We start from the raw sequence: 71,487 nt of genomic DNA on the forward strand, positions 1-71,487 counted from the left end.
TCCAAGCGTTGCCGTAGACCTCGCCTTGGCTGTTGGCCAGCTTGTACGTTCCAGGCTTCAGAACTTTGGCGATGACGAATGGCCCCTCCCAGGGGGGCGTGAGCTTGTGCCTCCCTCGGGCGTCTTGCCGCAGCCGAAGCACCAGGTCGCCCACTTGGAGGTCCCGGGGTCGGACCCCTCGGGCGTGGTAGCGTCGCAGGGATTGCTGATACCGCGCCGAGTGTAGTAAGGCCCTGTCCCGAGCCTCTTCCAGCTGGTCCAGCGAGCCTTCTCGGCTAGCTTGGTTGCTTTGCTCGTCGTAGGCCCTCGTCCTCGGGGAGCCGTATTCCAGGTCAGTGGGCAAGACGGCCTCGGCCCCGTAGACCAGGAAGAACGGCGTGAAACCCGTGGCTCGGCTCGGCGTTGTCCTCAGGCTCCAGACCACCGAGGGGAGTTCCTTCATCCATCGCTTGCCGAACTTGTTGAGGTCGTTGTAAATCCGAGGCTTGAGCCCTTGTAGAATCATGTCGTTGGCACGCTCTACTTGCCCATTCGACATGGGATGAGCTACGGCAGCCCAGTCCACCCGGATGTGGTGATCCTCGCAAAAATCCAAGAATTTTTTGCCGGTGAACTGGGTGCCGTTGTCGGTGATGATGGAGTTTGGGACCCCGAAGCGATGGATGATGTTGGTGAAGAACGCCACCGCCTGCTCGGACCTGATGCTGTTCAGGGGTCGGACCTCGAGCCACTTGGAGAATTTGTCGACGGCGACCAGCAGGTGCGTGTAGCCCCCGGGTGCCTTCTGCAAGGGACCGACGAGGTCCAGACCCCACACAGCGAAGGGCCAGGTGATGGGTATCGTCTGTAGAGCTTGAGCGGGCAGGTGTGTCTGCTTCGCATAGAATTGACACCCTTCGCAGGTGCGGACAATTCTAGTGGCGTCGGCCACCGCCGTTGACCAATAGAAGCCTTGCCGGAAAGCATTCCCGACGAGGGCTCGAGGCGCTGCATGATGGCCGCAAGCCCCCGAGTGTATCTCTCGCAGGAGTTCCTGACCTTCGGCGATGGAGATGCATCGCTGGAGGATGCCTGAGGGGCTGCGGTGGTAGAGCTCCTTCTCATCGCCCAGCAAGACGAACGACTTGGCGCGTCGCGCTACCCGCCGAGCCTCGGCTTGGTCGAGGGGTAGCTCTCCTTGGCGGAGATATTGAAGGTACGGGGTTTGCCAGTCTCGGTCAGGCGTGGCCCCGCTCCGCTCCTCCTCGATGCGCAGCGCCTCGCCCTCAGGGGCCGAGGGTACCTCGGGCTGAACCGAGGACGCCTCGGGATGGGCCGAGGGTACCTCGGGCTCGGGCACGTCGTTGATCTTGACGGAGGGTTGGTGCAGATCCCGGGAGAAGATGTCCGGGGGAACCGTCGTTCGCCCCGAGGCTATTTTTGCCAGCTCGTCCGCAGTCTCGTTGTAGCGCCGAGCGATGTGGTTAAGCTCGAGCCCGTAGAACTTGTCTTCCAGGCGCCGAACCTCATCGCAGTAGGCCTCCATCTTCGGGTCGCGGCAGTGGGAGTTTTTCATGACTTGGTCGATGACGAGCTGCGAGTCGCCGCGAGCGTCGAGGCGTCGGACCCCTAGCTCGATGGCGATTCGCAATCCGTTGATCAGAGCTTCGTACTCAGCCACGTTGTTGGACGCCGGGAAATGGAGGCGTAGCACGTAGCGTAGGTGTTTCCCGAGGGGCGAGACGAAGAGCAGGCCCGCGCCGGCTCCCGTCTTCATCAGCGACCCGTCGAAAAACATGGTCCAGAGCTCCGGTTGAATCGGAGCCATCGGTAGCTGGGTGTCGACCCATTCGGCTACGAAGTCCGCCAAGACCTGGGACTTGATGGCCTTCCGAGGCGCGAACGAGATGGTCTCGCCCATGATTTCCACCGCCCACTTTGCAATCCTGCCCGAGGCCTCTCGGCACTGGATGATCTCCCCCAGGGGGAAGGATGACACCACAGTTACCGGGTGAGACTCGAAGTAGTGTCGCAACTTCCGCCTCGTCAGGATCACTGCATACAGTAGCTTCTGAACTTGTGGGTAGCGGATCTTGGTTTCAGACAGTACTTCGCTGACGAAGTAAACCGGCCTCTGGACGGGCAATGCATGCCCCTCTTCTTGCCTCTCGACCACAATCGCGGCGCTAACCACCTGAGTGGTTGCGGTGACGTAGACCAAGAGGGCTTCTCCATCGGCTGGGGGCACCAAGATCGGCGCCTTGGTGAGGAGCGCCTTCAGGTTCCCGAGGGCTTCCTCAGCCTCAGGTGTCCAAGTGAAGCACTCGGCCTTCCTTAAGAGGCGGTACAGAGGCAGGCCTCTTTCGCCGAGGCGTGAGATGAACCGGCTCAGGGCCGCGAGACATCCCATGACCCTCTGTACACCTTTTAAGTCCTTGATGGGCCCCATGTTGGTGATGGCTGCGATCTTCTCCGGGTTGGCTTCGATGCCTCGCTCGGAGACGATGAACCCCAAGAGCATGCCCCGGGGCACCCCGAAGACACACTTCTCAGGATTGAGCTTGACGCCCTTTGCCTTGAGACACCGGAATGTCACTTCAAGGTCGGAAAGGAGGTTGGAAGCCTTCCTCGTCTTGACTACGATGTCATCGACGTAGGCCTCGACTGTGCGACCGATGTGTTCGCCGAACACATGGTTCATGCACCGCTGGTACGTCGTGCCCGCATTCCTCAAACCGAACGGCATGGTGACATAGCAGTACATGCCGAAGGGCGTGATGAAAGAAGTCGCGAGCCGGTCGGACTCCTTCATCCGGATTTGGTGATACCCTGAGTAGGCATCGAGGAAAGACAGGGTTTCGCACCCAGCAGTGGAATCCACGATTTGATCGATGCGAGGTAGAGGGTAGGGAACCTTCGGACATGCTTTGTTGAGACCAGTGTAGTCTACACACATCCGCCATTTCCCCCCTTTCTTTCTCACAAGCACCGGGTTGGCAAGCCATTCGGGATGGAACACCTCTTTGATGAACCCTGCTGCCATTAGCTTGTGGATCTCCTCGCCTATCACTCTGCGCTTCTCCTCGTCGAATCGGCGCAGAGGCTGTCTGACGGGTCGGGCCCCGGCCCGAATATCCAGCGAGTGCTCGGCGACTTCCCTCGGTATGCCGGGCATGTCCGAGGGACTCCACGCAAAGACGTCGGCGTTTGCGCGGAGAAAGTCGATGAGCACTGCTTCCTATTTGGGGTCGAGCCCGGAACCGATCCGGATCTGCTTGGAGGTGTCGCCACTGGGGTCGAGAGGGACGGCCTTAACCGTCTCCGCTGGCTCGAAGTTGCCGGCATGTCGCTTCACGTCTGGCACCTCTTTGGAGAGGTTCTCCAGGTCGGCGATGAGGGCCTCGGACTCGGCGAGGGCCTCGGCGTACTCCACGCACTCCATGTCGCATTCGAACGCGTGTTTGTACGTGGGGCCGACGGTGATGACCCCGTTGGGGCCCGGCATCTTGAGCTTCAGGTAGGTGTAGTTGGGGACGACCATGAACTTCACGTAGCATGGCCTCCCCAATATCGCGTGGTAGGTTCCTCGGAACCCGACCACCTCGAACGTCAGAGTCTCCCTTCGGAAGTTGGAGGGCGTTCCGAAGCAGACGGGAAGGTCGAGCCGTCCGAGGGGCTGGACGCGCTTCCCAGGAATGATCCCGTGGAAGGGCGCAGCGCCTGCTCGGACGAAGGACAGATCGACGCGCAGGAGCCTGAGGGTCTCGGCGTAGATGATGTTGAGGCAGCTGCCCCCATCCATCAGGACCTTGGTGAGCCTGACGTCGCCGATGATGGGGTCGACGACGAGCGGGTATTTCCCCAGGCTCGGCACGTGGTCGGGGTGGTCGGCTTGGTCGAAGGTGATGGGCTTGTCGGACCAGTCTAGGTAGACCGGCGCCGCCACCTTCACCGAGCAGACCTCCCGGCGCTCTTGCTTGCGATGCCGAGCCGAGGCATTCGCCGCATGCCCTCCGTAGATCATGAAGCAGTAGCGGATCTCGGGGAACTCTCCTGCTTGGTGATCTTCCTTTTTGTTGTCGTCGCGGGCCCTGCCACCCTCTGCGGGTGGCCCGGCCTTGTGGAAGTGGCGCCGAAGCATGACGCACTCCTCAAGGGTGTGCTTGATGGGCCCCTGATGATAGGGGCATGGCTCCTTGAGCATCTTGTCGAAGAGGTTGGCTCCTCCGGGGGGCTTCCGAGGGTTCTTGTACTCGGCGGCGGCGACAAGGTCCGCGTCGGCGGCGTCGCGTTTCGCTTGCGACTTCTTCTTGCCTTTCTTCTTGGCGCCGCGCGGAGTAGACGCCTCGGGGGCTTCTTCCGACGGGCGGCCCTGGGGCTGCTTGTCCTTTCGGAAGATGGCCTCGACCGCCTCCTGGCCAGAGGCGAACTTGGTGGCGATGTCCATCAGCTCGCTCGCCCTGGTGGGGGTCTTGCGACCCAACTTGCTCACCAGGTCACGGCAGGTGGTGCCGGCGAGGAACGCGCCGATGACATCTGAGTCGGTGATGTTGGGCAGCTCGGTGCGCTGCTTCGAGAATCGCCGGATGTAGTCCCGAAGAGACTCTCCCGGCTGTTGTCGGCAGCTTCGAAGGTCCCAGGAATTCCCGGGGCGCACGTATGTCCCCTGGAAATTGTCGGCGAAGGCTTGGACCAAATCATCCCAGTTGGAGATCTGCCCCGGAGGCAGGTGCTCCAACCAGGCGTGAGCAGTGTCGGAGAGGAACAGAGGGAGGTTGCGGATGATGAGGTTGTCGTCGTCCGTTCTACCCAGTTGGCAGGCCAGGCGGTAGTCTGCGAGCCACAGTTCCGGCCTCGTTTCCCCTGAGTACTTTGTGATAGTAGCCGGGGGTCGTAAACGGGTCGGGAATGGTGCCCGCTGGATGGCCCGGCTGAAGGCCTGCGGACCGGGCGGTTCGGGCGAGGGACTCCGATCCTCCCCGCTGTCGTAGCGTCCCCCACGCCTGGGGTGGTAGCCTCGGCGCACCCTTTCGTCGAGGTGGGCCCGACGGTCGCGACGATGGTGCTCGTTGCCGAGGTGGCCCGGAACCGCAGGCGCGGTGTTGCGCGTGCGCCCGGTGTAGACCGAGGCTTCCCGTATGAATCGGGAAGTCGCAGCATGAGGTTCCGAGGGGTATCCCTGTCTTCGGGAGGCAGAGCTCTCGGCCCGTCGGGCCGCAGCGTCTTCCAGGAGATTCTTGAGCTCTCCCTGGATTCGCCGACCCTCGGTGGTTGATGGCTCCGGCATCGCGTGGATGAGCATTGCTGCGGCTGCCAGGTTTTGACTGACCCCGCTGGATGCAGGAGGCGGCCTGACCCTGACGTCGTTGGCGACACGGTGCTGGAAACCCTGGGGCAGGTGACGTGTTTCTCCGGCCGGGGGCTGGCCCGCCCATGCCTGCCCGACGTCCCGGCGGACCGACTCGAGCGCTCCTGCTCCCTCGTCGAGCCTGGCCTGCGCCCCGCGGACTTGCTCGAGCTGTGGGTCGTGACCCCCCGCCGGAACGGGGACCACAGCTAGCTCCCGCGGGATGTCGGCGCGAGGCGCCGGCCTAGGGAGATCACCGTCCTCCGGCATGCCGAGATGGTTGCCTTCGGAGGGATCCCCTAGCTCGACGTGGAAACATTCGCGGCTCGGGCCGCAGTCCTTGTCGTCAAGGCTGCGGCTACCATCGGAACAGTCGGAGAGGCAGTAGTCACATGCGGTCATAAAGTCCCGCATGGCACTGGGGTTGCCAAATCCAGAGAAATCCCAGCAGATGCTGGGATCGTCATCTTCCTCAGACCCAGAGGGCCCGTAGGTCGAGACGTCCGTCAATCGGTCCCAAGGCGACCGCATACGAAACCCCAGAGGGGTTGCACTCGCCTCAACGAGAGCGCCCGCCAAAGCGAGGTTGCTAGGCGGGTTGAGGCCAAGTCGAAATAATGTAGGATGGGAATCAGTCGGTACCTTTTGGTCGACGAGGAGCGACATAGTCACGTCAGGGACTGATTGCGCCGTCGTCTTGGGTACGAGGGCGACGTCCTGCAGGCCCTCCGCGAGCTCGCTGGCGTCGTCCACTTGCTCGGGGTTGGCGTGTCGCGGGGGGACGGCGCTCGCCTTTGTCTCGAACGCGAGGTCGACGCCCGACGCGCTCTCCGTTGGGGTGCTGGGGACGTCGATTCGCTCGACAGCCGACGAAGCGCGGCCTCCCGCGCTGGCCTTGGTTGCCCCGCCTCCTCCTCCGTTGGCGGGGGAGAGGACGGGGCGAGCTCGAATGTCGTTCTTCCACCGCGCGGGGAAGATGTCGTCGATTCCGCCACCGGTGGGCGGGTTGTCGGCCGCCATTGTCGTTGTCGCGCGGCGGTGGAAGGAGTATCATGTCGTAGCTGCCGTCGAGGGACATGAACTCAAGACTCCCGAAACGGAGCACCGTCCCGGGTTGGAGAGGTTGTTGGAGACTGCCCATCTGGAGCTTGACGGGAAGCTGCTCGTCAACACGCAGCAGGCCCCTACCTGGCGCGCCAACTGTCGGTGTTTCGAGACCGGGGGGTCCCTAAGCTGACGAGTGAGTGTGCCGCGTGCCCCAGCCCAGATGGGTCGAGCGCGTGGGCGAGCGCGAAGGGGGGAAAGCGAGGTGGCCGGAGACAGACGTGAGAGAGGTGGAAATCCCGCGGCCTTCGTGTTCGTCCCGCGCCCAGGTCGGGTGCGCTTGCAGTAGGGGGTTACAAGCGTCCACGCGGGTGAGGGAAGCGAGCGGCCCCAAGAGAGCGCCTGTCCCCGTCCTCGTCCCCGCGCGGCCAACCTTCTCTAAGAAGGCCCTGGTCCTTCCTTTTATAGGCGTAAGGAGAGGATCCAGGTGTACAATGGGGGTGTAGCAGAGTGCTACGTGCCTAGCGGGGGGAGAGCTAGTGCCCTAAGTACATGCCAATGTGGCAGCCGGAGAGATCTTGGCACCCAGCTGGTGTGGTGTCGTGGCTGTCGGAGGAGCGACGGAGCCTGGCGGAGGGATAGCTGTCGGAGCGGTTGTGTACTTGCTGATGGCGTCCTGCTTCCGTAAGAGAGCTGAGAGCCGCCGTCGTCACGGGGCTAGCGGGGCGCCATCATTGCCTATCTGGCGGAGCTAGCCAGATGGGACACCGGTCTTGCTCTCTGCGGCCCGAGTCGGCTCGGGGTAGGGTGATGATGGCGCTTCCTGTTGACGTGGCTGGCCTGTGCCCTAGGTTGGGCGACGTGGAGGCTCCTCCGAAGCTGGGGTCGAGTCTGTCTTCCATGGCCGAGTCCGAGCCCCTGGGTCGGGCGAGGCGGAGGTCGTCTGCAGAGGCCGAGTCCGAGCCCCTGGGTCGGGCGAGGCGGAGGTCGTCAGCAGAGGCCGAGTCCGAGCCCCTGGGTCGGGCGAGGCGGAGGTCGTTGTCTTCTGGGGCCTTAGCCCGAGTCCGAGCCCTGGGTCGGGCGGAGCGGAGTTCGCCGTCTTCCGGGGCCTTAGCCCGAGTCCGAGCCCTGGGTCGGGCGGAGCGAAGTTCGCCGTCTTCCGGGGCTTAGCCCGAGTCCGAGCCCTGGGTCGGGCGGAGCGGAGTTTGCCGTCTTCCGGGGCTTAGCCCGAGTCCGAGCCCTGGGTCGGGTGGAGCGGAGTTCGCCGTCTTCCGGGGCTTAGCCCGAGTCCGAGCCCTGGGTCGGGCGGAGCGGAGTTCGCCGTCTTCCGGGGCTTAGCCCGAGTCCGAGCCCTGGGTCGGGCGGAGCGGAGTTCGCCGTCTTCCGGGGCTTAGCCCGAGTCCGAGCCTTGGGTCGGGCGGAGCTTCCTATGGCGCCTTCGGCAGGGCCTGGCCCCCTTTGCGTTAAATGCTCCTGCGGCTCGGTCGGTCGGCGCGGCGATTTAGTCAGGGTCGCTTCTTAGCGAAGGCAAGGCCTCGGGCGAGCCAAAGATGTGTTCGCCGTTAAAGGGGGGCCTCGGGCGAGACGGAAACCCCTCGGGGTCGGCTGCCCTTGCCCGAGGCTAGGCTCGGGCGAGGCGTGATCGAGTCACTCGTATGGACTGATCCCTGACTTAATCGCACCCATCAGGCCTCTGCAGCTTTATGCTGATGGGGGTTACCAGCTGAGAATTAGGCGTCTTGAGGGTACCCCTAATTATGGTCCCCGACAGGTACCATCCGTAGGGGATGAAGATTATGATGAGGACGAGGTGGCCTAAATCGTGCACTTCAACTCCCAAGCCACCACTATACTCCTCACCTCTCTAAGTCGAGAGGAGTATAACAAGGTGCAAGGATTGAAGAGCGCCAAGGAGATTTGGGACGTACACAAGACCGTGCACGAAGGAGACGAGGTGACCAAGATCACCAAGCGGGAGACGATCGAGGGGGAGCTCGGTCGCTTCCGGCTTCGGCAAGGGGAGGAGCCACAAGATATGTACAACCGGCTCAAGACCTTGGTGAACCAAGTGCGCAACCTCGGGAGCAAAAAATGGGATGACCATGAAATGGTCAAGGTTATTCTTAGATCACTCGTTTTTCTTAACCCTACGCAAGTTCAATTAATACGTGGTGATCCTAGATACACACTAATGTCTCCTGAGGAAGTAATAGTAAAATTTGTGAGCTTTGAGTTGATGATCAAAGGCTCAAAGAAAATCATCGAGCAAGATGGCCCCTCCACGCCCGAAGCACAACCGGTCGCGTTCAAGGCAACGGAGGAGAAGAAGGAAGAGTCTACATCAAGTAGACTCCCCATTGACGCCTCCAAGCTCGACAATGAGGAGATAGCGCTCATCATCAAGAGCTTCCGTCAAATCCTCAAGCAAAGGAGGGGGAAGGACTACAAATCCCGCTCCAAGAAAGTGTGCTACAAGTGCGGTAAGCCCGGTCACTTTATTGCAAAATGTCCATTATCAAGTGACAGTGACAAGGGCGACGACAAGAAGGGCAAGAGGAGAGAAAAGAAGAGATACTACAAGAAGAAGGGCGGCGATGCCCATATGTGCCACGAGTGGAACTCCGACGAGAGCTCCACTGACTCCTCCTCCGACGAGGACGCCGCCAACATCGCCGTCACCAAAGGGCTCCTCCTCCCCAACGTCGGCCACAAGTGCCTCATGGCAAAGGACGGCAAAAGGAAGAAGGTAAAATCAAGATCCTCCACTAAATATGCATCCTCTAGTGATGAAGATAATTCTAGTGATGAGGAGGATAATTTGTGCACCCTTTTTGCCAACCTAAACATGCAACAAAAGGAAAAATTAAATGAATTAATTAGTGCTATTCATGAGAAGGATGAACTCTTGGACTCTCAAGAGGACTTCCTAATTAAGGAAAACAAAAAGCATGTTAAGGTTAAAAATGCTTATGCTCTAGAAGTAGAAAAATGTGAAAAATTATCTAGTGAGCTAAGCACTTGCCATGATATTATTGCCAACCTTAAAAATGACAATGCTAGATTAATTCCTAAGGTTGATTCAAATGTCTGCGATGATTCAATTTCCAATCTTAAAAATAATAATGATAGTTTACTTGCCAAGATTGAAGAATTGAATGTTTCTCTTGCTAGCCTTAGAAATGAGAATGAAAAATTAATTGCTAAGGCTAAAGACTTAGATGTTTGCAACATTAACATTTCCAATCTTAGAAGTGAAAATGACATTTTACATGCTAAGATTGTTGAACTAAAATCTTGCAAACCCTCTACATCTACCGTTGAACATGTTTCCATTTGCACTAGATGTAGAGATATTAATGTTGATGCTATTCATGATCACCTAGCTTTAATTAAGAAACAAAATGATCACATAGCTCAACTTAATGCCAAAATTAATGAGCATGACTTAGAAAATGAAAAAATTAAATTTGCTAGAAGCATGCTCTATAGTGGGAGACGCCCTGTCATCAAGGATGGCATTGGCTTCCAAAAGGGAGACAATGTCAAACTTAATGTCCCTCCTAAAAGATTGTCAAACTTTGTTAAGGGCAAGGCTCCCATGCCTCAGGATAACGAGGGTTACATTCTGTACCCTGTCGGTTGTCCCGAGCACAAGATTAGGAGAATTCACTTTAGGAAGTCTCACTCTGGCCCTAATCATGCTTTTATGTATAAGGGTGAGACATCTAGCTCTAGGTAATCAACCCATGCTAAATTGCCTAAAAGGAAAACTCCTATTGCATCAAATGATTCTAACATTTTATTTAAAACTTTTGATGCATCTTATGTTTTGACTAACAAATCCGGCAAAGTAGTTGCCAAGTATGTTGGGTGCAAACACAAGGGGTCAAAGACTTGTGTTTGGGTACCCAAAGTTCTTGTATCTAATGTCAAAGGACCCAAAACCGTTTGGGTACCTAAAATCAAGAACTAAATTTGTTTTGTAGGTTTATGCATCCGGGGGCTCAAGTTGGATCATAGATAGCGGGTGCACAAACCACATGACAGGGGAGAAGAAGATGTTCTCCTCCTACGAGAAAAACCAAGATCCCCAACGAGCTATCACATTCGGGGATGGGAATCAAGGTTTGGTCAAAGGATTGGGTAAAATTGCTATATCACCTGACCATTCCATTTCCAATGTTTTTCTTGTAGATTCTTTAGATTATAACTTGCTTTCTGTTTCGCAATTATGTAAAATGGGCTACAACTGTCTTTTTACGGATATAGGTGTTACTGTCTTCAGAAGAAGTGATGATTCAGTAGCATTTAAGGGAGTGTTAGAGGGTCAGCTATACTTAGTAGATTTTGATAGAGCTGAACTCGACACTTGCTTAATTGCTAAGACTAACATGGGCTGGCTCTGGCATCACCGACTAGCACATGTTGGAATGAAGAATCTTCACAAGATTCTAAAGGGAGAACACATTTTGGGACTAACAAATGTTCATTTTGAGAAAGACAGGGTTTGAAGCGCATGTCAGGCAGGGAAGCAAGTTGGTGTTCATCATCCACACAAGAACATCATGAGACTGACAGGCCACTCGAGCTCCTACACATAGACCTATTCGGCCCGATTGCTTATATAAGCATCGGCGGGAGTAAGTACTGTCTAGTTATTGTGGATGATTATTCTCGCTTCACTTGGGTGTTCTTTTTGCAGGAAAAATCTCATACCCAAGAGACCTTAAAGGGATTCTTGAGACGGGCTCAAAATGAGTTCGGTTTAAGGATCAAGAAGATAAGAAGCGACAACGGGACGGAGTTCAAGAACTCACAAATCGAAGGCTTCCTTGAGGAGGAGGGCATCAAGCATAAGTTCTCTTCTCCCTACACGCCACAACAAAATGGTGTAGTGGAGAGGAAGAATAGAACTCTATTGGACATGGCAAGGACCATGCTTGATGGGTACAAAACTTCGGATCGATTTTGGGCCGAGGCGGTCAACACCGCCTACTATGCCATCAACCAGTTATATCTACACCGAATCCTCAAGAAGACATCATACGAACTCCTAACCAGTAAAAAGCCCAATGTTTCATATTTTAGAGTCTTTGGTAGCAAATGCTTTATTCTTGTTAAAAGAGGTAGAAAATCTAAATTTGCTTCTAAGGCTGTAGAAGGCTTTTTACTTGGTTATGATTCAAACACAAGGGCATATAGAGTCTTTAACAAGTCCACTGGACTAGTTGAAGTTTCTTGTGACATTGTGTTTGATGAGACTAACGACTCTCAAGTAGAGCAAGTTGATCTTGATGAGCTAGAGGCTCCATGCGTCGCGCTAAGGAACATGTCCATTGGGGATGTGTGTCCTAAGGAATCCGAAGAGTCTCCACAAGCACAAGATCAACCATCTTCCTCCATGCAAGCATCTCCACCAACTCAAGATGAGGATGAGGCTCAAAATGATGAAGGAGAAGATCAAGAAGTTGAGCCACCTCAAGAGGAGAGCAATGATCAAGGGGGAGATGCCCATGATCAAGACAAGGAAGATGAACAAGTTCCAAGACCGCCACACCCAAGAGTCCACCAAGCAATCCAACGAGATCACCCCGTGAACACCATCCTCGACGATATTCAAAAGGGGGTAACTACTAGATCTCTTGTTGCTCATTTTTGTGAACATTACTCTTTTGTTTCCTCTATTGAGCCACACAAGGTAGAGGAAGCACTTCAAGATTCGGATTGGGTGGTGGCGATGCAAGAGGAGGTCAACAATTTCACAAGGAATGAGGTATGGCATTTAGTTCCACGTCTGTAACACCCTAAAATCATAGTATTGGGATTTAGGAGAATTTTCTAAATCTAAAATGTCTTTCCAAAAAAAAGTTATGCATTGAGAACAATTTTTTTCTAAGATAAATAAATGATAATCCTAAATATTGTTAGTATGAACTTCTAAAACTAGAATTTAGTTTGAAGCTAAAAAAAATATAAAACTAGGAATTTTCATTTCATTTATTAGGAGAGGATTATTCCCCTCAGGAATTATATAAGTGAAAACACTTTAAAATAATAGGTTAAAAATATATCTTGATAGAGATTTTACATAACTTTATCCTAAATTAAATAAAATATGTAATGAATAGTCATAGTTGAATCAACTTTTAATGTTATCACACATGCATAACAATATTTTTTTCTTAAAGTAAATAATGTGTGTGTATTTCGTATTTGCAACATAGCCTAAATAAATGGATAGATTAAATAAATATATAAATATATTTGTATTTATGGTGAGAACTTTGTAATTGTGTATTTAATCTATGCTTGAAACTTTTAACAAGATTTTAATTTGAAATAAGAATTTTAAAAACATACAATAAAACAAGAATAAGAAAAAAAATAAAAAAAGAAACTTCCCTGGCCTCCTCTCACGTCACCTTCCCATTTGTTTTTCTTTTTATTTATTCTCTAGACACAAGCTACGTGAGATGGCACATCTTGACGTTAGCCAATTTTTTTTCACGTTGTTTTTCTGTGATTGTTTGCTCTCGCTGGGACGCTGGTTCATAGGACGCTGGGCTAGTAAATCACCAAGAACCGTGTCATCGCTAGGTGGGTCCAAGTTGCATACGTCTTCAACCAACCAAGCGATAGACGCTCGCTCGACCATAACAACTGGGGCTGTGCGATCCGCTAGAATCTAGGAAAGGATGTTGAGATTCGATGCTCATCTCTGAGCATAAATAGCGATCGCTCGTGCCCAACAGGCTAGAATCAGTTGTGCCCACAACCGCCAACAGCGTTGAGGTAGCAAGGGAGAGAGAGAGAAATAATGTCGCTGTTGCGCCGTCGTGCTCGGATGGGATGATGGCGATGGCCTTCATGGAGCAAAGCAGCAACTAGCCCCAACCCACGGACCTCTTCTGGGAGAAACCCTCTCCTCCGCATCTGCTATTGTCGCCGAGGCCATGTCTGTGCTCGTCCCTGCCCAGCGGCCAACCACGCTAACCCGGCCTGCTCCCGTGCTCCAACTCGCCAACCATTGCTCCGGTGTTGTGCTGTCGCGAACCAGTGGGCTACCGTGGCCGGGAACCGTGCTACTTAAACCACCGGTGAGTTACGCCATCACATATTTTCCTTGCGTCATTGTATGTTTTGCTCGCGGCGATTCGTGGTGTGGTGCCCCTAGGCATCTACGCCCAATGCCGGCGGGTCAGTCACCGTGGGCAGCCTGCTCCGCTGCGTGGCGACCGGTAGAGAGCCACCCATTGTGTTCGTCATAGCCTCCTCGTAGAATTGCACTGGTTCAATGTCTTGGTTGGACACCATGGTGCCTAGCCCCGACGGGCTCGCTGGAGTAATCGGGCGGCGCCGCCTCGGGTCTTAGCGTGGGCGATGGGAAGAAGAAAGCGTCGTTACCGTTGATCTCAGGATGATCGGTCCGGATTAAACCAGGGGATAATGTTTCGATCCAAGGAATCATGTACGCTAGATCGCGATCGTGCGGTTTACGTCGTTCGCGGGTTCATAATGCGCTTAGTCTAATCTGAGCCATCAGGCGCTGATCCAACGGTTCAGATAGGTCCTTACCTTTTCGCCGTAGCAATTTTACTAAAGAGACCCCGTAGAACCCGATAAACAACCCGCAGTCCACACTGTGGGAATACTGAGTCTTGGGAAAATTGTGATTTAGGCCCCTGATCTTTTAAGAAATATTGTGCCCAGTCCAAAACACTTAGGATATTCAGGAATTAATAAAGAAATAGGTTTTTAGTATGAAAATAATTCCATAAACTTGTATAATTCATAGTTAATTCATTTTAGCTCCAAATTGAGTCATTCCAGTTGCTATAATTTTGTTTTAATATTGTCTATAAACTAGTAACACTTTTTAGCCATGAAACTTGAATTAAAATTGTCCAATTGAATTAATCTGTTCTAGGTGCTAAATAACTTGAGAAATCCATAACTTGGTAACTGTAACTCCGAATTTAATGATTCTTGTTCTCATGATCTCGTAGCAACGCGTAGATTATTATTACGCAGTTTGTTCTCATGTTTGGTGTGATGTTAATTTTGCATATACAATGTTTGTCTGTATTGCTACGACTAGCAGTGAGGTCACGAGTCATCTGAAGACCATCCTGGTACCTGGAATCTCAAGTCCCAGGCAAGTTGTGCCCTTGATCACTTCTTTTACCCACTCATGTTCTAATTAATCATAATGATCTGCATAGGTTAATTTTGATGGGACCCAATAGGTTACCCTAGTTTGATTATCTTTATACCTTGTTTACCACTGAACTTTTTGGGTAGTACTTGCTAGTGCTTTATGTGGTTTTGGGTATGAAGATACATTATTCATGATCACACTTTTATTATCTATTTATTATTACTGTTTATGATAAGATCATTATGTTAATTGGAACATGGAGCGACCACCCGGGAAAACAGTGCTACCACAAGGGTTTAATGGGATGCCCTTGACTGATTAATTAGGAAAGCTAGTGGAAGACTACCTTACCCCGAAAGGGGCAAGGGCAGTAGGGGAGTGGTCAGTGTAGGGAGGTCCTTGGGATGATTTTGCTGCGATGGCGATCATGCGAGGGATCCCTGCATTGGAGCTTCCTATAAACTGTAGTGGGTTTTCTGAAGCTAGTGGAACTTTGTAAAGGCCTCGTAGTGTTACCCTGCCTCACCTCCTTGGTAGAGGTGTATGGGAAGTCGCGATCCCTTGGCGGATGGGTAACATGACTTGTGGGTAAAGATGTGCAATCTCTGCAGAGTGTAAAACTGGTATATCAGCCGTGCTCACGGTCAAGAGCAGCTCGGACCCTCACATGATTAATTTATGGAACTAAATTCAATTTGTCATATGCATTGCATCGCAGGTGATGTTATTACTTTTCTTAATTGGGTTGGTATTTACTTATACTTAGTAACTGCTAATAAAATTTTGACCAACTTTAAAAGCAATGCTCAGCTTCAACCATCCTCTTTGGTAAGCCTTACACTTCACATGAACTCCCACCTTTGGCGAGTTCATTCACATTATTCCCCACAACTTGTTGAGCGATGAACGTATGTGAGCTCACTCTTGCTGTCTCACACCCCCCATAGGTCAAGAACAGGTACCACAGGATGAGGCGCTTGAAGGATGCTGTGACGAGTTCGTGAGAGGTCTAGGTCGTCGTCTCCCAGTCAACTTTGGGTTGCTGGACCGTTGTCTCCTTATAATGTAATTATTTATTTTGTATAGAACTCTTGTTATGTAGTAAATATGTGACATTCGATCATGTGCCATGATTCATCATATGTGTGAGACTTGGTCCCAGCACACCTGGTGATTATGTTCGCGCCCGGGTCTTGGTGCCCCGAAACCCGGGTGTGACAACGTCCTAATCAAAATGTTGTAGGAACCAAGTGGGTCTTCCGCAACAAGCAAGATGAGCATGGTGTGGTGACAAGGAACAAAGCCCGACTTGTGGCCAAGGGGTATTCACAAGTTGAAGGTTTGGATTTCGGCGAAACCTATGCACTCGTAGCTAGGCTAGAATCAATTCGCATTTTACTTGCCTATGCTAATTACCATGGCTTCAAGCTTTATCAAATGGACGTGAAAAGTGCCTTCCTCAATGGACCAATCAAAGAGGAGGTCTATGTTGAGCAACCTCCCGGCTTTGAAGATAGTGAGTATCCTAATCACGTATATAAACTCTCTAAGGCGCTTTATGGGCTCAAGCAAGCCCCAAGAGCATGGTACGAATGCCTAAGAGATTTCCTTATCACTAATGGTTTCAAAGTTGGAAAAGCCGATCCTACTTTATTTACTAAAACACTTGCAAATGATTTGTTTGTATGCCAAATTTATGTTGATGATATTATATTTGGGTCTACTAACGAATCTACATGTGAGGAATTTAGTAGGATCATGACACAAAAATTCGAGATTTCTATGATGGGGGAGTTGAAGTACTTCTTTGGATTTCAAGTGAAGCAACTCCAAGAGGACACCTTCATTAGCCAAACGAAGTACATTCAAGACATTCTAAACAAGTTTGGGATTAAGGATGCCAAGCCCATCAAGACACTCATGGGAACCAATGGGCATCTCGACCTCGACACGGGAGGTAAATCCGTAGATCAAAAGGTATACCGGTCGATGATAGGTTCTTTACTTTACTTATGTGCATCTCGACCGGACATTATGCTTTCCGTATGCATGTGTGCAAGATTCCAAGCCGATCCTAAGGAAGCTCACCTTAGGGCCGTAAAACGAATCTTGAGATATTTAGTTTATACTCCTAAGTTTGGGCTTCGGTACCCCAGGGGATCCACATTTGATTTAATTGGTTATTCGAATGCCGATTGGGCGGGGTGTAAAATTAATAGAAAGAGCACATCGGGGACTTGCCAGTTCTTGGGAAGGTCTCTGGTGTCTTGGGCTTCAAAGAAGCAAAATTCTGTAGCTCTTTCTACTGTCGAAGCCGAGTATATTGCCATAGGCCATTGTTGCGCGCAATTACTTTGGATGAGACAAACCCTTAGGGACTATGGTTACAAATTAACCAAAGTTCCTCTTCTATGTGATAATGAGAGTGCAATCTGCATGGCGGATAATCCCGTTGAACATAGTCGCACTAAACACATAGCCATTCGGTATCATTTCTTAAGGGATCACCAACAAAAGGGGGATATCAAGATTGCTTATATTAACACCAAAGAACAATTAGCCGATATCTTTACCAAGCCACTAGATGAACAAACATTTAACAAACTTAGACATGAGCTAAATATTCTTGATTCTCGGAATTTCTTTTGATGTTTTGCACACATAGCTCACCAATATACCTTTGATCATATCTCTTTTATATACTATGACTAATGTGTTCTCAAGTGTATTTCAAACCAAGTCATAGATGTATTGAAAGGGAATTGGAGTCTTCGGCGAAGACAAAGGCTTCCACTCCACTCCATCGAAATTACTCATCCTTCGCCGTCACTCCGTGCCGCTCTCCAACTTTGGTATAATATTCACTCATATTTTGTTCGCCAAAGGGGGAGAAAGTAGTAAAGAGGGCTTATATTTCACTCAAGTATCCGTTTTTGGCAATTCATGCCAAAGGGGGAGAAAGTATTAGCCCAAAGCAAAAGGACCGCACCACCACCTAATTTCAAAATTTTGTGTTGAGAAAAGATTTTTCAAAATGGTGTTTTTTCAATTTGGTATCTTATTTTTGATAGAATTTCAAATTGGTACAACCCTTTCAAAACTAATATCTAAAACCCTCTTAAACACTAAGAGGAGGATTTTATTGAGGGGGGGTTTTGTTTAGTCAAAGGAAAAGCATTTGAAACAAGGGGAGAAAATTTCAAATCTTGAAAATGCTTCTCAAAATCTTACTCATTTACCTTTGACTACTTGCAAAAGGACTGTGAAAAGGATTTACAAAAGAATTTGCAAAAACAAAACATGTGGTGCAAGTGTGGTCCAAAATGTTAAAAATAAAGAAACAATCCATGCATATCTTATGAGAATTCATTGGTTCAATTCTTAGTATCCTTTGCACTTACATTATGCAAACTAGTTCAATTATGCACTTCTATATTTGCTTTGGTTTGTGTTGGCATCAATCACCAAAAAGGGGGAGATTGAAAGGGAATTAGGCTTACACCTTTTTTTCTAATTGATTTTGGTGGTTGAATTGCCCAACACAAATAATTGGACTAACTAGTTTGCTCTAGACTATAAGTTCTACAGGTGCTAAAGGTTCACAACAAACCAATAAAAAGACTGAAAAAAGGATTCAAATACAAGAGAGCAAAGTCAGCCGAAGTGTGCCCTGGTCTGGCGCACCGGACTGTCCGGTGTGCCACCGAACAGTGTCCGGTGCACCAGGGATCCCAACTCAGAACTCCTCACCTTCGGGAATTCTGGAGGCCGCTCCGCTATAATTCACCGGACTGTCCGGTGATGCACCGGTGTGCCAGCAGAGCAACGGCTACTTCGCGCCAACGGTCGTCTGCAGAAGGCATTAAATGCGCTACAGTGCGCGCCAGAGTCAGAGCAGAGCCAGATGGCGCACCGGACACTGAACAATGCCTGTCCGGTGCACCACCGGACTGTCCGGTGGCCCAGAAGACAGAAGCTCCAACGGTCAAACCCTAACGGTCGGGTGACATGGCTGGCGCACCGGACAGTGTCCGGTGGCGCACCGGACTATCCGGTGCGCCATGCAACAGACAGCCTCCCAACGACCACTTTTGGTGGTTGGGGCTATAAATACCCCAACCACCCCACCATTCATTGCATCCAAATTTTCCAACTTTCTATACCTTACAAGAGCTATAGCATTCAATACAAGACACACCAAAGAGATCAAATCATCTCCCAAGTCCATAGTTCATTCCAAATCAAATAGTGACTAGTGAGGGAGTGACTTGTGTTCATTTGAGCTCTTGCGCTTGGATTGCTTCTTTTTCCCATTCTTTCTTGTGATCAACTCAATTATAACCAAGGCAAGAGACACCAATTGTGTGGTGGTCCTTGCGGGGACTTTGTGTCCCGTTTGATTGAGAAGAGAAGCTCACTCGGTCTAAGTGACCGTTTGAGAGAGGGAAAGGGTTGAAAGAGACCCGGTCTTTGTGACCACCTCAACGGGGAGTAGGTTTGCAAGAACCGAACCTCGGTAAAACAAATCCTTGTGTCTCACTCTTTATTTGGTTGCGATTTGTTTTTCACCCTCTCTCTCGGACTCGTTCATATCTCTAACGCTAACCCGGCTTGTAGTTGTGCTTAAGTTTATAAATTTCAGATTCGCCCTATTCACCCCCCCCCCTAGGCGACTTTCACCAAGCATGTACCATATAGGCCTCTCTCTCTTTACAGGCGGGATGGGCTTGCGGAATACCTAGTGTATTCACCCAGATTTATCTATGTTTTTCAGCAGTTGAAGACTTCTTTTCTGCTATGTTCGACTAAAAGGGGGTTGTGTCTGCACGTAGTCTGCCTGTGGCTTGGGCTAGATGATCTTCCACTATCCTATGTTTCCAGGCTCACTAGAGCTTGCATTTTGGTATTGTAATAACTATTATTCGAGATTCTGTACTATTTGAAGAAATGAATGTGTTTACTAGCCTACTGGGACTAGTAATTGTATCACATTTGAGTCTCAAAGGATCAGGACGCTTCACGAGCCCTCGGCCCTGGCCTCGGTTCTTAGCAAAAATCGGGTGGGCAGAAGTCAACAGTAAGTACAAGACCCATGCTCCAGGCCATACCGTCTACTAGGGCTCGGCTTTGCCTCCTCATCACACGTGGCCAGCTTTGGTACTCCTACAACCCTCCTTGAGGCTATAAATAGGGCAGTCTACTCTGCTTGGAGGAGGGCAAACACTTCCCAGTTTTCTCCTCCACCACGGTATTGGCACTTTCCTCAATCAACCCTAGGGACTTGGGATCCTTCCCTCTCCCGATCAGCTTGTATTCCCTACTGCAAGCACTTAGGTGCAAGTAATATAAGTCTCATTCCCCCTCTGCTGAAATTAGGGTCTTCTCTTACCCAAACCAGGATAAAGACTTGTGTCTCCTTGCATCACACATCTGGGTCTTGACATGCAACATTATTTCACTGGTTGGTAAGACCCTCGGATCGATAAACCGACAACATCCGTCGGACTATAGTACATAGTTTGATATCTCTCATCCTCTAAACTAGCCAATGGGTCCTCTAGTAAACAATGCTCCATATAGTATAATATTGTCAAGATCATCAGTCGGACTATTGCGTCCAATGCCCTATCCTTACGGGGTGTTTGAATGCACTAGAGCTAATAGTTAGCTGCTAAAATTAGCTAAAGATGTCCAAACCGTCTAGTTAATAGTTCAACTATTAACTATTTTTAGCAAATTAGCTAATAGTTATCTAGTTATTTGTTAGCTAGCTCATTTCACTATCAATTTTTTAGCCAACTAACTATTATCTCTAGTGCATTCAAACACCCCCGCAGCCGGTTAGGTCCACTGTACCGCTCGACGCTCTCTGGTGAACAGTACAAGTTTGACGCTTTTATAAAGAGAACAATACTAGGGTATGGTCCAATGCATTAATACCAAAGTCTAGGGCCAGAGTTCGACGCTTGTAATGCCTTATCAACTTGTTCATTGCGGCTTGATGTAGCTTTAATCTGACTGTGTCTGTGGCTTCTACAGTATTTCTCTATAGATTGCAGCTGTATCAGTCCGAACAGCTACAACAGTTGTGGCTTGATGTTCTTTGTTTCTTGGTGGTCTTTCCCACAGCTAAGTTCTATCTTGTGTCTTGAACTCTTGTATGTTATTGTAGATTTTCAATGAGTCTTCTATTATCTTTTTGAGATGTTAATATTTTTTATCACCACTTTGCCTTTGTCCAAGTGTATGTTACATCCTTTGAACAACAACCAAAGACATGAACAAATAATATTAGTCCAAATAGTTATGTTGATCACCAAACACTAAAACACAATTATCAAATGAGCATTGGTATATTTTTCTTATAACTTATCAGATTTAAAACTTGGTATTATATTATTTATTACGGTGAGCTTAATTTTATAATATTGTTTTCACTGCAAACTCTTTGTGTGACGTGTATTTGCTTAATCAAATATGGTCTTGTTTGTATGCGAGGTCGTTCGTGATACTTGACTACCAAGTTTTTATATAAGTGATGGTATGTGTATACCAACTTTCTTAGCAGAGACAGTCATAGACCCAGTTTGGACAACTCCTAGAGACGACATGCCTAGACTGGGGGCCCCCGAAAGTTCAACGACTGAAGTTAGTTTGTTTGCGTTGTTGAATTTTGGTGCTTCCTGTAAACTGGTAACTCCAGTGCAGGATGGCGCTCTCGGATTTTGAACGGCTGGCCACGAGAATCACCATAAATCCCACCAAACACAATGCGATCCGCCGATCTCCAGGATTCTCATGAGTCATGATCGCCCCCCACCCATCCACCACAAGATTGCTTGATTTTACATACCACGGCTCTCATACCGCATCGCGTGTTAAGTAAAAGGCGAACCCAGCAGGCTCTTAACCAAACAGAAGCTCAGATAAAATCAATGCGCTCAGGATGAGACGATGAGCAACCAATCAGACGAGAAAAAAAGACGGAACTAAATCACAGCACAGACGTGCATTTTGCGTCCGCGAAACAGCGCTCGTCACTGGTGGCCAAAGACTGATGCGAAATCATAAGCGCTTGAACCAAACAGAGGCCGTAATGGCGTGCTATACATGCAGTGAAACTGCAAATAAATCACGATTTTCTCCTACGCTTGATAAGCGTCGGCATGGCACTCAAACCTCGGCTTGCCTTGCGTCTTTGCTGCGACGAAGATGCACCGCGTGCCTCCATTCTTGCATTCTCGGTACACTCCATAGCCGTCGATATGCTTGCACTCTCTGAAACTTCATCCATGGCGCCACATGGACCACTTGGTCCAGGTTCTACTTCTGCACCAGATTGATCACACGCTGGTTCTTGTTCATCGCCCTCGCCCTCCATACAAAAACCACCACCATTGAACAAATAGTCTTTCGGTGTTGAATCCACCTGATTGTCCTCCCGTAACTCAAAACGCTGGGAATCTTCATTGATATCTTCGGTAATGCCTGCACCTGTATGCATCTGACTGCTGTTTAGTTCACTTGTATCCTGATGGTAAATATTAAATCCTGTGTCTTCTCCAGCCACGTCTGCGGCTGCAGCAGGTTGGCCTGGGTTATTTTCATCGTTTTGATGCATTGGAACATCATTGCCATATGCTTCGTGACCATCTTCCATGTATGTCACCTGTTTCCGTTTCCTACTTGACTGAAAAAACAACACCAGGTAGAAAATGGCATAAGTTTCATTTCCTGGCAATGCATATATAGCTTTCCATATGGAGAACAAAAGAAAGGCAACGCACAACTCACTCTGAAAATACTGTAAATTTGTGATTTCAGGCAATAGTAAACACATTCACTAATTACCATGTTCTAGCTAGCCATCTCTAGGCCAGACTACAGATATTGTCAATGCCAGCAGTGCATGGTGCAGAAAGATTTCACTTAGACATCTCCAGCAGCTTATCCATACCCATACCCATATTTAAATTACACTCTAAAAACAATACAGTCTACAGTGCAAAATAGTGCAAAAGATGTTTTTGGTGACCATATGGATGAACTACTATACATTGCACTTATATGGTCACTAAAAACACCGTTTTGCATCGTTTTGCATTGCAGATTGCACTGTTTATATAGTGTAGTTTGAATATGGATATGTGTATAGGTAAGCTGCTGGAGATAGTTTTAAAAACACAAGCCCCATACGAAAGTGAATGCACAATACAGTAAGAGAAGCTCACCCTTCGCAATGCCCTTCCTTCCGATCCGTAACTGTTGGAATGCCTTTTACATGAATCCTCATCTGAAGCTGAAGTAGAATATTCTATTTCATAATCCTCCTGATTTATTGTTGCATCACTTCCCGCAGTTGTCCTGCTTCGTCCTCTACCTTTGGGGCGACCACAGGAACTCCCTCTTTTTATCTTAGTAGTATTGTTATTTTCTCTAGTATTCTCAACTGTCTCTGCCAAACTGTTGGTATTGTCAATTATATTATCTTCTTGACTTCCCATGACTCCATAATCGTTTTTCCTTTTTTCTCTACCTCTGGCATGGCTTGAGGAGCTGGCCTCTTTCTTCTTGATCGTCTTGCTAGTACTGGGATTATCCTGCTCAGATTCATCTGCGTCAAGAAAGCTTTTGCCTGTAATGCCCTTGATGGCTTTCTTAATCCTTTTGCTGCGAATTTTTGCAAATCTCTCATTGAATGAATAAAATGCCTCCATGCGCAGCTGAGTCTGCATATAAGTAAATCAATTTAAATTAAAATGCAAGGATTTGAAATACTAAACATTTTGAGTATCACCTCATTTCCATTTAAATATTTTTGGCTAAATGAAACCCAACAAGAAGACTACACATTTACACCTACAAAAAAAAACATCTCCAATATGATACAATAGGACAAGAAAATTGTAATGATGTATTTGGATTTTTTATTGACATTGCAAACGGTTATCATATGATTGAGCCACTGGCTGCAGATCTAAAAATTACACAAGATTAGGTGAGACATTGACATATCTGTATAGTTTGTTCTGAGTGTGTTTGGTTTGAGGAATGGGGTGATCCATTATCTTTTCACTCCTGAATTATTGGTTTAGTTTGTGGAATAGAATGTGTTGATTCTCTATCACCTCATCCCTAACAAGCTCAAAATTAGTACAAGCATTAGGAATGGGGCAGTTCCACCAAAATGCATGGAATGAATTCACTATGCACCACCACATCTAGGATGGGGTGGTTCCTAAACCCAAATGCCCTCTAAAAACATTCATCAGGTAAACTAAACTAGCATCATGCAGAATATTACACACAAAACAGAAGTAGCCTAGAATACAGTAAATAATTATTGAAACCTAACTAGACGAACCTCGTGTTTATTATACTCTCTCAAAACTGGAAGCAGCAGTTCATCAGCTTTCTCTTTGCCCCACCCAAACCTTTCCCAACATAACCTGAGGGAATTTTTTCTTTAGTTCTGATTCTGTACCAAAGATGCAGAAGAAATAGATAAAAAAAACTTTCATAACAGATCAATGTTCTTCAGTATGATCGTTCTTTTTCTTAAGGGTTCTTGTATAGAAGATAACAGTCATAATCAATATCAAAACAGAAATATGAAAAGGCAATGGTTTACATATCAACTTTGATTCTTAGATATTCTACAGTACAGGTACTTCTAAAAGTTTCTTTTTTTCTCGACCAAGGGGAGAGACGTCCCCCTGACTTTTTCACTTAAGAAGTTGATGCCGCGACTCGAACCCGGGCTGGCCCAGCAGACCGTTTCTTTGGCGTATCCGGCTGACCAGTTGCACCGTGAGAGTGTTGGCTAAAAAAAAAGTTTCTTTTGAATGACACACACACAATCTTCTTACATATGCAACCTACTTTAGGCAATATATTCCAAACTGGAAATGGATAATGATATACTACACATGTAATATTAAACCAAAATAAATTATTATCATTCTCGAAAAGGAAATAAATAAATTTATATGCTCACAGAAATCTAGAAGCGTAGCTCTCATGAATATGGTGTATACTGCTTGCAAGTTCAATGCCTAGTAGAAAAATAGTTCTCAACTTACCTACGTAGTAGGCCTAAATCTGGTCTTCCCCAGGAAAAAGGCTCCGTTGAACTGTCAACTTGTGGAGAAATATATGCATTTACAACTTTCTCACTAGGAAAAGTTGCAGGGACATGCCAGTTCTTGCTCACATTCCTCTGATAAAATAAGGAACAATAAGAAAAAACACGACAAGAGCATGTATATGCAAGAATCAATCAATGACAGGTCCATAAGTAGTTCCCTGCAAGAAAACATACTTACATGTTTACTCATAAATATTTCCTTGACATGTTCATCCTCATTAGAAGATTGTTTATCATCAGAACCTTGAATGCATTCAGGTTCCAGGCCTTTCCCCTTTCCATCTGAATCATTTTCATCGAGTTTTCTTTTCTTCGATCTACCACTTATTTCCATATGCAGTTTACCAAATATTGATGGATCTGGTGATTCAATCCATTCTTTAAACTTCTGCAGTCCATCTTCTTCAGGAAATGCATGTACAACTTCAATAGCATTCACGATGCCGATACCACTGCACACCAGCATATAAAATAAAAAAATTTAGCGCAAAACCAACAAAAATAAATGCATCGGATGGAATGTTGCATTTTGGTGCTGCACTTTAGAATACTTAGAAGGGTCAATCATGCTTTAAGTATTACTAAACTACGGAATAGAAAGTGAAGGAAAAGACATTTTCTGGAGCAGAAACTCGAGAAGTCGAGATTCACTTCCTAGAAAACAAAAATGTAACCCATACAGAAAAAATAAACTTTGATGTTACTTTCATATAGCAGTTGAAATCAGATGGTTAGCTGACAGGACACTGTATTTACAGTTTTACACCACCACAACTAATAAACATTGTATATATGTAGAATGGTTTCAAGATGTAACAAGAATATGGTAAAGAAATCCTGCATTTTGTTAGGCCGTTATTACCTAACACCTTCAGTGTAATCACTTCCAAGAAGCAGAGCCATGCGGATTAACTGTTCTCGTGATAACCCAAGCTCAGACTCAATGTCCTGAAACATTACAACACTAATTGAAGCTGAGAAGGCAACGAATATAACTGAACCAAGAAATAGAAAGAGGATATACCTTCATAAAATATGTTTCTACATACTTCCTATCATCAAATATGTTCTTGTAAACATTCCTTGCTCCAAACAGAAATACGTCTGAATCATCGGTGACAACTCCATCAACGAGGTTATTTATTTCCATGTATGCACATTGAGCTTCAGCTTCCATTGGTGCAATAATATATGGCAACCCAAACATTTGGAGCAACTCCTGCAACATGGAACTGCATCAGAGTGGCATTTGTCATCAATGGGACTTTTGGTTAGTGTTTCTTTATTACTAAACCAAGTTGTTTACTTATATCTCTATTTTCAATGCACAAATTATGATATAACTTTGCATCAAGAACCTTAAATTATTCAGTTCAAAATAAGCAATCAAGAATCACTTCAAACCTGGCATTCGGCAAACATCTCACTGCTTACAGACTCTGCATGACTTTCAAGTTTTCGCCTTTCATGTCCAAGATATATCTGTTCTTGTCTAAGACGAGATAGCTCCGCGTCAACATAACTCGCTGATATTGTATGGTTGTCATCGTTGCCACAAATTTGTGTATAATCTACCTCAGATGTGGCAAACTTCAAATCTACCTGGGTAGCATTTTCTTTTTGTTCGGCAGTGACGGCTAGTAGTTCATCAATTAAAAGGTTCTTTTGGTGTGACAAGGATTCTCCAGTTGAAGCAATATCTTTGCTGCATTTTGATTGATCAGAATTCATAATGTTTAGGTTGGAAGTTTTATCACAATCGCCTAAAGCTGTTCCAGGAATTTTTGTTGTAAATATCATTACATCTTCACCGTTAGTTTCTGCACTGACAGATGGTTTTTCAGCCAGATCACTCGTGAATGTAGTACATGGAGGCACAGACCCCAGAGGATGAGCTCTGTGCATATCGGCATGCCAATCATTATTCACCAGTGGGGGTTGTGATTCAGATTCTTGTCTCTCAGTTCCAAGTAGTCCAGTGCCTTGTACCATATCATCCTTATCATAATTGATTTCTGTTCTTGTTTCATTGTTTATCTCGTCAACAACAGGTACTCCAGAATGTGAATCATTTTCACCAAGAGATTCAGATATCTTAGGAACATTGTTGGAGAACTGCAAAGATCTATCTTCAACAGATGCTTGTATATCTCCAGTACTCACATTCTCAGATGCCTTCTTCTCAAAATCCTCTAAACTCCTCCTTATTGCTTCCTGTACAAGAGCTGCTTCTTCCAGATCCCCCTTTGGTGCATTACATGGATTATGTTCACTACTAGAAGCAACTCCAGGTACAAAGCTATCACCTTCCTCCCACTCCATCTCATCATCGCTGCAATTCTCTGGCAGAGATGACTTATGATCCTTCATGTCAATTTTCACAGGAGAAGTTCCTGCTTCAATAACACCATCTTCCCAAATACACTCAGAATCTACAGATTCTTCCATCTTTTTAACCAAACAATTATTTCCAGAAAATATGTTGTTGGGTGCCATCCCGGACACTAATTGCAAAAATATATCTTCATCGCCATCCTTCACTTCAGTTTGATCAACCGAGAAAGATATCTCTATTGCTTCCTTGTTTCCATAACAAGAACTCTCAGAAATGATATCTGTTCCTATTTGTGACGAGGTCTGATGGTTGTCTCTGTCAGTTTCAGAAAGATCCACATCAGGACTACAAGAACTCTGGAGCTTGTTACTTTCAAAAAGATGTTCTGGAAAATCTGGAGGCTCTTCATTGCCTGTTGATCCATTGTGAAAATTGGTCTGTGTCTGTCCCTTACTTTTAACCTGTTCATTCTCTTTAATAAAATCTAAATTCCTTTGAATGTCACGAGTCATACGAATTCCCATTGCTCTGACCCTGCTTACTCTAATCCGTCCTCTCTCATCACGATAGGTCTCAACATCAGGCCCAAAATCGCTCAAAGTTTTGCTGTTGGGAGGCTTCATTGTTCCCAAACTACTTGTGGGGTTAGATGCGAAGACAGAAGAATGAATTTCCTTTTTTGATCTAGTGTTTTCAACATTATGCTCCTTTTCACCTCTTTGTGCCAGCATCCTGATCCAGTTGGGAAAGTACAATAAGCTAATCAGTATCATGCTGGAATATCACAAAAGGCAATATGTAGAGCTGGAAAGCCTCAAATGGCCATCCCTTGTTAATTCTAATGCACACAACGACAGATACAAAGTAACAAATCACTTACTGTTTATCACCAGTGAATGATGATGAGAAAATAAACTCTCTATTAGCTTCTGATGCTATTTTTGATGTCTGGACACCTCCACTACCCTTCCCTGACGAAGACTTCTGAACTTGGTCTATCTCTCGACGGAAAGCAACTGTTTTGAGATAGGACTGTATTTGAAGCTCTGAAAACTTTGCAGGTTCCTGGAAGGAGTCACAGAAGTTGTAGGGAACGTTTGTCCCAACTTTTCATTACTAAAAATGACCAAACTGTAACATCATATTAAAAGAGCACAAGGATAGATAACCACCAAACAGTAAGTGTTGCTATGCAGCTGATATACCTACAGAAGTATGCCTATTACCTTTTTTATTTTCTGGTACTTCTGCCTGTTTTCAGCCATCACTCTCTCCCTCATCTAAAGCAAACACAAAAAGGGAAATAAGATATCTTCCTTGATGCTTTGTAGCATAGGGCAATCGTAAGAAGCATTTGTATGTTACCCCTTTTACCTGAACAAGAAGATCTAACTGCATCGATGGAGGAAGGGAAGCCAATACTGCAGGATCAATGTCACCAGTTGTCATAGGCTGCAACCACAGTAAAAAGAAATTATAGTATGTTTTTTCATGTGGTTAACAGTCCATCGTAGAGGCTAGACCACTGATCAGTTACAGAAGAGAGGCCTGGAGCAGTGGAGCATCCAGAGAGATGCCCCCTGTGTGATCAAGAGAAAGAAACCATAGACCACCTGCTGGCTGGATGTGTTTTTGCCCATGAGTTTTGGTATCATTTTTTGAAGCAAGTGAACTTACAGATCCTAGCGCCGCAGCAACATGTTCATAGTTTCATGGAGTGGAGGAGCACTAGCAGCCAAGTTCAGGGCATTGCAAGTCATGGCCTAAACTCCCACATCATCCTTGGAGCTTGGACCTTGTGGAACACTCGCAACAGCTATGTTTTCGACAAGATTAATCCCATCATGGAGGCTGCCTTAAAAAAGCTCCATATAAGAGAGAATTTTGGGAGGTGGCAGGGGCAAGAAGTCTATCTGCTCTGATTGCCCCAATTTTTGGGCTGTAGTCATAGTCTTTTCTAGTTTTTTTCGATGGGTTGCTTTGTATACCTTCGTTTTTGGCCACCGTAAGGGAGCTTTGTAGCTTGTTGGGTCTATTTTGGACCTTTTTCTCTTTTTAATATAATGATGTGCAGTTCTCCTGCGTGTTCGAGGGAAAAAAACTAATAACTGAAACAGTTGAACATACAACAGGGAAAACACTTCTCCAAATATAAGAGCAAGAAAGCCAGGAACTAATCCATATATTGTGGTTGTGGTAAGGGCAGATCATCCACTAACCATTGGGCTTTTCCATCAAGAAGAGTTTGATGATAGCCAAGTTTGATAGGCAAAATCCTTTTACTGAACAAATACTTTATTGATTAAACAAGACTTTGGCTACCTTCATATAGAGGAACCATCTAATAAAGCTAACCAACTAGGATGCATAGTTATCAATCTAACAGACAAGGGAAACAAGTGGCCATCAGTCCAGTCATATATGGTTTCCATAACACATAGTCACATGACATAAGTATGAAATACGTAAATATTTTAGCAAGAATGAAACAACCTGCAGAAAGAAATGTGAAAGAAACAAAAGTATGAAAATAATTCATGGGAAATATACACTTACGAAGATCATCCCTTCATCATCATCTTCATCCTCATCAATTTCATCTCCTTCTGGCAATGGAGCACTTGTAAGATGGTGTGTTCCCTCGTCAGTGAAATCTGTGTCTTCCTCTGCAGCAAGCGATGCGGCCAGCCTTAACACATGCAATAAAAATATCAACTCACTGACCTTAACCAGAAAACAACATGAAAAGTTATGGGCAGACACATACATTCCATCCACTTTCTCCTGATTGATCGATGCAACATTTCCCTCACTGTTGTTGGTATCACCGATTTGGTTTTGACTTGTTTTCTCAGTTTCTCCTCCATTACTGCTCTCAACTTGCTTGCCCTTGGCATCATGCTTAGCTCTGTCACTCCTGATTTGTTCTGCCAATTCTTCAAGCTTTCTAGCTTTGAGCTGACAACATAAGTTCACAAACCATCAATACCTTGATCATGAATTGCTAAGCACATCAAATTATACTATACCCAATGTTTTGCATCATAGTCTCTACACCTAAAAATATCATACCGCCCCGCTTGGTGAAATCACCCCCACTCCTGCATCACAGCGGCTCCGACAGGTGGGCCAACCGCATCCCCACCCCTGGCCACAGACACCCGCATCGGTCGTCTCGCTCGCTTCCTCATCCCTCTCACTCTCTCGCGTGTCGTGCCTGCCGCACCCACTCGTGCCACCCTGCTGGCTCAGCCCGTCCGCCGCACCGCGTGAACCCTAGCGCTTCCTCCGGCGCGTATGTGTGTGTGTCGTGCTGCTGTGTCTGGTCTGCATCCGCCTTGGCCAGCTGCAACCGCGTACACATAAGGCACAGTTCCTCCACAACCGTGAAAGCTCCGTCCGCACCTCTTCAGCCCATCCATGTGAGCCCCTAGCGCCTACTCCGTTACATCCGCACGTGTTGTGCCGCTGTGTCTGGCCCACATCCGTCTTGGCCAACCACGACCGTGAATCCAAGCGTTGTCACTGCAACCGTGCCTCCCTGGCGTTGGCTGGCAACGCCATCCATCATCTCGTCCATATCACCTCTATTGAGCTCCATCGCTGCCGAATCGAGGTTGTCATCATTGCCAACCGCCATCTGCACCTCTCCATCTGCTGTCTATCTGCCTCCTGCCCTCCACCAGCAAATCCCAAACATAGTTCTCTTCAAGTGTCTTGTTTACTACTCGAAAAGTACATATCAAATAATATAACTTGTGTTATAGATTGACTGACATATACGGTGTTCTTTAATTTGTAGCTGAATTCATCCCCTGTTTCTTGTTTCTTGACTTTTTATCAATTATCTTCAGCTCCTGTCTTTTGATATTCTCTGTTATATTATGTGGTACAGATTGACATCAGCTAGCACTTGCGCTGAAGGTTTCTCAGGGCTCATAAGAAATTGATCGAGCTCAGACTGCAGGGCCAACGGGGAATTGATTGAACTGGTTTCTTTTTGTTTTTGCTTTTCTGCAATTGTGTGCTAGACAGCAATGTGGTCACCAGTTCATTTTCATATCAACAGGAAATGCTAACTTCCATGGCAAACAAATAAATTAGGTTTCCTAATATGCTTTTCTAAGCCCCAGGCCACGTGTGTCGTCGTAATCATGGGTAAAAGTTTGTGGCTCTGGTGCAACGCACATGCATATATCTAATTGGGAAAAATGACAGAAACATACTCTGTTAGGAACAAAAGTTACATGATGATGGTTATTCGGGTGAATGTGGAGGATACACATACACTGCCTTCTGCGCTACGATTATAAATATGATGCACTGCAAACTCTGTGCCTAACATTGATGATTTTGCACTAAGCGATTCGGGATGCCAGTATTCCACCTCTAATCAACCGAGAATTTGGTTTTTTGGGACTCCAAACAATTTGCTTCGCACTTTTGTCGTTCGTAGCATTGACTTCGCAAAAATTGGATTCAAAACATGTCCAACTTGATTTTAATGCCATTTTGGATTTTTTTTGTCCTTCTATGCGTGATTGCGGGGAAAATGTCCAAAATGGCATTGGAAGTGTGACATGTTGAGTCATATTGTCAATATTACGAATAGCAAAAGTGTGAATAGCATTGTTTGGAGTCTAAAAATCCAAATTTCTCTAATCAACCAGACAACCACCACCCGTATCGTGTAAAAAAAGGGGGAGAAAGGGTAGGTAACGGAGAGAAGAGACTCACATGGGAGAGCAGGAGTTTCTCGGCGGTCTTTCGGACCTTGGCCTGCGCGGCGTCACGGTGCCTGCGGCGGGCAGCGAGGGTGCGGCGCTTGAGCGCCGGCGTGGCGCCATCGAAGACGAATACGGGGCGAACACGGAGGAAGAGGAGCTTGCAGATGCGACGGAGGAACCCTAGGAGGTGCGCGTCCCGGACCATCTCGCCGCTGTCGTCCCGCATCGCCCGCATGAACTGCACCATCCAGATGCTCGCGTCCACCGCCACCCGCTTGCCCGCAAGGGTCTCCACTGAGACGCGTCGCCCAACCGGAGCCAGTAGTTCCCACAGACCGTGAACTCCCATCTCCTTCTCCCGGGCGCCGACGGAAGAGGTGGAGAGTGCCCTCGGCGGCCGGCGACTCTGGAGAGGCGCAACGTTGACGCGACGCCGAGGAGGAGGCCAGGAGCGGAGGGGCCTGTTGTGCCTGTCGCTAGGGCCACGACCCACGACCACGAGCCTACGACTCGCGAGATTTTTGTCATTATAAAACACACATTATGATTCGTCGAAACGAATGCGTTGAGGAGGGATTCGACGATCTACGATTTAGACTCAAAATCTCTTTCTGCGTGTTTGGTTATGTGGACGCGCTTGGCCAGATCCTCCGCATGCATTAGCTAAGCCTAAGCTTTTGTTTGTTAACCTGTATGCAGGGGGCATGGGCTGCATCCGCCCATGCAGCACAGGCTAAAAAAAAGGCTCTTGGCTGCATGTGTGGAGAAGATTATATCAGGCGTACCTGGCGGCCCAGGCTCGCGTGCGCCAGGCTTAACCTCTGCACCAAACCAAACACATGGTTTGTGTGCGTAGAGACCGGCAATTAAGCACGACGATGTCACGTCGTGACCTTGCCATCACTCCTCCATCCATTCTCTCTTCCAGCGAGATCTGTCTTCTAGCAGGGAGAAACCCTAGTCGTCGCCTCTTCAATGGAGCGGGTTCCTCCGGTTGAAGCTGTAGCCGATGCGTACGACGCCGCCAGAGCAGCTGTCGTTGCTGCAGCAGAAGCCCATTCGGCCGCCATCATTGCCGAGAAGAGGCAATCGCTGCTGTGAAGTATGCAGGAATTGCTCGCGAAAAGTTTGAAGGAGTTGTTGATTCAGTGAAGAACTCAACCTTTGTCTATGCTAATGTCAGTGATGAGGCTTTGATAATATTTCTCCACACTATTTATTTTCTAGAGATCGACCTTTTGTTTCTCCATAATTTATTCGTCCCTGCATATATTATTGTATGCATGTAGTGTAACCGTGTACTCCATTGCTTTTATCCTCTCTCTCTCTTGTTCATTTTATTAATTACCCTGGGTACGTGTGCTGTACTAGTATTGTTGTACCTGCATAGATTATTGTTGTACCTGCATAGATTATTGTTGTACCTGCATAGATTTTACTAATCAACATTGTCCCTGCATAGATTATTGTTGTACCTTGCCCGGAATAAACCAGCCTGTTCGGCTGATTTTTAGCATAGACGCCATTTATGGCACCGTGTTGTTTGTATTCCCTTGTAGCTGGTACTTGTTTCTTGGTTATTTACATGACAATGTTGATTTTGTACAAGACAATGTTGAGTTGAAGTATCATGTTAGTATCAAGAATTATCTGTGATACGCGATTCAAGTGATGAGGAGACAATCAACATTGTTGCATACAATTAATTCTATCTGTTCTAGTATCCCAGAAGTTGAGGGGGGCAAGATAGGGAAGGTTGTTGGCCACCTGGACCATGTCTGCAAGATGCTCGAGAAGACTTCTATTGTCTGCCAACAAGATTTGGATCATAAGTGTCCTAGTTGAGACCTATTTGATCCCCCTTCGGATGTTGATGATCACCCTGATGTTGATGAACTGCTAGAAGGATACAACTCATCAGATCTGGAGCTGTGGGAAATGGCGTTTGAGGACCGAAAGTGGGAGGAGAATAAAGTGGTTGTCTCCTTGGCTGAGCATTGTCGTATCATGGGATACAATTACGAAGAGATTTATGATCGTACTTGTCGGTGTTTCGACCCCGGGGGTCCCTGGACCGACGAGTAAATTGTCGCTGCGTGTCCCAGCCCAGATGGGTCGGCGCGAGACGGAGCACAAGGGGGAACAATTAGGGGAACCGCGGCCTCGTGTTGTCCTACACCCAGGACAGATGCGCTTACAGTAGGGGGTTACAAGCGTTCGCGAGGGAGAGAGAGTGAGTGAGCCTGTGCGCAAGCCCGTCCTCCCGCGCGGCCACCTTTCGTACGAGGGCCATGGACCTTCCTTTTATAGATGTAAGGAGAAGGCCCAGGTGTACAATGGGGGGTGTAGCAATGTGCTAACGTGTCTAGCAGAGGGAAGCCAGAGTCCTATGTACATGCCGACGTGGCTGTCGGAGAGGTTTTGGCGCCCTGTTCATGTGATGTCGTGGTCATCGGATGAGCACTTGAGCCCTGTAGGAGCACAGCTGTCGGAGCTGTCGGGTCCTTGCTGACGTCTCCTTGCTTCCGTAGGGGGCTAAGAACCGCCGTCGTCACGGAGCACGCGGGGTGCCATCATTACTTGTTTACCGGGGCGAGCCAGATGGGGCGCCGGTCTTGTTCCCCGTAGCCTGAGCTAGCTAGGGGTAGGGTAATGATGTACCCCCCCTGCGGCGTGGTCGGTCCGAGCCCATGGTCGGGCGAGGCGGAGGCTCCTCCGAGGTCGAGGCTGAGTCCGAGCCCTGGGGTCGGACGAGGCGGAGACCGTCGTCCGAGGTCGAGGTTGAGTCCGAGCCCTGGGGTCGGGCGAGGCGGAGACCGTCGTCCGAGGTGGAGGTTGAGTCCGAGCCCTGGGGTCGGGCGAGGCGGAGACCATCGTCCGAGGTCGAGGTTGAGTCCGAGCCCTGGGGTCGGGCGAGGCGGAGCTTCCTATGGCGCCTGAGGCCGGACTTGGCGGCTGTCAGCCTCACCTTGACGGGTGGCACAGCAGTCGGAGCAGCGCAGACGGCGCTGTTTTTCTGTCAGGTCAGCCAGTGGAGGGGCGAAGTGACTACGGTCACTTCGGCTCTGTCGACTGAAGAGCGCGCGTCAGGATAAGGTGTCAGGCGATCCTTGCATTGAATGCTCCTGCGATCCGGTCGGCTGGCGAGGCGATCTTGGCCAAGGTTGCTTCTCCGTGAATGTCACACCCGGTTTCAGAAGGCAAACCGAATGCGAACCATGTACGTGCCTGGATCAGTTATTCACGTACACAGCAGTTACATAACATGGACATCATCACACAGTGCTCAAAATAGTATTAATAAGGGAAATAGTCGATTACATCATACGTCTGAGACGTCCATATAGTCCTTACAATAAATCAAAGTGCGGAAAAGAAACGTAGATAACCGCGGCCTTCACAGGCAGCCGACTGGGGGTTGCCGCTAACCCACACCTAGAACTCGTCGTAGTCTTGGAACTCCTGGAAGTCTCCTTCCACAGCTTCATCTTTGCCTGAGCAGTGGTTGCAATGCTGGCAACCTGGGGATGGGGGGGGTTTGGTGTGTAGAGCAAGGGTGAGTACACATCAACATACTCAGCAAGTATCCTGTTTAGCTGTAGTGGACTAGCTTTATGTGGGGATAAGTCAAGCAGTTGCTTTTAGTTGGTCAGATTATTACTTACTAGTAGAAAGTCAAGTTTTAGCATTAACCCAAGTTCTTAACCCGATGTACCCTTTCCAAACGGAAAGAATACCACTTACCAGCACCATAGTCATAACCAAAACCATCAGTCTCATAACCACCTGTACCAAAGTATCTCTGATCAAGTACCACTAATCACTGGAGCTCCCTTGGCCGCTCATAACCGCGAGCACGGCTGATATATCAGTTTTCAAACACTCTGCAGAGGTTGTGCACTTTACCCACAAGCCGTGATTCCCATTCTGCCCGGAGATCATGACTCTCCATTGATCACTACCAAGGTGACCCAGCAGGGCATCACTACGTAGCCTTTACAAAGATTCCCCGGGGCTGTAGCCACCCGTTAGGTTTCCTAAATGCACCGCACTCCTTCCCAAGGGGCGAACCCAAACTTGGCAGAGCGAGCCGCATACACCGAGCCCCATTGACGGCACGACGGCTAAGTGAACTACACCCCGGATCCTCTAATTATTCAGCTAAGGGCACCCCATTCCACCCTCATGGTTGCACTGTTTTCCCGGGCGGTCATCCATAGAACAGGTCCTTACGGAGAGGCACTCGAGAAACCGCTCGAGCCCCCTTAAAGGCCACAAGTACCACATCATAATAAGAGAAGGGAAAACAGCGTATCATAGATAATCTCATCATGTTCATTGATTAGAGTTAAGCAATAGCATAAAGCTAACAATAATAATCCAACCCAAATAGGTAAACAAGGACATGGATAACAAAAGCTAGTCAATCCTTAGGCATAAATGTGTAAAGCGGGAGGTGAATTAAATAATGAATAGGACAGAGATAGGTCAAGGGACACTTGCCTCCACCAAACGACTGCTGCTCAGGGGCTTCTCCTGCGAGTTCCTCGGGCTCTTCAACCGGATCGTTCTCTATGCGATTGCAAGCATACATACATTCATCCATTCAAATTGGGAAACAAACAGTACATCATACAAGGGAACAAATAAAGTGAATATGCATCAAGTATGACATTCGATATCACATTCATTATGGTTAGAAAGAAACGGGAAAAGGTCTCGCGGGGGGGGGGGGGGGTTAAAGCTTATGCACTAATGATTAGTTACAATTGGTTCTAACAAAAGAATTTAGCTATATGCACTAATGGAAACCTAGTCATTTGTAGTTGATCAACATTGAACTGGATAAACAATTAATTATATGAACTAACTAGTGTAACAGAATTCTAATTAAGTTTCCTATTTCAATAATATGAACAATGATTAACCTGCCTAAAATAAAATAAATAACAGTAATGAAAGAAAATAAAATAAAATAAAATAAAATAAAATAAATAAAAAAGGGGGGCGGTTGAACCGGCCAGGGGGCGGTTGAACCGGCCTGGGGCAGGGGCGGGGGCGGCCGAGCCGGCGGCGGGCGGCCGAGCTGGCGGGGGCGCGGGGCAGGGGGCGCAGGGGCGGCCGAGCCGGTCAGGGGGCGGCCGAACTGGCGGGCAGGGGCGGCCGAGCCGGCCAAGGGCGGGGCAGGGCGCGCGGGGGCGGCCGAGCTGGGCGGCGGGCGGCCGAACCGGGGCGCGGGGGCGGCCGAGCGGCGAGGGGAAAGGGGAGGGGAAATGGGGGAGGGAGGAGAGGGGGAGGGGGACCTCACCGGGGACGGGGACGGGCGGCCGAGCGGCGGGGTGGCCGAGCTGCAGGGGGCGGCCGAGCTGCAGGGGGCGGCGGCTTGGGTGGGGAAGAGAGAATGAGAGGGAGGGAGAGGGATTGGGGGAATTGGGGGGAAGGGAGGGGGCGGCTGGGCCAATGGGCCCAAAGGGGGGCGCGGGGGGCGGCTGGGCCGGCCGGGGCGGCCCACGGCGCGGGAGGGAGAAAAAGGGAGAAGAGAGAGAAAGAAAAAGAAAAAGAAAGAAAAGGTTTTTCTCCTTTTCGAAATCCGATCTTTCTAGATGAATGCACTTACATCTCTAAGCAATCAAAGAATGCATAGTTCGGCATGGTGCATCAAACAACATAAAGTACTTTGGGGTTTTTCTTTACACGGAAAAAATCCAAGCCGAACCCCGCTATAACTTTGGAAAAGATCAAGGTTTAGCGAGGGAACGAGAAAAGAAAAGGGTAACGCCTGAATTTGGTGAGAGACAAGAAGAAAAAATTCTACCCCCAAATTCAGGGCGTTACAAACCTATCCCCCTTAAAAGAATCTCGCCCTCGAGATTCAGGGTTGGCTAGCAAAGAGCTCAGGGTATTTAGCCATCAGATCGTCTTCACGCTCCCAGGTTGCTTCTTCCTCAGAGTGATGATTCCATCTGACTTTGCACATTCTGATGGTCTTCCTTCGGGTGACTCTGTCTGCAACCTCAAGGATCTGCACTGGCTTCTCAACGTAGGTCAAGTCCTCCTGGACTTCAAGACCTTCCACTGGCAACTGCTCCTCTGGCACACGCAAGCACTTCTTCAACTGAGACACATGAAAGACATCATGCACGGCAGACAAATTCTCTGGCAAACTGAGCTGATAGGCCATTTCTCCACGTCTTGCAAGAATCTGATACGGACCAATGTAGCGGGGTGCTAGCTTGCCTTTCACTCCGAATCTTCTGACTCCTCTGATCGGTGACACTTTCAGATAGACAAAGTCTCCGACTTCGAAACTCAGCTCTCTTCTTCTTGTGTCTGCATAGCTTCGCTGCCTCGATTGCGCTATCTTCAGATTCTCTCGGACCATCTTGATGTTTTCTTCGGCTTCAAGCAAAATGTCTGGCCCAAACACCTGCTTTTCTCCAGGCTGATCCCATTGCAACGGAGTTCTACAACTCCTTCCATAGAGCGCCTGAAATGGTGACATCTTCAAACTGGCCTGGTAACTATTGTTATAGGAAAACTCTGCATAAGGCAATCTCTTATCCCATCCGGACTGATCTTGCAACGCACAGGCTCTCAACATATCTTCAAGAATTTGATTGGTCCTTTCGGTCTGGCCATCTGTCTGCGGGTGATAAGCTGAACTGAAATTCAGATGGGTGCCCAAGGCTTCATGCAACTGCTGCCAGAAATGAGAGGTGAACTGTGTTCCTCTGTCTGACACTATCTTCTTTGGCACACCATGAAGACAAACGATCCGAGACATATACAATTCTGCCAATACTGCACTGCTGTAGTTGGTCTTGACAGGTATGAAGTGGGCTGACTTGGTCAAGTGGTCCACTACTACCCAAATGGAATCGTAGCCGGCTCGAGTGCGAGGCAATCCGACTATGAAATCCATACCAATTTCATCCCATTTCCACTGAGGGATCTGCAACGGTTGCAACAATCCAGCAGGTCTCTGGTGCTCTGCCTTAATTCTTCGGCAATTATCGCACATAGCCACATGCTCTGCGATTTCCCTCTTCATTCCGTACCACCAGAATTTCTTCTTCAGATCCTGATACATCTTCTCACTGCCAGGGTGAATCGAATAAGCCGTCTCATGAGCTTCCTTGAGAATCAACTCCCGAATGGATTGGACATTGGGAACACACAAGCGGTCTTTGAACCATATCACGCCTTCTGTATCTTCTCGAAAATCTTTGCCTCTGCCATCTAGAATCAGTCGTCGGATCTCACTGATTTTCTCATCATTCTTCTGCGCTTCTTTGATTTCGCGCTCCAAAGTAGGTTCCAACTCAACTGTGACTCCTCGCGAATTATTCAGAAATCCGAGACTCAACCTGTCGAACTCCTTGGCCAACTCATAAGGCATCGGACGAGCGACCATCAGATTGACTTGACTCTTTCTGCTCAAAGCATCTGCCACTACGTTTGCTTTGCCTGGATGATAATGAATCTCCAACTCATAATCTTTGATCAACTCTAACCATCTTCGTTGCCTCATGTTCAACTCTGACTGGGTGAATATGTACTTCAGACTCTTGTGGTCTGTGTAAACATCGCATTTCTGTCCATACAAATAGTGCCTCCATGTCTTCAGTGCGTGAACCACTGCTGCCAACTCTAGATCATGGATTGGGTAATTCTTCTCATGAACCTTCAGCTGTCGGGACGAGTAAGCCACAACTCTTCCCTCTTGCATCAACACGCATCCCAAACCTGTGTAACAAGCATCGCAATACACCGAGAAGGGCTTGTGCACATCAGGCAAGACTAGGACAGGCGCTGTAGTCAACTTCTCTTTCAGCGCTTCAAAGGCCTCTTGACATTTCTGGGTCCACTTGAACTCAACTTTGTTGCCTAGCAACGCTGTCATTGGTTTCGCAATCTTCGAAAACCCTTCAATGAATCGCCGATAGTATCCGGCCATTCCAATGAAACTCTTGATTCCTCGAGCATCTGTTGGCGCTTTCCAGTTCAAAATGTCTGCCACTTTCTTCGGATCCACAGCCAATCCTTCTTTGTTGATTATGTGACCCAAGAACAGGACTTCACTGATCCAGAACTCACATTTGCTCAACTTTGCGTACAGCTGGTGCTCTCGCAATCTCTGCAATACCATCCTCAAATGATCTGCATGCTCTTCTTCGCTTTGAGAATAAACCAGAATGTCATCAATGAATACCACCACGAACTTATCAAGGTAATCCATGAATACACTGTTCATCAAGTTCATGAAGAACGCTGGCGCATTGGTCAAACCAAAAGACATCACAGTGAACTCATACAAACCATACTTGGTAATGAATGTCGTCTTCGGAATGTCCGAAGGTCGGATCCTGAGCTGATGATAACCTGACCTCAGATCAGTCTTGGAGAACACACTGGCTCCTCTCAACTGGTCGAACAGATCTTCAATCCTGGGCAAAGGGTACTTGTTCTTGATCGTGACCTCATTCAAAGCTCGATAATCAATACACATCCTCTTCGTGCCATCTTTCTTCTCCACAAATAGGACAGGGGCGGCCCAAGGCGAGGTGCTTGGCCGAATGTAACCTTTCTCTGACAGCTCATCAATTTGCTTCTTAAGCTCATCCAACTCTGGTCTAGATATTCTGTAAGCTCTCTTGAAGATAGGGGCGGTTCCAGGAAGAAGCTCTATGGCAAACTCAACTTTCCGCTCTGGTGGCATACCCGGTAAGTCCTTTGGAAACACATCTGGGAACTCGGACACAACCTTGATACTCTCAATTGGGTCTGCTTCACTGCTATCAACAGCTATCTGATAACAACTTCCTTTCTTTGGCTCAGGCGGGACTAACTCGGTCACCACTTCCTCTCCTAGTGGGGACACCAACTTGATGGTCCTTTTATCACAACTGATAACTGCCTGATACTTATCTAGCCAATTCATCCCTAGGATGACATCTATTCCCTGAGTACCCATTACTATAAGGTTGGCGGGAAACGCTATCCCCCTTATTTCCACACTTATATTCAAACAAATGCTATCGGCTCGAATTCTACCACCGGCTGAGTCAATTTGAATGGGGGTTGACATGGTAGTAATTGGAAGATTATGTGCTTCTACCCATGATGCAGTAATGAAAGAATGTGTTGCTCCAGTATCAAATAACACTTCTGCAATATGGGAGTCGACTGGGAACATACCTACTATCATGCCGGGGGTCTCCTGAATTGCTTCAGCCTCCAAGTGGTTCAGTCTTCCATGATTGTAGCGCGGCTGAGAGCGGTTGCCTGCTCCAGGCTGAGGCACGTTCTGCTTCGCTGGGGCATTGGGGCCTGACTGCTGTTGGGCTGCCTTCTTCGGACATTGCATCACCCAGTGGCCTTGCTCTCCACAGTGGAAACATGCTCTGTTTCCAACCTGAGCTGGTGCTGCCTGATTGTTCTGCTGGTTTGCTGGGGCAGGAAGACGAGGTGCCTGCTGATTCTGCCTCTGAAACTGACCTCCTGACTGATTGCTCTGACGGTTCTGGTACTGAGGCTGAGGATACTGCCTTTGAAACTGCTGATGCTGCTGAGGTGGACGCTGATTCTGCCTGAATTGCTGAGGTTGATTGCCTGAGAAACGAGGACGATTGCTGCTTCCAGGCTGGGGTCCACTGATCTTGCGCTTACGATCCTCCATCTCCTTACGCTTCCTCTCTGTCATGATTGCTCTGTCAATCAGGTGCTGGAATGTCGGGAAGGTGTGATTCATCAGTTGGTACTGCAGAGGGTCAACCAAGCCTCTCAGGAAACGGTACTGTCGCTTGGCGTCGGTGTTGACATCTTCAGGAGCATAGCGAGACAATTGCAGAAACCTGTCCCGGTACTCACTGACAGACGATGGCCCTTGCTTGAGAGCCAGGAACTCCTCCTTCTTCATTGTCATCAGACCTGCAGGAACATGGTACTGACGAAAGCTACCTCTAAACTCTTCCCAGGTGATGGCGTCAGGGTGGGCATGGGTGGCGAGGTAAGACTCCCACCATGACTGGGCTGCTCCTCTCAACAGACGGGGACCGTACAGGACTTTCTCCCTGTCATCGCACTGAGCGGTATGCAACTCCCGCTCCACAGTGCGCAACCAGTCTTCAGCATCCATGGGGTCAGAAGAATGAGCGAACGTTGGTGGATGACCTCTCATGAATTCAGCACGCTTGTCTCTGGGCATCTGAGGCATCTGAGGCTGAGGTGGGGCCTGCTGCTGCTGTTGCTGCTGAATGGCGGCCAGAGTCTGACCGATGGCTTGAACTGCCTGAGTCTGCATCAGAAACATCTGCTCAATGGACATCGGGGGCGGGGGCGGCAGGTGCTGCTGCTGGGGCACCTCCTCCTGTTGAGCGGCTCGCTCCTGCTGAGCACGCCTTCCTCCTCTGCGCCTGTTCTCTGACATCTGCAGAATGCAACCACACATCAGAACTGATCTAGCAAATCTTGCAGCATAAGAAAAGAGAATAGAATCCTTCAACAACACTGAACAGATGAGCATCTTCACTGATCTCCAACACAGACCACACAGCTTCTCAGATAAAGAGGAGAGTGGAATAAAAGGTTTCCCAACTATATAACTAACTCCATTAACATAATAGGTAAACCAAAATGCAGGGGATACCCACACTCTGGTGACAGTCATTACAAAGATCCAAACCAAACATAGTTCATCATGACAAACATAGATGCACAGGATATAGCAAACTACCCTGTCTAACTAAGACTAACTAAGACTGAGACTAACGCTAAGACTGAAGCTTCTATGTATATATTTCGTATTAATTACAAGATCCAACTCTAACGATCTATGGTTCTAGAGTTATCTTGGTCTTGCAGTCGGGATTGCCATAAGACTGGTGTCCACGTTGAGGTGAGCGGTACGGGTGCTGAGTCCCGACGGGAGCGGGGGAACCACCATCCAGGTGACGACGTTCCGCGCGCTCAGCCCGCAGCAGGGCGATCTCAGCACGAGCCCTACTCAGCTCGTCTAATGCATGGTCCAGCTCCGTGTTTAGCACGGCGGCTAGGTTGACTGTGCTGCTCAACCTAGGATTGCCCTCACCGACAGGTGAGACAATCACGCCTCCTGTGCTGCCAGATGGACGGCGGGGGTAATACTTCAGGTCAAGACCATCGGCTGCCCCACCGAAAACCGAGCAGTAGTGCGAAAGCGCACGTCGTGCAGCATCTTGCATGGCTGCCTCAGCTGAGTCCCGCTCAGAGATAGAATAGTGCTCTGAGCAGGCCTCCGCACCCTGGAGACTGTTCTCCGGGCAGCGCACCAAGCAGGTTGCCTCCCAGCGGTCCGGGTAGACCCCGCGACTATGCTGGTAGACCACACAGCGATACTCGACGGACCAAGTATGCCGGTTAAATGCCCGACGTAGCAGGGTGTCGAGCGCATCGTGGAAGTGACACCCGCGAGCAGCGTCGCGAGTGATGGGTCGAGCAACCCATCCTTCCGGCTCAGGGTTAGCAGAGAAGTCGGTGTCGTGGCTCGAGCTGTCGTCGCCATCTCTGTCGTCTGGGTCTCCTCCAGCAGCTACTCCAGAAGCTGGGACGCCCAGTGGTGGTGCAGGGGGCGCCTCCAGGGGAAGCACGGGGGAGCAGCTCCTCACGGACTCTATCTCCTGCTGGAGCGAGAAGGAAGAGCCCTGCTGCTCCTGTCGTCGACGTTCCTGCTCCTCATGCAGGCGGTGGTGCAGTCTCTCCAAGTGGCTGGACTGTCCGGCCACGGGACGGCGAAGCGGACGCTCAGCAAGGCGGGAGGGTAAGAAGGGGATGACTGACTTTCGTGCAGTGTGTCTATGTCGAGCCATCTACAAAAGACATCGCAAGCAAAAGGGTAAGAACAGAATTAATATGACCAGCAAATAATGACACATAAGTAAATGAAGGATTAGAATAAAACACAATTTTCAGCAAGGTACATTATATAGTAGAACATAGGTGTGGTCGGTATGACCAACTTTTGAAGGGATATCAAAGTCAAGGCAGAGACAGAGGTCTATAGTCCTTAGAACGACCATTCTACTCTAGGTTAGCGGTCCTACAGTCAGCACGACTCTGATACCACTTATGTCACACCCGGTTTCAGAAGGCAAACCGAATGCGAACCATGTACGTGCCAGGATCAGTTATTCACGTACACAGCAGTTACATAACATGGACATCATCACACAGTGCTCAAAATAGTATTAATAAGGGAAATAGTCGATTACATCATACGTCTGAGACGTCCATATAGTCCTTACAATAAATCAAAGTGCGGAAAAGAAACGTAGATAACCGCGGCCTTCACAGGCAGCCGACTGGGGGTTGCCGCTAACCCACACCTAGAACTCGTCGTAGTCTTGGAACTCCTGGAAGTCTCCTTCCACAGCTTCATCTTTGCCTGAGCAGTGGTTGCAATGCTGGCAACCTGGGGATGGGGGGGTTTGGTGTGTAGAGCAAGGGTGAGTACACATCAACATACTCAGCAAGTATCCTGTTTGGCTGTAGTGGACTAGCTTTATGTGGGGATAAGTCAAGCAGTTGCTTTTAGTTGGTCAGATTATTACTTACTAGTAGAAAGCCAAGTTTTAGCATTAACCCAAGTTCTTAACCCGATGTACCCTTTCCAAACGGAAAGAATACCACTTACCAGCACCATAGTCATAACCAAAACCATCAGTCTCATAACCACCTGTACCAAAGTATCTCTGATCAAGTACCACTAATCACTGGAGCTCCCTTGGCCGCTCATAACCGCGAGCACGGCTGATATATCAGTTTTCAAACACTCTGCAGAGGTTGTGCACTTTACCCACAAGCCGTGATTCCCATTCTGCCCGGAGATCATGACTCTCCATTGATCACTACCAAGGTGACCCAGCAGGGCATCACTACGTAGCCTTTACAAAGATTCCCCGGGGCTGTAGCCACCCGTTAGGTTTCCTAAATGCACCGCACTCCTCCCCAAGGGGCGAACCCAAACTTGGCAGAGCGAGCCGCATACACCGAGCCCCATTGACGGCACGACGGCTAAGTGAACTACACCCCGGATCCTCTAATTATTCAGCTAAGGGCACCCCATTCCACCCTCATGGTTGCACTGTTTTCCCGGGCGGTCATCCATAGAACAGGTCCTTACGGAGAGGCACTCGAGAAACTGCTCGAGCCCCCTTAAAGGCCACAAGTACCACATCATAATAAGAGAAGGGAAAACAGCGTATCATAGATAATCTCATCATGTTCATTGATTAGAGTTAAGCAATAGCATAAAGCTAACAATAATAATCCAACCCAAATAGGTAAACAAGGACATGGATAACAAAAGCTAGTCAATCCTTAGGCATAAATGTGTAAAGCGGGAGGTGAATTAAATAATGAATAGGACAGAGATAGGTCAAGGGACACTTGCCTCCACCAAACGACTGCTGCTCAGGGGCTTCTCCTGCGAGTTCCTCGGGCTCTTCAACCAGATCGTTCTCTATGCGATTGCAAGCATACATACATTCATCCATTCAAATTGGGAAACAAACAGTACATCATACAAGGGAACAAATAAAGTGAATATGCATCAAGTATGACATTCGATATCGCATTCATTATGGTTAGAAAGAAACGGGAAAAGGTCTCGCGGGGGGGGGGGGGGGTTAAAGCTTATGCACTAATGATTAGTTACAATTGGTTCTAACAAAAGAATTTAGCTATACGCACTAATGGAAACCTAGTCATTTGTAGTTGATCAACATTGAACTGGATAAACAATTAATTATATGAACTAACTAGTGTAACGGAATTCTAATTAAGTTTCCTATTTCAATAATATGAACAATGATTAACCTGCCTAAAATAAAATAAATAACAGTAATGAAAGAAAATAAAATAAAATAAAATAAAATAAAATAAAATAAATAAATAAATAAAAAAAAGGGAGCGGTTGAACCGGCCAGGGGGCGGTTGAACCGGCCTGGGGCAGGGGCGGGGGCGGCCGAGCCGGCGGCGGGCGGCCGAGCTGGCGGGGGCGCGGGGCAGGGGGCGCAGGGGCGGCCGAGCCGGCCAGGGGGCGGCCGAACTGGTGGGCAGGGGCAGCCGAGCCGACCAAGGGCGGGGCAGGGCGCGCGGGGGCGGCCGAGCCGGCAGGCAGGGGCGGCCGAGCTGGGCGGTGGGCGGCCGGACCGGGGCGCGGGGGCGGCCGAGCGGCGAGGGGAAAGGGGAGGGGAAATGGGGGAGGGAGGAGAGGGGGAGGGGGACCTCACCGGGGACGGGGACGGGCGGCCGAGCGGCGGGGTGGCCGAGCTGCAGGGGGCGGCCGAGCTGCAGGGGGCGGCGGCTAGGGCAGGGGGCGGCGACTTGGGTGGGGAAGAGAGAATGAGAGGGAGGGAGAGGGATTGGGGGAATTGGGGGGAAGGGAGGGGGCGGCTGGGCCAATGGGCCCAAAGGGGGGCGCGGGAGGGAGAAAATGGGAGAAGAGAGAGAAAGAAAAAGAAAAAGAAAAAGAAAGAAAAGGTTTTTCTCCTTTTCGAAATCCGATCTTTCTAGATGAATGCACTTACATCTCTAAGCAATCAAAGAATGCATAGTTCGGCATGGTGCATCAAACAACATAAAGTACTTTGGGGTTTTTCTTTACACGGAAAAAATCCAAGCCGAACCCCGCTATAACTTTGGAAAAGATCAAGGTTTAGCGAGGGAACGAGAAAAGAAAAGGGTAACGCCTGAATTTGGTGAGAGACAAGAAGAAAAAATTCTACCCCCAAATTCAGGGCGTTACAGTGAAGCCTGCTCGAGCTGGGCCTCGGGCGAGTCGGAGGTGCGCCCGTTGCTTGAGGAGGCCCTCGGGCGAGGCGTGAATCTGCCTGGGTTTGCTGTTTCTGCCCGAGGCTGGGCTCGGGCGAGGTGAGATCGTGTCCCTTGTGCGGACAGAGTTTTGTCCTGTATTGCGCCCATCAGGCCTTTGCAGCTTTGTGCTGGTGGTGTTTACCAACCGAGTTTAGGAGTCTTGGGGGTACCCCTAATTATGGTCCCCAACAGTAGCCCCGAGCCTCAAAGGGAGTGTGGGTACTCGCTTGGAGGCTTTGTCGCACTTTTTTGCAAGGGGACCGACCTTTCTCGGTTGCATTTTGTTCCGGTGGGTGCGCGCGAGCGCACCCGCCGGGTGTAGCCCCCGAGGCCTCGGAGGAGTGGTTTGACTCCTTCAAGGTCTTAATGCCTTTCGTGATGCCTCGGCCGGTCTCATTGTTCCCTCATGCGAACTGGTCGTAGCCCGGGTGCATAGTCAGGTTCCGAGTTCTCGGTCTGGTATGTTGACGCCGTCAACGGTTTGGCCGGAGCCGGGTTTGCGAGAGCAGCCCCCGAGCCTCCGCACAGAGCGAGAGGACGATCAAGGACTGACTCGGCTTTTTTTCATACGCCCCTTCGTCGCCTTTCCGCAAGGAGGAGGGGGGAAGCGCCATGTTGCCCTCGGAGGGCGCCGAACATGGTGTCTCCAGTGAGTTGCTAACGGGTGATCCGAGTGGACGCTCGTGCCCCGTTCGATAAGGGTCGGCTAGTGGCCTAGAGGCGCGCTCCAAAAGTACTTGCAAGTGATTTGCCGGACCCGGTCCCATTTGATAGGGTCCGAGGGCTCGATGCCTCCCTCTGATGGGATTCCGTTACAGAATCGCTCCTGCTGGTCTCGGAAATGTCCTAGGGTACCTCGGGAGCGTAGCCCGAGCCTCAGCCATGTATCGGACGTACCCAGAGTCATCCCTCACTCTGCGTGTTCTGAGGCGGCTGTCGAACCCTTTGGGGGGCCAGCCTGCAAACCCTTAGTAGTGGGCGCGGAGCCCGAATGGCTTGAGACGGCTGTCGAACCCTTCCGAGGGGCTAGCCTTCGAACCTCTAACCAGTAGTGGGCGCGGAGCCCGAGTGCTCTGAGGCGGCTGTCGAAACCCTTCCGAGGGGCCAGCCTTCGAACCTCTGATCAGTAGGAGGGCTCAGGGCCCGCTTCCTTTGTAGAGAAGGATCCCTTTCGGAGTATTCCCTTTCCCGGCCCCTGTAGCAAGAGAGAGAAAGGGGAAGAGGAAAAGGATACGAAATTGAACGATGTGGCACACCTTTTTTGACTCGGTCATCATGGCGGAGGTGAAGCGTCGCCCGCTTCGCCTGCCAAAGGTGTCGCCTGCCCTGCCGCGGAGTTAATGCGACGGGACGAGTGGTTCGCGGGGCAGCTGTTGTGCATGCGCGAGCCGTTCGAGGAACGGAACACGGGCGCGTCGTCTTCACGCCGTGGGAGAGGGCTCTCTCGTTGTCCCAGGAGGGGACGTGAGCCTGCAGTCGATTTGACTGCTGCTTCTGCCCGCCTGCCGCCGCCATTACTGCCGGCCCACCTTTGGCCTATCGACCGTCGCGCCTTCTCCCGCGGCCGACTGACCCGTGACCGATGTGCTCGGTTGGCACTGTTGGGCCATGCGCAGGGTCACCTCGAGTCGTGGCATCGGTTCCGCAGTCGAGAAGGCGCGGTACTGGCGCAAGTGGTGGTGCAGTTTCTCGCACATAGTAACCGGCATGCCGGTTACATGACGTGTGGGCCTGGGCCTCCATGCTGGACATGTCGAAGTCAAAAAGGTGCATCCCCTTGGTGCAGTTGCATGCCGCCTGCATGCGGTCCGCCCTTTCGCCCGCTGGTTTAGGCAAAGATGGAGGAGCGCTTGTAACCGCTGGGCAGTTACGCGCTCCGCGCGCGGCGGTTTGGCTTCTTCTGTCCTGGGCCAGCTCGCATGACGTGTGGGACTCAGCCCCCGTGTCGTAGGGGGAGGACCTTGGAGCGTGTTGGTGAAGACTTAGTCCGCGACGCCTGAGGACGCTAGTGGGGAGAGTCGCCTTTAAAAAGGGGGCGACCCCCTTGGGTGGCAGCCATGCCTTTGCACTCCCCTCATGCATCGCGTCCTTCCACCTTCCGAGCCCCCGGATGGGGAGCGCCCGCGTTGCTTTCGTCTTGCTGTCGTTGGAGGAGCACAACTTCGCGGAAGTTGGTACCTTTCAGCCATCGCTCGACTTCAAGGATTTTCATCAGGCAGCCCGGCTGCATCCCCTCGCCGATGGTCACCCAAGACGGTGACCACCAGTTTGATGGTGGGGAGAAGCAAGCCGAGCTGCGACCCCTGCCCCGCCCTCAGCTTCAAGGATCTTCATCATCCTTGCTGGGGAGGAGGGCGAGCTGAGCCAGAGCTCTACCTCCCGTACGGGCCGGCGGGCCACCTCCTCCTTCAGCATTCAGGGGAGAGGGCGCTCGTCGGCTTAGCGGAAGGGGTGGACTTCGACAACGCGGGGTCGATCAGCCGCAAACGTCGTCAGCTCCAGCATGCCCGGTTCGCTGGCTCAGCTGGCTCTGGCGCAGCTTCCAGTGCCACCTCCCACTGCTGGGCGGAGTGCGTCTATCTGCCCGCCGTACGGGCGGCTGTTGCGCCGCGCGCACCGGGGGACCGCCCAAGACGTCGCGCGCTGCTAGGGCGGCGTTCGTGTTCTTGGGTTGTCCTGCCCTTGCTCCGGTACGACGCCTCCGCGTGGAGGTCGGTGCTCGCCTGTCTGGGAGGACCCGAGTGGGGATCTGCCAGTGGGCAGATGGCTGTCGTTGTCGGTGCTGAGGTGGTGGCGGCTGAAGAAGTCCTCGTCGCTGACGAGATCGCCGCCGCCATCTGCGCTCCAGGCCTTCGGCTCTTTGGCTTTGATAGCTTGTCCTCGCCCCTCGAGTGGGGACGTGGGCGAGGGCCTTGTTGCAGCAACGTCTGCCCTAAGGTCATCGTTGCTGCTGTTTGGCCGCCCGGAGCGGAGGTCGTTGTCGCTGCTGCCGGAGCGGGCGGCGGCGAGCCACCTGGGATTTTGTCGCCCCGCAGGCCCTCCAATGTGGGGGGTTGTTCGTACCTATGGGGGTGGAACCGGAGTTCCGTTTGTAATGGCACCTTGAGTGCCGGTGTCTGTTCATTGTGGCTGTCGGGGCCTGAACATCGAGGTATTTGAGCGCAATACCGTGTTTCTTCCTCATTTCGAGTAGCAGGACTCGCCTGTCGGCTAGCTGGACCACTTAACCAAGTGCGAGTTGCCCCGTGTGGAAGGTGACGAGTGAGGTATCCGTATCCCGGAGGCGTAGGAGTCCCTCGGCTTGGTCGGCCTTGCCACCCAAGGCCTCTCTTGTTTAGGTTAGAGAAAACCTCGGCTGCTCTGCGATGAGCCGGAGCCGGAGGCAGCGGTGTCAGCATGGATAGAGGCAGAGTTGGCTTGAAAAGAAATCTTCGTCGGCCCAGGAGCAGGTGACTTCCCAAGCCGAGGAGGTGTAGCAGCGGCGGCTGGAACCCGGTCGGGTCGTCCACTGGCGGGACCAACGCCGGAGTCGGGTTGCCGAGGCCATGAGCCAGGCTGATGTCCTCGGGGGACAGCTGGCTGAGGCTACGGGGCGGCTGATCAAGCCGTCTACTTGGGCCGGGTTTCTGGAGGAGACCCTGGCGGCGATGGCCCAGGCGCGGTGCTGACGTCTTCCTTCGAGGGGGAGATCCTCCGACCGCGTCGCCGTCCGAGACCGGGTCGGATTCCGCCGAAGGTGGAGTCGATGCCGAGGGTGCTGCTGCTCCCCCTATTGACGTCTGAACCTGCAGGATCAGTTTGTCTGTAGTATGCGTATGTTTTTTTGCGGCCGCCGAGGCCCAAACATACTGTCATCGTGTTGTAAAGCTGCATTTCTTTTCCCCTTGTTTCGAGTATTAGGACCTGTTCGTCGGTAGCAGAATCGTTTATCCGAGCGAGAGTTACTTTTCACGGAAGGTGATGAGTGAGGTATCCGTATCCCGGAGGCGTAGGAGTCCCTCGGCTCGGTCGGCCTTGCCGCTTACGTGTACTCTTACTCGTCCGTAGGATTCTGTTATCGATATAGTCGAGAAGGCACGAAAAATCGTTTCGGCAGAAAAGCTTTTGAGCGTTAAGACTTGTTCGGCCAGCGGAATCGCTTATCCGAGCGTGAGTTACTTATCACAGAAGGTGATGAGTGAGGTATCCGTATCCCGGAGGCGTAGGAGTCCCTCGGCTCGGTCGGCCTTGCCGCTTACGTGTACTCCGTCGTTTTCAGGATCCCACTATCGAAGTAGTCAAAAAGCACGAAAGATGTTCTGGCAGAAAGACTTTTTCCGAGTAAAATTTTGACGCAGAGGGGGTTCCCCCTTCTAGCCCCCGAGGGAGGGTCGGGCTTTGCCGAGGCAAGGCTGACCCTTCCTTGATGGTTAGACTTTATTTGTGTATGTAAACGAGGTATATGAAGACTTGAAAACATCTTAAGGGTAGAAGCGACGTAGCTATCAGATGTTCCAAGCGTTGCTATAGACCTCACCTTGACTGTTGGCCAACTTGTATGTTCCGGGCTTCAAAATCTTGGCGATGATGAACGACCCTTCCCCGGGAGGTGTGAGCTTGTGGCGCCCTCGGGCGTCTTGTCGTAGCCGAAGCACCAAGTCGCCCACCTGGAGGTCTCGGGACCGAACCCCTCGGGCATGGTAGCGTCGCAGGGACTGCTGATACCGCGCCGAGTGTAGTAAGGCCATGTCCCGAGCCTCTTCCAGCTGGTCCAATGAGTCTTCTCGGTTGGTCTGGTTGCTTCGGGCGTCGTATGTCCTCGTCTTCGGGGAGCCGTATTCTAAGTCTGTGGGCAAGATAGCCTCGGCCCCATAGACTAGAAAAAACGACGTGAAGCCCGTGGCCCGGCTTGGCGTCGTCCTCAGACTCTAGACCATCGAGGGGAGTTCCTTCATCCATCGCCTGCCGAACTTGTTGAGGTCGTTGTAGATCCTCGACTTGAGTCCCTGTAGAATCATGCAGTTGGCACGCTCTACCTGCCCATTCGTCATGGGGTGAGCTACGGCGGCCCAGTCCACCCGGATGTGGTGGTCCTCGCAGAAGTCCAGGAACTTCCTGCCGATGCCGGTGAACTGGGTGACGTTGTCAGTGATGATGGAGTTTGGGACTCCAAAGCGATGGATGATGTCGGTGAAGAATGCCACCGCCTGTTCGAACCTGATGCTGTTTAGGGGTCGGATCTCAATCCACTTGGAGAATTTGTCGATAGCGACCAGCAGGTGCGTGTAGCCCCCGAGTGCCTTCTGCAAGGGACCGACGAGGTCCAGACCCCACACAGCAAACGACCAGGTGATGGGTATTGTTTGCAAAGCCTGAGCGGGCAGGTGCGTCTGCCTTGCGTAGAATTGACACCCTTGACAGGTGCGTACAATCCTAGTGGCGTCGGCCATCGCGGTTGGCCAGTAGAAACCCTGTCGGAAGGCGTTTCCAACGAGGGCCCGAGGTGCCGCGTGGTGACCGCAAGCCCCGGAGTGTATTTCTTGTAATAGCTCCTGACCTTCGGCGATGGATATGCATCGCTGGAGGATGCCTGAGGGGCTGCGGTGGTAGAGCTCCTTTCCGTCACCCAGCAAGACGAACGACCTGGCGCGCCGCGCCAATCGCCGAGCCTCGGTTCTGTCGATGGGTAGCTCTCCTCGGTGGAGATATTGCAGGTACGGGGTCTGCCAGTTTCGATTAGGCGTGACCCCATTCCGCTCTTCCTCGACGCGTAGTGCCTCACCCTCGGGGGCCGAGGGTGCCTTGGGCTGGGCCGAGGGTGCCTTGGGCTGGGCCGAGGCCTCCACGGGCTCGGGCGTGAAAGGGAATTAGGCTTACACCTAGTTCCTAAATAATTTTGGTGGTTGAATTGCCCAACACAAATCTTTGGACTAACTAGTTTGCCCAAGTGTATAGATTATACAGGTGTAAAAGGTTCACACTCAGCCAATAAAAAGACCAAGTTTTGGATTCAACAAAGGAGCAAAAAGGCAACCCTGGTCTGGGGCACCGGACTGTCCGGTGTGCCACCGGACAGTAAACAGTACCTGTCCGGTGCACCAGGGGACTCAGACTTAAACTCTTCACTCTCGGGATTTCTCGGAAGCCGGCGCGCTATAATTCACCGGACTGTCCGGTGTGCACCGGACATGTCCGGTGCTCCAAGGAAGCGCGGTCTCCGGAACTCGCCAGCCTCGGGTTCGCATGGCAGCCGCTCCGCTAAAATTCACCGGACTGTCCGGTGTGCACCGGACTGTCCGGTGTACCAGCGGAGCAACGGCTCTTTTCGGCGCCAACGGCTCTCTGCGGTGCATTTAATGCGCGCGCAGCGCGCACAGACGTCAGACATGCCCATACCGGTGCACCGGACATCAAACAGTACATGTCCGGTGTGCACCGGACACCCAGGGGGGCCCAGAAGTCAGAAGCTCCAACGGTCAGAATCCAACGGCAGTGATGACGTGGCAGGGGCACCGGACTGTCCGGTGTGCACCGGACTGTCCGGTGCGCCATCGAGCAGACGCCTCCAGCCAACGGTCAAGTTTGGTGGTTGGGGCTATAAATACCCCAACCACCCCACCATTCATTGTATCCAAGTTTTCCACTTTTCAACTACTACAAGAGCTCTAGCATTCAATTCTAGACACACTAAAGAGATCAAATCCTCTCCAATTCCACACAAAGCCCTAGTGACTAGTGAGAGTGATTTGCCGTGTTCATTTGAGCTCTTGCGCTTGGATTGCTTCTTTTCTTTCTCACTTGTTCTTGAGATCACAACTCCATTGTAATCAAGGCAAGAGGCACCAATTGTGTGGTGGCCCTTGCGGGGAAGTTTTGTTCCCGGCTTTGATTTGAGAAGAGAAGCTCACTCGGTCCAAGGGACCGTTTGAGAGAGGGAAGGGTTGAAAGAGACCCGGCCTTTGTGGCCTCCTCAACGGGGAGTAGGTTTGCAAGAACCGAACCTCGGTAAAACAAATCTCCGTGTCTCACTTGCTTATTCGCTTGGGATTTGTTTTGCGCCCTCTCTCGCGGACTCGTTTATATTTCTAACGCTAACCCGGCTTGTAGTTGTGTTTATATTTGTAAATTTCAGTTTCGCCCTATTCACCCCCCCTCTAGGCGACTATCAATTGGTATCAAAGCCCGGTGCTTCATTAGAGCCTAACCGCTCGAAGTGATGTCGGGAGATCACGCCAAGAAGGAGATGGAGACCGGCGAAAAGCCCACTACAAGCCAAGGGAGCACTTCATCGGAAGAGTCCCACACCAAGAGGAAGGAGAAGAAGAAGATCTCCTCCAACAAAGGGAAGGAGAAGAAATCTTCTTCTCATCACAAAGAGAAGAAGGAAAAATCTTCTTCCCACAAGCCGCATCGGAGCGGTGACAAGCACAAGAGGATGAGGAAGGTGGTCTACTACGAGACCGACACTTCATCACCATCCACCTCCGGCTCCGACGCGGCATCCGTCACTTCTAAGCGCCAAGAGCGCAAGAAGTATAGTAAGATCCCCCTACGCTACTCTCGCATTTCAAAGCATACACCTTTACTTTCCGTCCCATTAGGCAAACCACCAACTTTTGATGGTGAAGATTATGCTAGGTGGAGCGATTTAATGCGATTTCATCTAACCTCGCTCCACAAAGGTATATGGGATGTTGTTGAGTTTGGTGCGCAGGTACCGTCAATAGGGGATCAAGACTATGATGAGGATGAGGTGGCCCAAATCGAGCACTTCAACTCACAAGCCACAACAATTCTCCTCGCCTCACTAAGTAGAGAGGAATATAACAAAGTACAAGGGTTGAAGAACGCCAAGGAGGTTTGGGATGTACTCAAAACCGCGCACGAGGGAGACGAGCTCACCAAGATCACCAAGCGGGAAACGATCGAGGGGGAGCTCGGTCGGTTCCGGCTTCACAAAGGGGAGGAGCCACAACACATGTACAACCGGCTCAAGACTTTGGTGAACCAAGTGCGCAACCTCGGGAGCAAGAAGTGGGACGATCACGAAGTGGTAAATGTTATTTTAAGATCTCTCATTTTTCTTAATCCCACTCAAGTTCAATTGATTCGTGGTAATCCTAGATATACTAAAATGACCCCCGAGGAAGTTATCGGGCATTTTGTAAGTTTTGAGTGCATGATAGAAGGCTCGAGGAAAATCAACGAGCTTGGCGACTCATCCGAAGCCCAACCCGTTGCATTCAAAGCAACGGAGGAGAAGAAGGAGGAGTCTACACCAAGCCGACAACCAATCGACGCCTCCAAGCTTGACAATGAGGAGATGGCGCTCGTCATCAAAAGCTTCCGCCAAATCCTCAAACAAAGGAGGGGGAAAGACTACAAGTCCCGCTCCAAGAAGGTTTGTTACAAATGTGGTAAGCCCGGTCATTTTATTGCTAAATGTCCTATATCTAGTGACAGTGACCGAGGCGACGACAAGAAGGGGAGAAGAAAGGAGAAGAAAAGGTACTACAAGAAGAAGGGCGGCGATGCCCATGTTTGTCGGGAATGGGATTCCGACGAAAGCTCAAGCGACTCCTCCGACGACGAGGACGCCGCCAACATCGCCGTCACCAAGGGACTCCTCTTCCCCAACGTCGGCCACAAGTGCCTCATGGCAAAGGACGGCAAAAAGAAGAAGGTTAAATCCAACTCCTCCACTAAATATGAATCTTCTAGTGATGATAATGCTAGTGATGAGGAGGATAATTTGCGTTCCCTTTTTGCCAACCTTAACATAGCTCAAAAAGAAAAATTAAATGAATTAGTTAGTGCTATTCATGAAAAGGATGACCTTTTGGATGCCCAAGAGGATTGTCTAATTAAAGAAAACAAGAAACATGTTAAGGTTAAAAAGGCTTATGCTCTAGAAATAGAAAAATGTGAAAAATTGTCTAGTGAGCTAAGCACATGCCAAGAGATTATTGACAACCTTAGGAATGAAAATGCTAGTTTAAATGCTAAGGTTGATTCTCATGTTTGTAATGTTTCAATTCTCAATCCTAGAGATGATAATGTTGATTTACTTGCTAGGATTGATGAGTTGAATGCTTCTCTTGCTAGCCTTAGATTAGAGAATGAAAATTTGATTGCTAAGGCTAAAGATTTTGATGTTTGCAAAGTTACAATTGCCGATCTTAGAGATAAGAATGATATACTTCGTGCTAAGATTGTTGAACTCAATTCTTGCAAACCATCTACATCTACCATTGAGCATGTCACTATTTGTACTAGATGTAGAAATGTTGATATTGATGCTATTCATGATCACATGTCATTAATTAAACAACAAAATGATCACATAGCAAAACTAGATGCTAAAATTGCCGAGCATAACTTAGAAAATGAAAAATTTAAATTTGCTAGAAGTATGCTCTATAATGGGAGACGCCCTGGTATCAAGGATGGCATTGGCTTCCAAAGGGGAGACAATGTCAAACTTAATGCCCCTCCTAAGAACTTGTCTAACTTTGTTAAGGGCAAGGCTCCCATGCCTCAGGATAACGAGGGCTACATTTTGTACCCTGCCGGCTATCCTGAGAGCAAAATTAGGAGAATTCATTCTAGGAAGTCTCACTCTGGCCCTAATCATGCTTTTATGTATAAGGGTGAGACATCTAGCGCTAGGCAACCAACCCGTGCCAAGTTGCCTAGAAAGAAAACTCCTAATGCATCAAATGATCATGCCATTTCATTTAAAACTTTTGATGCTTCTTATGTGCTTACTAACAAATCCGGCAAAGTGGTTGCCAAGTTTGTTGGGGGCAAACACAAGGGTTCCAAGACTTGTGTTTGGGTACCCAAAGTTCTTGTTTCTAATGCCAAAGGACCCAAAACAGTTTGGGTACCTAAAGTCAAGAACTAAATTTGTTTTGTAGGTTTTTGCATCCGGGGGCTCAAGTTGGATACTCGACAGCGGGTGCACAAACCACATGACCGGGGAGAAAAGGATGTTCTCCTCATATGAGAAAAACCAAGATCCCCAACGAGCTATCACATTCGGGGATGGAAATCAAGGTTTGGTCAAAGGACTTGGTAAAATTGCTATATCTCCTGACCATTCTATTTCCAATGTTTTTCTTGTTGATTCTTTAGATTACAACTTGCTTTCTGTTTCCCAATTATGTCAAATGGGCTACAACTGTCTTTTTACTGATGTAGGTGTCACTGTCTTTAGAAGAAGTGATGATTCAATAGCATTTAAGGGTGTGTTAGAGGGTCAGCTATACTTGGTAGATTTTGATAGAGCTGAACTTGACACATGCTTAATTGCTAAGACTAACATGGGTTGGCTCTGGCACCGCCGACTAGCCCATGTTGGGATGAAGAATCTTCATAAGCTTCTAAAGGGAGAGCACATTTTAGGATTAACAAATGTTCATTTTGAGAAAGACAGGATTTGTAGCGCATGTCAGGCAGGGAAGCAAGTTGGAGTCCATCATCCACACAAGAACATCATGACGACCGACAGGCCGCTTGAGCTACTCCACATGGATCTATTCGGCCCGATTGCTTACATAAGCATCGGCGGGAGTAAGTATTGTCTTGTTATTGTGGATGATTATTCTCGCTTCACTTGGGTATTCTTTTTACAGGAAAAATCTCAAACCCAAGAGACCTTAAAGGGATTCTTAAGACGGGCTCAAAATGAGTTCGCCTTAAGGATCAAGAAAATAAGAAGCGACAACGGGACGGAGTTCAAGAACTCTCAAATTGAAAGCTTCCTTGAGGAGGAGGGCATCAAGCATGAGTTCTCTTCTCCCTACACGCCACAACAAAATGGTGTAGTGGAGAGGAAGAATAGAACTCTATTGGACATGGCAAGGACCATGCTTGATGAGTACAAGACACCGGACCGGTTTTGGGCCGAAGCGGTCAACACCGCCTGCTACGCCATCAACCGGTTATATCTTCACCGAATCCTCAAGAAGACATCATATGAACTCCTAACCGGTAAAAAGCCCAACATTTCATACTTTAGAGTTTTTGGTAGCAAATGCTTTATTCTTGTTAAAAGAGGTAGAAAATCTAAATTTGCTCCTAAAACTGTAGAAGGCTTTTTACTTGGTTATGACTCAAACACAAGGGCATATAGGGTCTTTAACAAGTCCACTGGACTAGTTGAAGTCTCATGTGACGTTGTGTTTGACGAAACTAACGGCTCTCAAGTAGAGCAAGCTGATCTTGATGAGATAGGTAATGAAGAGGCTCCATGCATAGCGCTAAGGAACATGTCCATTGGGGATGTGTGTCCTAAGGAATCCGAAAAGCCTCCAAGTGCACAAGATCAACCATCCTCCTCCATGCAAGCATCTCCACCAACTCAAAATGAGGATGAAGCTCAAGTTGATGAAGGGCAAAATCAAGAAGATGAGTCACCTCAAGATGTTGGCAATAATCAAGGGGGAGATGCAATTGATCAAGAAAAGGAGGATGAGGAAGAACCAAGGCCGCCACACCCAAGAGTCCACCAAGCAATCCAACGAGATCACCCCGTCGACACCATCCTCGGCGACATTCATAAGGGGGTAACCACTCGATCTCGTGTTGCACATTTTTGTGAACATTACTCTTTTGTTTCCTCTATTGAGCCACACAGGATAGAGGAAGCACTTCAAGATTCGGATTGGGTGGTGGCAATGCAAGAGGAGCTCAACAATTTTACGAGGAACGAGGTATGGCATTTAGTTCCACGTCCTAACCAAAATGTTGTAGGAACCAAATGGGTCTTCCGCAACAAGCAAGATGAGCATGGTGTGGTGACAAGGAACAAAGCTCGACTCGTGGCCAAAGGGTATTCACAAGTCGAAGGTTTGGATTTCGGTGAAACCTATGCACCCGTAGCTAGGCTTGAGTCAATTCGCATATTATTGGCCTATGCTACTTACCATGGCTTTAAGCTTTATCAAATGGACGTGAAAAGTGCCTTCCTCAATGGACCGATCAAGGAAGAGGTCTATGTTGAGCAACCTCCCGGCTTTGAAGACAGTGAGTATCCTAACCATGTTTATAAGCTCTCTAAGGCGCTTTATGGGCTCAAGCAAGCCCCAAGAGCATGGTATGAATGCCTTAGAGATTTCCTTATTGATAATGGCTTCAAAGTCGGTAAAGCCGATCCTACACTCTTTACTAAAACTCTTGAAAATGACTTGTTTATATGCCAAATTTATGTTGATGATATTATATTTGGGTCTACTAACGAGTCTACTTGTGAAGAGTTTAGTAGGATTATGACACAGAAATTCGAGATGTCTATGATGGGGGAGTTGAAGTATTTCTTAGGATTCCAAGTAAAGCAACTCCAAGAGGGCACCTTCATTAGCCAAACGAAATACACTCAAGACATCTTAACCAAGTTTGGAATGAAGGATGCCAAGCCCATCAAGACACCCATGGGAACTAATGGGCATCTCGACCTCGACACGGGAGGTAAGTCAGTGGATCAAAAGGTGTACCGGTCGATGATAGGTTCTTTGCTATATTTATGTGCATCTCGACCGGATATTATGCTTTCCGTATGCATGTGTGCAAGATTCCAAGCCGACCCTAAGGAAGCTCACCTTACGGCCGTGAAACGAATCTTGAGATATTTGGCTCATACTCCTAAGTTTGGGCTTTGGTATCCTAGGGGATCCACATTTGATTTGATTGGTTATTCGGATGCCGATTGGGCGGGGTGCAAAATCAATAGGAAGAGCACATCGGGGACTTGCCAGTTCTTGGGAAGATCCTTGGTGTCTTGGGCTTCAAAGAAGCAAAATTCGGTCGCTCTTTCCACCGCCGAAGCCGAGTACATTGCCGCAGGCCATTGTTGCGCGCAATTGCTTTGGATGAGGCAAACCCTGCGGGACTACGGTTACAAATTGACCAAAGTTCCTTTGCTATGTGATAATGAGAGTGCAATCAAAATGGCCGACAATCCCGTCGAGCATAGCCGCACTAAACACATAGCCATTCGGTATCACTTTTTGAGGGATCACCAACAAAAGGGAGATATCGAGATTTCATACATTAATACTAAAGATCAATTAGCCGATATCTTTACCAAGCCTCTTGATGAACAATCTTTTAACAAACTTAGGCATGAGCTCAATATTCTTGATTCTAGGAACTTCTTTTGTTAAAATTGCACACATTGCTCTTTTATATATCTTTGATCATGTCTCTTTTATATGCTATGACTAATGTGTTGTCAAGTCTATTTCAAACCAAGTCATAGGTATATTGAAAGGGAATTGGAGTCTTCGGCGAAGACAAAGGCTTCCACTCCGTAACTCATACTTCGCCATCACTCCAAGCAACTCTCTATTCCTTGGGGAGAAATGAGCATCAAGGAACAGGACTTCGTCTTTGGTATAGTCTTAACTCATTTATTTATGACCAAAGGGGAAGATAGCACTTAAAGGGCTCTAATGATTCCGTTTTTGGCGATTCATGCCAAAAAGGGGGAGAAATGAGCCCAAAGCAAAAGGACCGCACCACCACCACCAATTTCATTCCAAGAGTATTTATCAAATGGTATCCTATTATGTTCAAAAGGGGGAGAAAGTAGTATTTCAAAAATGGTATATCAAAACCCTCTTGAACACTAAGAGGAGCATCTCATTTAGGGGGAGTTTTGTTAAGTCAAAAGAAAAGCATTTAAAACAAGGGGAGAAAATTTCAAATCTTGAAAATGCTCTGCAAACTCTTATTCATTCACCTTTGACTATTTGCAAAAGATCTTTGAAATGGATTTACAAAAGGATTTGCAAAAACAAAACATGTGGTGCAAGCGTGGTCCAAAATACTAAATAAGAAAGAAACATTCCATGCATATCTTGTAAGTAGTAATATTGGCTCAATTCCAAGCAACCTTTATACTTACATTATGCAAACTAGTTCAATTATGCACATCTCTGTTTGCTTTGGTTTGTGTTGGCATCAATCACCAAAAAGGGGGAGATTGAAAGGGAATTAGGCTTACACCTAGTTCCTAAATAATTTTGGTGGTTGAATTGCCCAACACAAATCTTTGGACTAACTAGTTTGCCCAAGTGTATAGATTATACAGGTGTAAAAGGTTCACACTCAGCCAATAAAAAGACCAAGTTTTGGATTCAACAAAGGAGCAAAAAGGCAACCCTGGTCTGGGGCACCGGACTGTCCGGTGTGCCACCGGACAGTAAACAGTACCTGTCCGGTGCACCAGGGGACTCAGACTTAAACTCTTCACTCTCGGGATTTCTCGGAAGCCGGCGCGCTATAATTCACCGGACTGTCCGGTGTGCACCGGACATGTCCGGTGCTCCAAGGAAGCGCGGTCTCCGGAACTCGCCAGCCTCGGGTTCGCATGGCAGCCGCTCCGCTAAAATTCACCGGACTGTCCGGTGTGCACCGGACTGTCCGGTGTACCAGCGGAGCAACGGCTCTTTTCGGCGCCAACGGCTCTCTGCGGTGCATTTAATGCGCGCGCAGCGCGCACAGACGTCAGACATGCCCATACCGGTGCACCGGACATCAAACAGTACATGTCCGGTGTGCACCGGACACCCAGGGGGGCCCAGAAGTCAGAAGCTCCAACGGTCAGAATCCAACGGCAGTGATGACGTGGCAGGGGCACCGGACTGTCCGGTGTGCACCGGACTGTCCGGTGCGCCATCGAGCAGACGCCTCCAGCCAACGGTCAAGTTTGGTGGTTGGGGCTATAAATACCCCAACCACCCCACCATTCATTGTATCCAAGTTTTCCACTTTTCAACTACTACAAGAGCTCTAGCATTCAATTCTAGACACACTAAAGAGATCAAATCCTCTCCAATTCCACACAAAGCCCTAGTGACTAGTGAGAGTGATTTGCCGTGTTCATTTGAGCTCTTGCGCTTGGATTGCTTCTTTTCTTTCTCACTTGTTCTTGAGATCACAACTCCATTGTAATCAAGGCAAGAGGCACCAATTGTGTGGTGGCCCTTGCGGGGAAGTTTTGTTCCCGGCTTTGATTTGAGAAGAGAAGCTCACTCGGTCCAAGGGACCGTTTGAGAGAGGGAAGGGTTGAAAGAGACCCGGCCTTTGTGGCCTCCTCAACGGGGAGTAGGTTTGCAAGAACCGAACCTCGGTAAAACAAATCTCCGTGTCTCACTTGCTTATTCGCTTGGGATTTGTTTTGCGCCCTCTCTCGCGGACTCGTTTATATTTCTAACGCTAACCCGGCTTGTAGTTGTGTTTATATTTGTAAATTTCAGTTTCGCCCTATTCACCCCCCCTCTAGGCGACTATCAGGGCGTGTCGTCGGTCTTGACGGAGGGTTGATGTAGGTCTCGGGAGAAGACGTCCGGAGGAACCATTGTCCGCCCCGAGGCTATCTTAGCTAGCTCGTCCGCAGTCTCGTTGTATCGTCGAGCGATGCGGTTGAGCTCGAGCCCGTAGAACTTGTCCTCCAGGCGCCGAACCTCGTCGCAGTAGGCTTCCATCTTCGGGTCGCGACAATGGGAGTTCTTCATGACTTGGTCGATGACAAGCTACGAGTCGCCTCGAGCGTCGAGGCGCTGGACCCCTAGCTCGATGGCGATGCGCAACCCGTTAACCAGAGCCTCGTACTCGGCCACGTTGTTGGACGCCGGGAAATGGAGGCGCAGCACGTAGCGGAGGTGCTTCCCGAGGGGTGAGATGAAGAGCAGGCCCGCGTCTGCTCCTGTTTTCATCAATGACCCGTCGAAAAACATGGTCTAGAGTTCCGGTTGGATTAGAGCTGCTGGAAGCTGGGTGTCAACCCATTCAGCCACAAAGTCCGCCAGGACTTAGGACTTGATGGCCTTCCGAGGGGCGAACGAGATTGTCTCGCCCATGATCTCCACCGCTGTCGGGGACCATAATTAGGGGTACCCTCAAGGCTCCTAAATCTCAGCTGGTAACCCCCATCAGCACAAAGCTGCAAAGGCCTGATGGGTGCGATTAAGTCAAGGATCGGTCCATTCGAGGGACGCGATCACGCCTCGCCCGAGCCCAGCCTCGGGCAAGGGCAGCCGACCCCGGAGGATCTACGTCTCGCCCGAGGCCCCCCTCCATCAACGGACACACCTTCGGCTCGCCCGAGGCCCAGTCTTCGCCAAGAAGCAACCTTGACCAAATCGCCACGCCAACCGACCAAATCGCAGGGGCATTTAATGCAAAGGTGGCCTGACACCTTTATCCTGACGCACGCCCTCCAGTCGACAGAGCCGAAGTGACTGTAGTCACTTCGCCGCTCCACTGACCGGTCTGACAAGAAGACAGCGCCGCCTGCGCCGCTCCGACTGCTGTGCCACTCGATAGAGTGAGGCTGACAGCAGCCAAGTCCGGCCTCAGGCGCCATAGGAAACTCCGCTTCGCCCGACCCAGGGCTCGGACTCGGGCTCAGCCCCGGAAGGCGACGAACTCCGCTCCGCCCGACCCCAGGGCTTGGACTCGGGCTCAGCCCCGGAAGACGACGAACTCTGCTTCGCCCGACCCCAGGGCTCGGACTCGGGCTTAGCCCCGAAAGACGACGAACTCCGCTCCGCCCGACCCCAGGGCTCGGACTCGGGCTCAGCCCCGGAAGACAATGAACTTCGCTTCGCCCGACCTCAGGGCTCGGACTCGGGCTCAGCCCCGAAGGACGACGAACTCCGCTTCGCTCGACCCCAGGGCTCGGACTCAACCCTGGCATCAGCCGACGGTCTACGCCTCGTCTGACCCGGGGGCTCGGACTCGACCTCGACCTTGGAAGACAGACTCGACCTCGACCTCGGAGGAGCCCCCACCTCGCCCAAACTAGGGCACGGACCGACCATGTCAACAGGAGGCGCCATCATTACCCTACCCCAAGCTGACTCAGGCTATGGGGAACAAGACCGGCGTCCCATCTGGCTCGCTCCGCCAGACAAGTAATGATGGCACCTCGCACGCTCTATGACGACGGTGGCTCTCAGCCCCCTTACGGAAGCAAGAGGACGTCAGCAAGGGCCCGACAGCCCCGACAGCTGTCCTTCCGCCGGGCTCCAGCGCTCCTCCGGCGGCCACGACACCACACGAACCGGGTGCCAAACCTCTCCGGCTGCCACGATGGCATGTACTTAGGGCGCTAGCTCTCCTCCGCTAGACACGTTAGCACGCTGCTACACCCCCCATTGTACACATGGATCCTTTCCTTGCGCCTATAAAAGGAAGGACCAGGGCCCTCTTACGAGGGTTGGCCGCGCGGAGAAGGACGGGACGACGCTCGTGTGAGGCCGCTCGCTCCCTCCCGCGTGGACGCTTGTAACCCCCTACTGCAAGCGCACCCGACCTGGGCGAGGGACAAACACGAAGGCCGCGGGATTCCACCTCTCACGCCCATCTCCCTCCGGCTGCCTCCCCCCTTCTCGCTCCGTCTCACGCCGACCCATCTTGGCTGGGGCACGCGGCGATAATTTACTCGTCGGTCTAGGGACCCCCCGGGTTCGAAACGCCGACAGTTGGCGCGCCAGGTAGGGGCCTGCTGCGTGTTGACGAACAGCTTCTCGTCAAGCTCCAGATGGGCAGTCTCCAGCAACCTTTCCAGCCCAGGACGGTGCTCCGTTTCGGGAGTCTTGAGTTCATGTCCCTCGACGGCAGCTACGACATGATACTCCTTCCCCCGCCGTGCGACAGCGACAATGGCGGCCGACAGCCCGCCCGCCGGCGGCAGAATCGACGACGTCTTCCCCGCGTGGTGGAAAAACAACATTCAAGCTCACCCCGTCCCCTCCCCCGCCGACGGAGGAGGAGGCGGGGCAACCAAGGCCAAGCAGGAGGCGGCACCTCGTCGGCTGTCGAGCGAGTCGACGGCGCCGACGCCTCAACGGGGGGCACGTCGGGCATCAACCTCGCGTCTAAGACGAAGACGAGCGCCGTCTCCCTGCAACACGCCAACCCCAAGCAAACGGACGACGCCAGCACGCTCGCGATGGACTTGCTGGGCGTCACCCTCATACCTGAGACGACGGTGCAGTCAGTCCCTGACGTGACTTCGTCACCGCCCATCGACCAAGAGGTACCAACTGATTCCCATCTCACGCCTTTTGGATTCAGCCTCAACCCACCAAGCGACTTCGCTTTGGTGGACGCTCTCGTGGAGGCGAGTCCAAACCCTCTGGGGTATCGTATGCGGTCGCCCTAGGATCGGCTGACGGACGTCTCGACCTACGGGCCCTCGGGGTCCGAGGAAGATGACGCGCCCGACTTATGTTGGGATTTCTCCGGACTTGGTAACCCCAGTGCCACGCGGGACTTCATGACCGCATGCGACTACTGCCTTTCCGACTGTTCTGACGGTAGCCACAGCCTTGGCGATGAGGACTGCGACCCAAGTCGTGAATGTTTCCACGTCGATCTAGGGGGTCCCAACGAAGGCAACCGTCTTGGTATGCCGGAGAACGGTGATCTCCCTAGGCCTGTGCCTCGCGTTGACATCCTACGGGAGCTAGCTGTGGTCCCCGTCCCGGCGGGGGTCATGACCCACAGCTCGAGCAAATCCGTGAGATGCAGGCCAGGATCGACGAGGGGGCAGGAACACTTGAGCCGATCCGCCGGGACATCGGGCAGGAATGGGCGGGCCTGCCTCCGGCCGGAGAAGTACGTCACCTACCCCAGGGTATCCAGCACCGCATCACCGATGATGTCAGGGTAAGGCCGCCACCGACTTCCAGTGGAGTTGGCCAGAACCTGGCTGCAGCGGCAATGCTTCTCCGCGTGATGCCGGAGCCATCAACCACCGAGGGGCGGCATATCCAGGGAGAGCTCAAGAATCTCTAGGAGGACGCCGCGGTCCGACGGGCCAAAAGCTCCGCCTCCCGAAGGTAGGGGTACCCCTCGGAACATCGCGCCGCGACTTCCCGATTCAGGCGGGAAGCCTCGGTCCACACCGGGCGCACGCACAACACAGCGCCTGTGGCCCCAGGTCGCCTCGTCAACGAGCACCACCACCACAACCGTCGGGCCCACCTCGACGAGAGGGTGCGCCGAGGCTACCACCCCAGGCGTGGGGGACGCTACGACAACGGGGAGGATCGGAGTCCCTCGCCCGAACCACCCGGTCCGCAGGCTTTCAGCCGTGCCATACGACGGGCGCCGTTCCCGACCCGGTTCTGAACCCCGACTACTATCGCAAAGTACTCGGGGGAGACGAGACCGGAACTGTGGCTCACGGACTACCGGCTGGCCTGCCAACTGGGTGGAACGGATGATGACAACCTCATCATCCGCAACCTCCCCCTGTTCCTCTCCGACACCGCTCGCGCCTGATTGGAGCACCTGCCTCCGGGGCAGATCTCCAACTGGGACGACCTGGTCCAAGCCTTCGCAGGCAATTTCCAGGGCACGTACGTGCGCTCTGGGAACTCCTGGGATCTCCGAAGCTACCGACAGCAGCTGGGAGAGTCTCTCCGGGACTACATCCGACGATTCTCGAAGCAGCGCACCGAGCTGCCCAACATCACCGATTCAGATGTCATCGGCGCGTTCCTCGCCGGCACCACCTGCCGCGACCTGGTGAGCAAGCTGGGTCACAAGACCCCCACCAGGGCGAGCGAGCTGATGGACATCGCCACCAAGTTCGCCTCTGGCCAGGAGGCGGTTGAGGCCATCTTCCGGAAGGACAAGCAGCCCCAGGGCCGCCCACCGGAAGATGTCCCTGAGGCGTCAACTCAGCGCGGCGCCAAGAAGAAAGGCAAGAAGAAGTCGCAAGTGAAACGCGACGCCGCCGATGCGGACCTTGTCGTCGCCGCCGAGTACAAGAACCCTCGGAAATCCCCCGGAGGTGCCAACCTTTTCGACAAGATGCTCAAGGAGCCATGCCCCTATCATCAGGGGCCCGCTAAGCACACCCTTGAGGAGTGCGCCATGCTTCGGCGCCACTTTCACAAGGCCGGGCCACCCGCGGAGGGTGGCAGGGCTCGCGACGACGATAAGAAGGAAGGTCACCAGGCAGGAGAGTTCCCCGAGGTCCGTGACTGCTTCATGATCTACGGTGGGCAAGCGGCGAACTCCTCGGCTCGGCACCGCAAGCAAGAGCGTCGGGAGGTCTGTTCGGTAAAGGTGGCGGCGCCAGTCTACCTAGACTGGTCCGACAAGCCCATCACCTTCGACCAAGCCGACCACCCCGACCGCGTGCCGAGCCCGGGAAAATACCCGCTCGTTGTCGACCCTGTCATCGGCGACGTCAGGCTCACCAAGGTCCTCATGGACGGAGGCAGCAGCCTCAACATCATCTACGCCGAGACCCTCGGGCTCCTGCGCGTTGATCTGTCCTTGGTCTGGGTAGGCGCTGCGCCTTTCCACGGGATCATCCCCGGGAAGCGCGTTCAGCCCCTCGGACAACTCGATCTTCCCGTCTTCTTTGGGACGCCCTCCAACTTCCGAAGGGAGACCCTCACGTTCGAGGTGGTCGGGTTCCGAGGAACCTACCATGCAGTGCTGGGGAGGCCATGCTACGTGAAGTTCATGGCCGTCCCCAACTACACCTACCTCAAGCTCAAGATGCCGGGCCCCAACGGGGTCATCACTGTCGGCCCCATGTACCGACATGCGTTCGAATGCGACATGGAGTGCGTGGAGAACGCCGAGGCCCTCGCTGAATCCGAGGCCCTCATCGCCGACCTGGAGAGCCTCTCTAAGGAGGTGCCGGACGTGAAACGCCACGCCGGCAACTTCGAGCCACCGGAGACGGTTAAGTCCGTCCCCCTCGACCCCAGCAGCGACGCCTCCAAGCAGATCCAGATCGGCTCCGAGCTCGATCCCAAATAGGCAGCAGTGCTCGTCGACTTTCTCCGCGCAAACGCCAACGTTTTCGCGTGGAGTCCCTCGGACATGCCCGGCATACCGAGGGATGTCGCCGAGCACTCGCTGGATATCCGAGCTGGGGCCCGACCCGTGAAGCAGCCTCTGCACCGATTCGACGAAGAAAAGCGCAAAGCCATAGGCGAGGAGATCCACAAGCTAATGGCGGCAGGGTTCATCAAAGAAGTATTCCATCCCGAATGGCTTGCCAACCCCGTGCTTGTGAGAAAGAAAGGAGGGAAATGGCGGATGTGTGTAGACTACACTGGTCTAAACAAAGCATGTCCGAAAGTTCCCTACCCTCTGCCTCGCATCGATCAAATCGTGGATTCCACTGCAGGGTGCGAAACCCTGTCTTTCCTCGATGCCTACTCGGGGTATCACCAAATCAGGATGAAAGAGTCCGACTAGCTCGCGACTTCTTTCATCACACCCTTCGGCATGTACTGCTATGTTACCATGCCGTTCGGCTTGAGGAATGCGGGCGCAACGTACCAACGGTGCATGAACCACGTGTTCGGCGAACACATTGGCCGGACGGTCGAGGCCTACGTCGATGACATCGTAGTCAAGACGAGGAAAGCCTCCGACCTCCTTTCCGACCTTAAAGTGACATTCCGATGTCTCAAGGCGAAAGGCGTGAAGCTCAATCTCGAAAAGTGTGTCTTCGGGGTTCCCCGAGGCATGCTCTTGGGGTTCATCGTCTCCGAGCGGGGCATCGAGGCCAACCCGGAGAAGATCGCAGCCATCACCAGCATGGGGCCCATCAAGGACTTGAAAGGCGTACAGAGAGTCATGGGATGCCTTGCGGCTCTGAGCCGCTTCATCTCGCGCCTCGGCGAAAGAGGCCTGCCTCTGTACCGCCTCTTAAGGAAGGCCGAGTGCTTCACTTGGACCCCTGAGGCCGAGGAAGCCCTCGGGAACCTGAAGGCGCTCCTTACAAATGCGCCCATCTTGGTGCCCCCCGCTGCCGGAGAAGCCCTCTTGATCTACGTCGCCGCGACCACTCAGGTGGTTAGCGCCGCGATTGTGGTTGAGAGACGAGAAGAGGGGCATGCATTGCCCGTCCAGAGGCTAGTCTACTTCATCAGCGAGGTACTGTCCGAGACCAAGATCCGCTACCCACAAATTCAGAAGCTGCTATACGCGGTGATCCTGACGCGGCGGAAGTTGCGACATTACTTCGAGTCTCATCCGGTAACTATGGTGTCATCCTTCCCCCTGGGTGAGATAATCCATTCCGAGAGGCCTCGGGTAGAATTGCAAAGTGGGCGGTGGAAATCATGGGCGAAACGATCTCGTTCGCCCCTCGGAAGGCCATCAAGTCCCAGGTCTTGGCGGACTTCGTGGCTGAATGGGTCGACACCCAGCTCCCAACAGCTCCGATCCAACCGGAACTCTGGACCATGTTCTTCGATGGGTCGCTGATGAAGACAGGAGCAGGTGCGGGCCTGCTCTTCATCTCGCCCCTCGGAAAGCACCTACGCTACGTGCTACGCCTCCATTTCCCGGCGTCCAACAATGTGGCTGAGTACGAGGCTCTGGTCAACGGGTTGCGCATCGCCATCGAGCTAGGGGTCCGACACCTCGACGCTCGCGGTGACTCGCAGCTCGTCGTCGACCAAGTCATGAAGAACTCCCACTGCCGCGACCCGAAGATGGAAGCCTACTGCGATGAGGTTCGGCGCCTGGAAGACAAGTTCTACGGGCTCGAGCTCAACCACATCGTCCGACGCTACAACGAGACTGCAGACGAGCTGGCTAAAATAGCCTCGGGGCGAACAACGGTTCCCCTGGACGTCTTCTCCCAAGACCTGCATCAACCCTCCGTCAAGACCGATGACACGCCCGAGCCCGAGAAGGCCTCGGCCCAGCCTGAGGCACCCTCGGCTCAGTCCAAGGTACCCTCGGCTCAATCTGAAGTACCCTCGGCTCGGTCCGAGGCACCCTCGGCCCAACCCGAGGCACCCTCAGCTCAGTCCGAGGCACCCTCGGCCCAGCCCGAGGCACCCTCGGTTCGGCCCAAGGTACCCTCGGCCCCCGAGGGTGAGGCACTACGCATCGAAGAGGAGCGGAGCGGGGTCACGCCTAATCGAAACTGGCAGACCCCGTACCTGCAATATCTCTGCCGAGGAGAGCTACCCCTCGACCGAGCCAAAGCTCGGCGGTTGGTGCGGCGCGCCAAGTCGTTTGTCTTGCTGGGAGATGGGAAGGAACTCTACCACTGCAGCCCCTCAGGCATCCTCCAGCGATGCATTTCCATCGCTGAAGGCCAGGAGCTCCTACAAGAGATACACTCGGGGGCTTGCGGCCATCACGCAGCACCTCGAGCCCATGTTGGAAACGCCTTCCGACAAGGTTTCTACTGGCCGACGGTGGTGGCCGACGCCACTAGAATTGTTCGCACCTGCGAAGGGTGTCAGTTCTACGCAAGGCAGACCCACCTGCCCGCTTAGGCCCTGCAGACGATACCCATCACCTGGCCTTTTGCTGTGTGGGGTCTGGACCTCATCGGCCCATTGCAGAAGGCACCCAGGGGCTACACGCACCTGTTGGTCGCCATCGACAAATTCTCCAAGTGGATCGAGGTCCGACCCCTAAACAGCATCAGGTCCGAACAGGCGGTGGCGTTCTTCACCAACATCATCCATCGCTTTGGGGTCCCAAACTCCATCATCACCAACAACGGCACCCAGTTCACCGGCAGAAAGTTCCTGGACTTCTGCGAGGATCACCACATCTGGGTGGACTGGGCCACCGTGGCTCACCCCATGACGAATGGGCAGGTAGAGCGTGCCAACGGCATGATTCTACGAGGACTCAAGCCTCGGATCTACAACGACCTCAACAAGTTCGGCAAGCGATGGATGAAGGAACTCCCCTCGGTGGTCTGGAGTCTGAGGACGACGCCGAGCCAAGCCACGGGCTTCACGCCGTTCTTTCTAGTTTATGGGGCCGAGGCCATCTTGCCCACAGACTTAGAATACGGTTCCCCGAGGACGAGGGCCTACGCCGACCAAAGCAATAAAGCTAATCGAGAAGACTCACTAGACCAGCTGGAAGAGGCTCGGGACATGGCCTTACTACACTCGACGCGGTACCAGCAGTCCCTGCGACGCTACCACGCCCGAGGGGTTTGGTCCCGAGACCTCCAGGTGGGCGACCTGGTGCTTCAGCTGCGACAAGACGCCCGAGGGCGGCATAAGCTCACGCCTCCCTGGGAAGGGCCGTTCGTCATCGCCAAAGTTCTGAAGCCCGGAACGTACAAGCTGACCAACAGTCAAGGCGAGGTCTACAACAACGCTTGGAACATCCAATAGCAACGTTGCTTCTACCCTTAAGATCCTTTCAAGTTGTTCGTATGCCTCGTTCCCATGCAAAGTTTAGTCATCAAGGAAGGGTCAGCCTTGCCTCGGCAAAGCCCGACCCTCCCTCGGGGGCTAAAAGGGGGGAACCCCCTCTGCGTCGAAATTTTCCTCGAAAAAAGATCTTTTTCGTCAGAATGTCTTTCGTGCTTCTCGACTACCTCGAAAGTGGATCCTGAAAACAACGGAGTACACGTAAGCAGCCAAGGCTGACCGAGCCGAGGGACTCCTACGCCTCCGGGATACTGAAAGGGAAATTTGCCCTTGGGCCATTTCTAAGTATTTTGGTGATTGAGTGCCAACACAAGTGCTTAAATGTGAAATCATGCTTGTGGATGGACAAAGTGCAAATCAAGAGCAAAGGTATGTTTCTATGTCTTAGTACATTGGTTTTGTGTACTAATATACTTGTCTAAGTATTGGAAACAGGAAGAAAAAGAGTTGGCTGTGTACAGCCAAGGGGCTGTTTCGGTCTGGGGCACCGGACTGTCCGGTGGTGCACCGGACTGTCCGGTGGTGCACCGGACAGTGTCCGGTGCGCCAGGCTGCCTCGCCCGAAGAGGCCGCTCTCGGGAATTTTGCTGACGGCGTACGGCTAAAATTCACCGGACTGTCCGGTGTGCACCGGACTGTCCGGTGAGTCAACGGTCGCCAGGGCCAACGGTCGGCCGCGGATTCTGCGCGCGACACGTGGCCAAGCCAACGGTCGGAAGGGGGCACC

At 50.7% G+C, this 71,487-nt stretch overlaps 1 protein-coding gene across 4 annotated transcripts; it reads right to left on the bottom strand.

Moving 5' to 3' along the window:
- Positions 1-21,455: 21,455 nt before the first annotated feature.
- Positions 21,456-32,467, bottom strand: LOC103632168 (DNA repair protein UVH3). 4 transcript variants are annotated; one of them, XM_008653991.3, is made up of 14 exons: positions 31,748-32,467; positions 29,778-29,968; positions 29,567-29,699; positions 28,385-28,462; positions 28,237-28,290; positions 27,891-28,075; positions 26,080-27,742; positions 25,700-25,894; positions 25,538-25,623; positions 24,854-25,127; positions 24,611-24,747; positions 23,893-23,977; positions 22,760-23,257; positions 21,456-22,218 (listed from the first exon to the last, which is right to left on the bottom strand). In XM_008653991.3, the coding sequence occupies exons 1-14, from the start codon at positions 32,084-32,086 to the stop codon at positions 21,661-21,663; spliced, it is 4,476 nt and encodes a 1,491-aa protein (XP_008652213.1). In that variant the 5' UTR covers positions 32,087-32,467; the 3' UTR covers positions 21,456-21,660. The 4 variants fall into 4 exon arrangements, 3 of the variants coding, with proteins under 3 accessions (XP_008652213.1, XP_008652221.1, XP_008652226.1); XM_008653999.4 differs by having other exon boundaries at positions 29,567-29,676; positions 31,748-32,247; XR_555741.4 differs by lacking the exon at positions 23,893-23,977 and having other exon boundaries at positions 31,748-32,376.
- Positions 32,468-71,487: the final 39,020 nt, after the last annotated feature.

The sequence above is a fragment of the Zea mays genome, chromosome 1 (genome assembly GCF_902167145.1).
Source record: "Zea mays cultivar B73 chromosome 1, Zm-B73-REFERENCE-NAM-5.0, whole genome shotgun sequence".
Lineage (NCBI taxonomy): Eukaryota > Viridiplantae > Streptophyta > Magnoliopsida > Poales > Poaceae > Zea > Zea mays.

Excerpts from the sequence above, each read along its gene's own strand:
- LOC103632168 (XM_008653991.3), bottom strand. The coding sequence starts at position 32,086 with ATGGGAGTTCACGGTCTGTGGGAACTACTGGCTCCGGTTGGGCGACGC. Across the intron at positions 28,291-28,384 it reads AGTTAGATCTTCTTGTTCAG|ATGAGGGAGAGAGTGATGGC; the intron begins GTAAAAGGGGTA and ends TGTTTGCTTTAG. Across the intron at positions 25,128-25,537 it reads GATTACACTGAAGGTGTTAG|TGGTATCGGCATCGTGAATG; the intron begins GTAATAACGGCC and ends GCTGGTGTGCAG.